Below are 72,089 nucleotides of genomic sequence, written 5' to 3'. Positions count from 1 at the left end.
ATGTTTGCTTGACCAAGTGTCAGCCGTCAGGTGTATCTTACGGCTGACTGACGTGGCCAGGGACGACACTACATTGCCTTCCACATGTTGGTATAGGGATGGCAGGGCCTTACGGGCAAAGTAATGCCGACTTGGCACCTGCCACTGTGGAACTGCACATTTTGCAAAGTCACGGAAGGGAGCAGACTCTACCAGGTTAAATGGTAACAGTTGCAGAGCCAGTAGTTTTGCCAAACTACTGTTTAGATGCTGGGTATGTGGGTGGCGGGGAGTATACATTTGTTTTCGTTCCAGCATGTGTGGAATCGAAATTTGGCGTCTAGATGTTACAGCTGGTGGTGTGCTGGAGGTAGATGCGACACTGCCTGCTATATCATCATCCCTGTCAATGGAGGCTGCCAACAGGTGACGAGTGACTATAGCAGGGCCAGGAACAGACTGATGTGCAGGTGGAGCACGAGGAGCAGCGCGAGGAGGACTAGGAGGCCGACTGACTGATCTTTGGCCCTTTTGTGGGTTCTTCAAATGCTCCTGCCAACAGGCCAAGTGGTGGGTTGTCAAATGCCTGTTTAGGCAGCTTGTACCCAGGTGGTTGACATTTTTGCCACGTTTTATACCCTTCTGACAAATCTTGCAGATTGCAACTGTTCGGTCTGCATGGGATGTCTCAAAAAAGGCCCATCAAGAAGAGGTGTGTATAGTGGCCCGGGAGACAACAGGTGCGGCCTTAGATGGAGCGGGCCGTCTGCTCTCCCCTCTTGCTTGCTCTGCCTCCTCCTCAACCTCAGACCCAACATCAGACTCTATAAAGGACTGAGCATCAGGCGTGGCCCGGGAGACAACAGGTGCGGCCTTAGATGGAGCGGGCTGTCTGCTCTCCCCTCTTGCTTGCTCTGCCTCCTTCTCAACCTCAGACCCAACATCAGACTCCATAAAGGACTGAGCATCAGGCTGGAGTAGATGGCCGACACTGTGGTCAAACAGCTCAGCTGACTCCTCTGCCATGTCTGAAGTTGGGTCTAAGGGAGGACGTGAGGTGGACATGGATTCATCTCTATTTGTTCTGCCAACTGCAGAAGACTGACCACTTTTCTCTGCCTGGGTCACTGTAGTTGCAGATGATGCCGATGATGAGGGTTTGGTAATATAGTCCACCACCTCCTGTACGTACTGTGGACGTATAGCTTGGCCACTGCCGGAGAACAATGCAAATGGTGGCCTGGCTGAGGACTGACCACCACGTCCACCCCTGCCTCTAGACACCCTAGAAGCTGTGCCCCTTTCCGCAGCAGGGCCACGTATGCCTTTTCTTGGTCTACCTGGCATATTTGTCACTGAGGCGTTGGCAACTCTGTGCGGTGAAAAACGCACACTGCTATGCGACCCACAGTTGTCGCTGAATACAGCACAGCAGATGCGTGTCACGCACAGTTGCAAAGCCTTTTGCACAGTGGACCTAACGCTTTCAAGAACAGGCGTTAAGTTGTCACTGAGGCAATGTATTTTGCTGACTAGCAAGCACGTATACCTGCTGTAGATATATCAGCACTGTGGAACGTGCTCACTACACAGAACCCTCACACTTTCACTTTCACTTTCCCTACAGAAACTAGATTTTTACATCTAACTACTGTGGTACAAAGTTCCCTAACTACACTAGATATCTCTTTCCTCATTTCTAACTCAAAAAACCAGCACAATCGCTGTATTTCTAACTACACTGACTGGCTGTAAGCTGAATGCAATTCTGCTATATGGAGCTTTAGAAGCAATCGCCTATGCAGAAAACATAGTGTAGCAAAGCAGGAGTAAGAGAAATGCTTCCACTCTCTTCAACAGACTCTGTATCACTGTGCTAGGGGTTAGGCGGGGCTATCTTATATACTGTGGGGCGTATTCACTTCTCATTGGAACCTGGTCTCCGTAGTCACTCCAATCACGTTCCCAGAAGACTCCTGCCCCCTCATTGGCTTTTGCTGATGTTTCTGGGCCAATCACGTTCTTTTAAAGCCCAGTTCCTGTACTAGTGCATTTTGGGCGGTTCTGGTGGCCGAATTCCGAACTTTTACCGCAAAAAGTTCGGAATTCGGCCGAATTTCGAACACCCAATGTTCGGGTCGAACCGATGGTCGACCCGAACCGTTCGATCATCCCTACGGGTTAGTACCTGGATGGGAGACCACCTGGGAATACCAGGTGCTGTAGGCTTTTGGCTTTTCCTTTATTCGTTGGCTTTTTTTTTTGTTTCTCCTGAGGTGCCATCTTGCCATGGCCAAGTTCAAAGGGGTCGATGGTGGCAGTGGTGATTGCCTATGGCCACATCACCCTGAACACGCCCGATCCTGTCTGATCTCGGAAGCTAAGCAGGGTCGGGCCTGGTTAGTACCTGGATGGGAGACCAGCTGGGAATACCAGGTGCTGTAGGCTTTTGGCTTTTCCTTTATTCGTTGGCTTTCAAGATAACAGCATGTGGTAACCAATAGCCTGAAAAAATGTTTTTGGTCAAAATGACTATTTTCGTCTTTTAGAGTCTTAAAACGCTTGTTTTAGACAAGATAACTGCATTTGATAAACCAATGGCCTGAAAAAAAATTTTTGGGGTCAAAATTACTGTATTTTTGTCTCCAAAAAAGCCTTTTTTAGTCAGAATAACTGCATTTGATCACCAAAGATCTGGAAAAAATGTTTTAGTCAAAATGACTGTATTTTCGGCTTTTAGAGTCTTAAAACGCCGGTTTTAGACCAGATAACTGCATTTGGTAAACCAATGGCCTGAAAAAAATTTTTGGGTCAAAGTTAAATTATTTTGGTCTCCAAGTGTCTAAAAAGCATTTTTTAGTCAAAATAACTACATTTGGTCACCAAAGGTCTGACTTTTTTTTGTCAAAATTTTCATCTTTTCGTCTTTTAGAGTCTTAAACAGCCGCTTTTTAGACAAGATAACTGCATGTGGTAACCAATAGCCTGACAAAAAATGTTTTGGGTCAAAATGACTCTATTTTGGTTTTCAAGTGTCTAAAAAGCCTACAAGCCTTTTAAGACTCTAAAAGACAAAAATACAGTCATTTTGACTAAATTTTTTTTCAGGGGGCGTGGCCGAGCTGCGGGTGTGAGCGGACGTGCATGCTTTGAGCTCCGCTGTTGATCCTGGTAGTTATCCTGTGTAACTCCTTATCCTGCTCCGATTTCTACCGTCACTCGGTGCCCTGTGTTCCCTGGAGTGCGGTGATCACCCGGTGAGTCCTCCATCTTCTCTCCGTGATGTCTAAGAAGGGTAAAGAGGGAAATCCGCACAGGCCGGCCCGATCCAAGATGGCGGCGCCTCGCAGCGTGCAGCACAGAAGGCCACATATCTGGAGGCTGCTCAAAAGCTTTTTGCTAAGCCTGCTGCCCGGGACCCCCAAACTCTATCTGAGGACCATCGATCCGGCTCACCGGGGTCGCATGCAGACACGGATGACACTGTTCCCTTTGGGGATCTCTCCCGCCAGATTGCTGATTGGGAGGCAGCAGATGCAGACCAGGCCCCGAGGCAATCATCTCCTACCCCGGACACAGAACCCACGTTGCGGGACATTATGGCTGCGGTTACCACCTGTACCACCTCAATTACGGCCCTGACAGCGGAGTTAAAGGGGGTCAAGGCTGAGATATCGTTCATGAGACATGATATGCAGAAATTGAGGGAGAGGACAGCGGCAGTGGAAGGCAGGGTCAGCTCCCTGGAGGATGACATGGCGCCTTTGCAAAGGAAAGTGAAACATACTGCCCTGCTCTCAGCCCAGCAAGCTGCTCGTCTGGATGACTTGGAGAATAGGATGAGACGGAGTAATATCAGAGCAATTGGGATCCCTGAGTGGGCGGAAGGTAAAGATCCTGTGGCTTTCATTGAACAATGGCTGCTCTCTACTTTTGGGCAAGAATCCTATACTTCCATGTTTTCGGTGGAATGTGCTCATAGGGTGCCTATGCGACCTCTTCCTCCTGGAGCCCCCCCCCCCCGCGCACTTTCATCTTCAAATTCCTCAATTACTAAAGCCAGGGGAATGCAGGGGAGGCTCAAGATTGACAACTCAAGGATCTCCCTGTTCCCCGATTACTCTGTGGTGGTGCAGAAACAGCGTGCGAAATTCGTAGAGGTCAAGAGGAGATTGCGGGACTTGAATGTTCAATACGCTATGCTGTACCCTTCCAGGCTCTGGGTGGTGGCCCGGGATGAGGTGTTGTTCTTTGACAAGCCTTCTGCTGCTGTTCAATGGCTGGGCGCTAATGGTGGGGCCCTGTGGGCGGCCACTTCCCCCAGGCAAGAAGACCTTTGAGGATCGTTTCTACTTTTTGGAACTTTTGTACTCTTTTCGGCCGGTCATGGATCCTTTCGGTTCTCCTGCCTATACCTGGCACTTGATGTTACACACACTTTTCCTGTTATGATGGGAGCTCTTCTGCTGCACTAATGGTTGCTACCTCTCACATGGTTGCTAATTTTGAGGAGACTACACTGGCATCGGTGGTCCCTCTTTGGTTTCCCCCCTTGGTCGTGACTGGACATGCCCTATTGACTCGTCCCTTCCCCCACACGTGGCAGACGTGTATTGCCTTTTTGTTCCCCCCTTTTTGCCTTTTTTCTGGTCCTGGACTTTGGTTCGATTTTTGCTTTTCCTGCATGTACTTTGTCGCTCTACTGCTATTATTTTACCCTATGCTGTGGATGTTCCTATTGACTGTTCTCTATGCTGGGGCTGCACCGGTACTGTGTGGGCTGGGCGACTACTCCTGTTGCTCTCTCTATATAGCTTGGCTGTGCTGATGGGGTGTAGTGGGTTCACCCTTTCTGGGTGCCCTCTTTCGCCTCCCTGGCCGGGTTGCCTGACGCTCCGTGTATGGCTACATTTTGACTATGGCTGTTAATATTTGTGTGATGTCCTGGAATGTGCGGGGCCTCAGCAACCCGGTAAAGAGGACGGCGGTGCTCCGTACCATCAAACGCCTGCAGGCAGATGTGGTTTGCCTGCAGGAGACCCATATGTCTCCTTCCACTTCCCCGTGTCTAGCTCCTAGCGTATTTAGTCACCAGTTCCACTCTGTTTACTCCACTTATTCGAGAGGGGTGTGTATTTTGATTAAGAAGGGGGTACGGTTTCTATGCTCAAAGTCTGTGATTGACCCTGAGGGCCGGTTTGTTTTATCCTGCCAACTAGCAAGCCTTAGGTGTGTACTTGTGCCCCCCCCCCGTATTCTGGAGGGGTACTTAAACTTATCGTGCCACATATTGCTCAACTTCCTGATGTGCCCCTGCTGATGTTGGGGGACTTTACTGCCTGGGATAGGTTTTCCTCTCACTCCGGTGGACCTATGCTGGCCGGGGGGGCTACGCCCCTTGCTCGGTTGGTGGGTGAACTCGGACTGACAGATGTCTGGTGGATGGGCCACCGTAAGGTATGAAAGTTTTCGTGCTTCTCGGCGTCACACTCGGGCACTCGGGATTGTCTAGGATAGATCTGGGGCTGGGTAATGGTTCGCTACTGCCTCTGGTGGTCGTGGCGGGGAAATCCCTTTGGAAACTCAATGCATTCTGGCTGACGCTCTTTCCTAGTTCTGATCCCCTGCCACCCAAACTAACGTCCTTTTTTGCTGAAAATTTGGAATCCGCAGAGGTGGGGGTGGTGTGGGATGCGGCTAAGGCATTCATGGGAGGTCAGTTTATACGTACGGTTAATGCCATTAAAACGGACACCAGGCAATGGGAGATTACTGTGTTGGACGCAGTGACTAGAGCGGAGGAAACTTATGTTAGGGACCCGTCAGATGATACTCAGAGGTCGTGGCTGGCTGCCCAATCTATGGCCAAGTCGGTCTCGATTCAAAAGGCTGAAAACAGGCGCTTCTTCTTGCAGCAGAGGTATTTTGAGAAGGGAGAAAACACGGGTCATATGTTGGCCATGCTGGTTCGCTCGCAGCAGCCTGCGGCATTTATACCCCAGATTAAGGATCCTCAGGGGGTGCTCTGGCATGCCACGGCTGACATACGGAGAGTACTTGGGAAGTTTTATGCTGATCTTTACTCCTCTAAGATCTCGGCTGACTCACGAGAAATTGACGATTTTTTTGGCTTCCTGCGATTTGCCTTCTCTGTCTGCCTCGGACGTGGCTGTGCTTGGGGCCCCCCTTACTGAAAATGAACTTTATGCGGCCTTGAAATCTACTAAGCCTGGTAAATTTCGGGGGGCTGATGGTATCCCGTCGGAGGTTTACAGCCGATATGCTGAACAGTTGGTGCCCGTGCTGCTGCGGGTATATAACGAAGCCGTCCGTATTGCCCGCTGTTAGGAATGCTTCCTGAGCACACTGATGTGCTGTCATGAATCTGCAATCTAAAGGGTTAACCTAGAGCAGACTAATTGCAGTAATTGGCAAACAGGCTGCCTTATTTAAACAGCTCAGAAGCACTGTGTCTTTGCTGACTTGTCTGCAGCTCTTCCTGTGTTCCTGAAGCCTGCTTCCTGTTACCTGTTTGATATCCGTTTTGACCTTTGGCTTGTTCCTGACCTTGTTGACCTGCTGCCCGTCCTGACCCCTGGCTTGTTTGACCATTCTCTCGGATCTCCCTTGTCTGCTTATCTGCCTTCGGATCATGACCGGCTTCTCCCTTGGTGGGGCGACCCTGAGGACTGCGACCTGGTATCCACACGCAGCAAAATCCATCATCCCCACTAGAGGCTCTGGCGAAAACCGGTGGATACTTAGATTCTGCACCTCAGGTTAGCCTGTGTCACTTACCTTGGGGGTTCCCGTCTAAGCTCCGCCCTCTGGCACACGTGGGGCCTTCCTCTGCCATCAGGCTACCACTTGTATCCCTAACAGTACAAGTCAGCCATGACGGAGCCTGCAAGAGAAGCCTCACCGTTGGAAGAGATCTGCCAACACCTCGCAGCCCTATCTCAAACCGTAAAGTCGCTTCAAGACGGCTACACACAGCTAGAGGAAAGGCTGCTCTCTACGACACTTCAGGGGGATCCTCCTGTATTATCTGCTTCCTCTCCTGCTGCAGCACTCTCTGCACCTGCTTCTGGCCCTACCGTAGTGATGCTGCCACCAGAACCTTGAGTTCCTGCTCCCGAAAAATATTCCAGGGATCGCGGTAAATTCCACGCCTTTCGCAACGCCTGCCAGCTGTATTTCTCCCTGCAACCTCGAACCTTTTCTTTGGAGACCACCAAGGTGGGGTTTGTTATCTCCCTGCTCCTAGGCGAACCCCAGTCCTGGTTTCATCGGCTCCTTGAAGAGGGCAGCCCCCATTAAACTCCTTACGGTAATTTTTTGAGGCCATGGCACAGCTCTATGATGACCCGCAGCGATCCTCCACCGCAGAAGCTGCGCTTCATGTTCTTCAGCAGGGTCGCAGGCCCGTAGAACACTACGTCACTGACTTCCGCCGCCTCAGTTCCGATACGTCCTGGAACGAAGCAGCACTCCGGTATCAGTTCCGTCTCGGCTTGTCAGAAGGACTGAAGGACGAGCTGGCGCGGGTAGGTGTCCCCAATGCCTTGGAAGATTTGATTTCCCAGGCCATTCAAATCGACTGGTGGCTACGGGAGCGCAAAGCAGAATGATCTCCGCAGCCGTTCAGACCAGCCTGGACGCTACCACGAGTTGCTCATCCTGCATACTTTTCTTCTGCTGGGTCAGCTCTTACCAACCCCGCTCCCGCTGGAGTCGCCTCAGATACGCCTGAACCTATACAACTTGGGATCATACGGCCTGCTTTGTCCCCGGAGGAGAGACGCCGTGGCCAGTTGGGTAACCTGTGTATTGCAGTGAAGCTGGACACTATGTGCGCTCCTGCCCGGCAAAATACCATAAGTTCATGCCGGCCTCACCATCTGTTGCCAGTTCCTCCCACCTAGCCTTTCCTGTGTCATTACAGCTTCCGGAAGGACTCGTCCCAGTTACCGCAATCATTGACTTGGGAGCCTGCCGTCCCAGTTACCGCAATCATTGATCGCTCGTTCGCCCTGCAACATGGCGTACCTCTCCGGCTCAAGACTCAGGACCTCACCATCTTCCTGGCTGATGGCTCCCACATCAAATCCGGGCCCGTGACCCAAGAAACTTTTCCCCTTCCTATGGTCTCCTCCTCCGGCCATAAGGAACTGATTAGCCTGGATGTTATCACATCATCCTTATTTCCATCGTAGAGAAGAAGGATCACACCCTCCGACCCTGCATAGATTATAGGGATTTAAATAAAGTTACTATTAAAAAACGTTATCCCCTTCCTCTAGTCCCCGAACTCTTTCAGAGACTCAGATCTGCCATCCTGTTTACTAAGCTGGATCTTCGTGGGGCGTACAACTTGGTGCGCATCCGAGAGGGCGACGAATGGAAGACTGCTTTCCGCACTAGATTCGGACATTTCGAATACCTGGTAATGCCATTTGGCCTTTGTAATGCTCCTGCCACGTTCCAACACTTTGTGAACGACATCTTCAGGGATTGGTTGGATATCTTCATCATCGTATACTTGGATGACATCCTAATCTTCTCAACATCCCTAGAGCAGCATCGCGAGCACATTTGAAATGTCCTCGGTCGCCTTCGCCAGCATGGTCTCTACGCCAAGGCCGAGAAGTGCGTTTTTGAGCAGAACAGTATCCCGTTTCTGGGGTTAATAATTTCCACAGAAGGAATAGAGATGGATCCTCAGAAGGTCTATGCAATTCTGGACTGGCCACCTCCATCAGACAAAAAGGGAGTACAGCGCTTCGTTGGCTTCACTAATTTTTATTGGAGGTTCATTAAGGGGTTCTCTAACATCATAGCCCCTATTACTCACCTTACTAAGAAGAACGTCCACTTCCAGTGGACCCCAGAAGCTCAGTCCGCCTTCTCGGTTCTTAAAAAACATTTTACCTCTGCCCCTATCCTAAGTCACCCTGATCCTGCCTTACCCTATCTCCTGGAGGTAGACGCATTGGACGTTGCGGTCGGGGCAGTCATCTCCCAAAGACAGGGAACTAGAGACTTAACTCACCCAATAGCCTTCTTTTCCCGGAAACTCTCTCCCGCGGAGAAAAACTATGATGTCGGGGAACGGGAACTCCTGGCTATCAAAGCCACTCTCGAAGAGTGGAGATATCTACTAGAAGGAGCATCACACCCGATTCTTATATTTACCGATCATAAGAACCTTGAGTACTTAAGATCTGCAAAGCGACTTAGACCCCGCCAGGCCCGCTGGGCACTCTTCTTCTCCAGATTCTCGTTTCGTATCACCTATCGGCCCGGGTCGAAAAATGTCAAACCGGATTCCCTGTCCCGGATGTTTGATAATACTAAAGAAGAGTTGGTACCTGACACTATCCTGTCAGAGAAAAACTTCCTGCTCACTAGCCTGAAATCCCATCTTGAGCAAGCCTCTGCCAAAATTTCCGGTCCACCTGGGATACCCCTGTCACGCAAGGATGCTTTGTTGTGGGCTAAGGACAAAATATTTGTCCCGGAGGGAGTCAGAGTTTCGGTTCTAGCTGCCTGCCATGACCACCCTCTGGCTGGCCATTTTGGTGTTCATAGGACCCTTGACCTCATGCAATGCACCTTCTGGTGGCCTGAGATGGGAAAAGACTGCAGAAGTTATGTGTCTTCCTGTGTTTCTTGCTCCAGGAGTAAAACCACCAGAAGTAAGGCGTGGGGTCTCCTCAGACCACTCCCAATCCCTGACTGGCCCTGGCAAACTATCGCCATGGACTTTATCCTGGAACTTCCACCTTCGGCCGGGTGCTCTGCCATTTTTGTGGTTGTAGACCGGCTTACTAAGATGGCCCACTTTCTACCCCTCAAAGGTACCCCCTCTGCAAAAGAAACTGCAGAAGTCTTCATTAGGGAGATCGTGCGACTCCACGGGGTACCCACGAACATTATCTCGGACAGAGGGGTACAGTTCACGTCCCGCTTTTGGAGGGCCTTGTGTAAGCTACTAAAAATTGAATTATCTATGTCCTCAGCTTACCACCCGCAGACGAACGGGCAAACAGAGAGGACAAACCAGACCCTGGAACAATATCTCCGGTGCTTTACCACCTTCGTCCAGGACGACTGGGTAGCATTACTACCATTTGCGAAATTTGCCTTTAATAATTCACGACATTCCGTTACCGGGCAATCTCCCTTCTTTGCCAATTATGGTTTTCATCCTTCCTTTCTGCCCGACGTCCCATCTGATTCCAGAGTGCCCGCAGTTCAGGTCACCATTGACTTCTTCACGAGTAATAACAAACTTCTGCAGGACACCTTGGCCAAGGCTCAGATAGTGTCCAAAAGAATATTTGATGGGAAAAAGAGGGGAGAACTGATTCTCCAACCAGGTGACCAGGTCTTTTTATCCACAGCTAACCTGCGCTTGGCCTGCCCATCCAAGAAGTTGGCTTCCAGGTTTATCGGCCCATTCCCCGTTAAAATAAGACTCAATGCCGTGTCCTATGAGTTATCCTTACCTGATACCCTACGGATCCATCCTGTGTTCCATGTCACTCTTTTTTAAAACCCGCGGTTCCCGACGCCTTCCCCGGCAGAAGCCCTGGACCTCCGGAACCAGTGATGGTGGATGGCGACATGGAGTACAAAGTTGAGGCTGTACTTGATTGCCGGAAAAGAGGTAACCAGCTTCAGTTCCTTATTAAATAGAAGGGTTATGGGCAGGAAGAGAATTCCTGGGAACCTGAGAGTAACATTCATGCCGCAGACCTGATCCAGGCGTTTTTTCTTGCCCATCCTCAGAAAAGCAGTTTGTTGGGCACCCGGAGGTTGCCCTTAAGGGGGGGGGGGTAATGTTAGGAATGCTTCCTGAGCACACTGATGTGCTGTCATGAATCTGCAATCTAAAGGGTTAACCTAGAGCAGACTAATTGCAGTAATTGGCAAAGAGGCTGCCTTATTTAAACAGCTCAGAAGCACTGTGTCTTTGCTGACTTGTCTGCAGCTCTTCCTGTGTTCCTGAAGCCTGCTTCCTGTTACCTGTTTGATATCCATTTTGACCTTTGGCTTGTTCCTGACCTTGTTGACCTGCTGCCCGTCCTGACCCCCGGCTTGTTTGACCATTCTCTCGGATCTCCCTTGTCTGCTTATCTGCCTTCGGATCTTGACCGGCTTCTCCCTTGGTGGGGTGACCCTGAGGACTGCGACCTGGTATCCACACGCAGCAAAATCCATCCTCACCACTAGAGGCTCTGGTGAAAACCGGTGGATACTTAGATTCCGCACCTCAGGTTAGCCTGTGTCACTTACCTTGGGGGTTCCCGTCTAAGCAACGCCCTCTGGCACACGTGGGGCCTTCCTCTGCCATCAGGCTACCTCTTGTATCCCTAACAGCCACCTTCCTGCCTCTATGTCCGAAGCTATAGTTGTTTTCCTGCTGAAGCCCGGCAAGGATCCGCTTTTGGCGGATTCCTAAAGGCCCATATCTCTACTCACAACGGATGTTAAAATTCTAGCTAAGATACTGGCCACTAGGCTGTCCTCTGTTGTCCAGGGGATTGTCCATAGGGATCAATCGGGGTTTATCCTGACCAAATCGACGGCACTTAATCTCCGCCGACTATTTCTGAACCTTCAGATCCCAGTAGACAACCCTGGGAACCGGGCAGTCTTTTCGCTAGATGCCGCTAAGGCATTCGATAGTGTTGAATGGGTGTACCTATGGGAAGTTCTCAAACGCATTGGTGTGGGAGAGAACTTTCTGAACTGGGTGCGGGTACTGTACGCTGCCCCCACGGCCAGACTGAGGGTGAAAGGGGAGCTTTCTGGACCCTTCTGTTTGCACAGGGGGACTAGACAGGGCTGCCCACTATCTCCATTGCTGTTTGCCATGGCACTGGAGACCTTAGCGGCGCGGATTCGGTCCTCCCCTGACATAGTGGGGTTCAGAAGGGGCTCCCATGCAGACATTATCTCACTCTATGCGGATGACACACTGCTCTACCTAGGTGATACAGGGGAATCCTTGCGGGCGGTAATGTCCCTTATTGACTATTTTGGGTCCCTGTCGGGATTTTCCATAAATTGGGATAAATCAGTTTTAATGCCCCTTGATCCCATAACTCAGCCTCTTCCGGACTGTGCATCCACAGTGCGAGTGGTTGACTGCTTCAAATATTTGGGGATCCAGGTGTCTCCTGATCCTACCCAGTATATCACACTGAACCTCGTACCTCTGCTGCAAAGTTCCCTTGTCGGTGGCTGGGCGAGTCAATCTAATTAAGATGGTGTGGGCTCCTCAACTTCTTTATGTCTTGCACAACTCCCCAATCTGGATACCCAGGAAATGGTTCTATAGGATTGCCTCCCAGTTCCGAGAACTGATCTGGTGCTAAAAAGTGGCTAGGATTAAATTGGCTACCCTTCAGATGGGCAAGGATAGTGGTGGCTTGGCAGTCCCCAACCCCAGAGTATATTCTCTAGCCTTCCAGGTTCAGCATATGGGGGGCTGGGATCTTTTGGATCCATTCGTTCCTATTGGGTCCCTACTGACTCGCCTCACCCTGTCCTTGTACACCTTGAAGCGGGGTTCTCCAATATGGGGACTCGGTTACCCACACTCGCCTTGATTCGCATGGTGTGGCTCTGTGTCAAGGGGATGTTGCAGATCACGGGTTACCTTCCTCAGACTCCGATTTGGCATAATCGCAACTTTTCGGAACTGTTTCGTCTAGAGGGCGCGGAGATGTGGGAGGCCCATGGTGTATATTTTATAGCACAATTGTTCAGAGCTGGGGTACTGAAATATATTCAAGACTTACAGAGGGAGTTTGATGTTCCTAGGCACTGTTTCTTTCGCTACCTACAATTGAGACACGCGATGATGGCCCAGGCAGGCTTGGCTTCTTTGACACCCGACACTCACTGCCTTGTTGGGTGAGGTGTTTCGGGTCTCGGACAAGAAGGGTATGATCTCACAGGTTTATGTCCTTCTGTTGGGATCCATGCAGGACCCCTCTTCCCTCCCTGCTCGTGCGGGGTGGGAGGGGGGATCTTGGACCCATAGAAGGGCAGACGTGGGATCTTTGCCTCTCATCAATCATCGATTTTGGATCGCCTCCAGGGTGCCGAGCAGGGGCCAGTGGATAACACAGGTCAATGCCTCTTTAATCAGGGAAAAGCCATACCAGCATCGAAATGCTCACAAGAAATTTGCCTCGTTTTGGCAACCTTGGTTGGATGACCCGGCCTTGGCTCCCCCCAGTTGGTTATGGATCGGCTGCTCATTGGATAGGGTAGCATTTCTTGAGAAGGTCTAGCGTGCAGAGTCCTCCCTTCCTTTCCCCCTCCCCCCAACCTTTAAATTTTCTGCCACTGTTTTCCTTTTTTCCCTTCCCTTCTCCTTTGCACTTAGTACTTCAGGTGGGTTTTTGCTACTTTACGGAGGTGTGTGCTATATTGCTATATGTTCATGGTCCTATTACTATTGGGAGGGAATAACTGTATGTTTTTATTTATCCTTCTCTTATGCACAGGGGCACATGCTCAGGTTTGTTTACTTGGCTGTAATTTTCACCTGAATGCAATGGTTTATGGATGACGCTTTCCTGTACTGTTGCTGTTATATCCTTTATATATTTGTATTTTTCCGAACACTGGTTCTGTAACTGATTATGTCTACCGTTCATGTTATTTATTCAGTGTACTGTTTATACTCAATAAATATAAAAAAAAATTCAGACCTTTGGTGATTAAATGCAAAAAAATAAATGCTTTTTAGACACTTGGAGACCAAAATAGAGTCATTTTGACCCAAACAAATGTTTCAGGCGGTTGGTTACCAAATGCAATTATCTTGTCCAAGACCGGCTTTTTAAGACTCTAGTAGACGAAAATACAGTCATTTTGACTACATTTTTATTTCAGACCTTTGGTGACCAAATGCAGTTATTTTGACTAAAAAGGGCTTTTTAGACACATGGATACCAAAATAGAGTCATTTTAACCAAAAAAATGTTTTCAGATCACTGGTAACGAAATGAAATTATCTTGTCCAAAACCGGCTTTTTAAGACTCTAAAAGACAAAAATACAGTCATTTTGGCTAAAAAAGTTTTTCAGACCTTTGGTGACCAAACGTAGTTATTTTTACTAAAAAGGGCTTTTTAGACACTTGGAGACCTAAATAGAGTCATTTTGACCAAAAACATTTTTTCAGGTCATTGGTTACCAAGAGTAGTTTATCTTGTCTAAAAGCAGTATTTAAGACTCTAAAAGACAAAAATAGTCATTTTGGCTAAAAAAAGGTTTTCAGACCTTTGGTGACCAAATGCATTTATTTTGACTAAAATTGGCTTTTTAGACACTTGGAGACCAAAATAGAGTCATTTTGACCCAAACAAATGTTTCAGGCGATTGGTTACCAAATGCAATTATCTTGTCCAAAACCGGCTTTTTAAGACTCTAATAGACGTAAATACAGTCATTTTGACTAAATTTTTATTTCAGACCTTTGGTGACCAAATGCAGTTTTTTTTACTAAAAAGGGCTTTTTAGACACTTGGAGACCAAAATAGAGTCATTTTGACCAAAAAAATGTTTTCAGATCACTGGTTACGAAATGCAATTATCCTGTCTAAAACCGGCTTTTTAAAACTCTAAAAGACAAAAATAAAGTCATTTTGGCTAAAAAAGTTTTTCAGACCTTTGGTGGTGACCAAATGCAGTTATTTTGACTAAAAAAAGGCTTTTAAGACACTTGGAGACCAAAATAGAGTCATTTTGACCCAAACAAATGTTTCAGGCGATTGGTTAACAAATGCAATTATCTTGTCCAAAACCGGCTTTTTAAGACTCTAAAAGACGAAAATTTAATTTTGACTAAATTGTTTTTCAGACCTTTGGTGGTGACCAATTGAAGTTATTTTGACTAAAAAAGGTTTTTAAGACACTTGGAGACTCTAAAAGACAAAAATACAGTCATTTTGGCTAAAAAAAAAAGGTTTTCAGACCTTTGGTGACAAAATGCATTTATTTTGACTAAAATAAGCTTTTTAGACACTCGGAGACCAAAATAGAGTCATTTTGACCCAAAAAAATTTTTCAGGCGATTGGTTACCAAATGCAATTATCTTGATTAAAACCGGCTTTTTAAGACTCTAACAGACGAATATACAATCATTTTGACTACATTTTTTTTCAGACCTTTGGTGAAAATAACTGCATTTGGTCACCAAAGGTCTGAAAACCTTTTTTTAGCCAATATGACTGTATTTCTGTCTTTTAGAGTCTTAAAACACTGCCTGAAAAAATGTTTTGGGTCAAATTGACTCTATTTAGGTCTCCAAGTGTCTACAAAGCCCTTCTTAGTCAAAATAACTACGTTTGGTCACCAAAAGTCTGAAAAACTATTTTAGCCAAAATGACTGTATTTTTGTCTTTTAGAGTCTTAAAAAGCCGGTTTTAGACAAGATAATTGCATTTCGTTACCAGTGATCTGAAAACATTTTTTTGGTCAAAATGACTATATTTTGGTCTCCAAGTGTCTAAAAAGCATTTTTAGTCAAAATAACTGCATTTGGTCACCAAAGGCCTGAAAAACTTTTTTGGCCAAAATGAGTATTTTTGTCTTTTAGAGTCTTAAAAAGCCGGTTTTAGAAAAGATAATTGCATTTCGTAACCAGTGATCTGAAAACATTTTTTTGGTCAAAATGACTCTATTTTGGTCTCCAAATGCCTAAAAAGCCCCTTTTAGTCAAAATAACTGCATTTTGTCACCAAAGGTCTGAAAAAAAATATAGTCAAAATGATTGTATTTTCGTCTATTAGAGTCTTAAAAAGCCGGTTTTGGACAAGATTGCATTTGGTAACCAATCGCCTGAAACATTTGTTTGGGTTAAGATGACTCTATTTTGGTCTCCAAGTGCCTAAAAAGCCCTTTTTAGTCAAAATAACTGCATTTGGTCACCAAAGGTCTGAAAACCTTTTTTTTAGCCAAAATGACTGTATTTTTGTCTTTTAGAGTCTTAAAACACCGCTTTTAGACAAGATAAACTACTCTTGGTAACCAATGGCCTGAAAAAATGTTTTTGGTCAAAATGACTCTATTTAGGTCTCCAAGTGTCTAAGAAAGTCATTTTTAGTCAAAATAACTACGTTTGGTCACACAAAGTCTGAAAAACTTTTTTTTAACCAAAATGTATTTGTATCTTTTAGTTTTAAAAAGCAGGTTTTAGACAAGTTAATTGCATTTCGTTACCAGTGGCCGGTTTTAGACAAGATAATTGCATTTGGTAACCAATCGCCTGAAACATTTGTTTGGGTCAAAATGACTCTATTTAGGTCTCCAAGTGTCTAAAAACCCTATTTTAGTCAAAATAAATGCATTTGTTCACCAAAGGTCTGAAAACCTTTTTTTTAGCCAAAATGACTATATTTTTGTATTTTAGAGTCTTAAAACACCGCTTTTAGACAAGATAAAGAACTCTTGGTAACCAGTGATCTGAAAACATTTTTTTGGTCAAAATGACTCTATTTTGGTCTCCAAGTGTCTAAAAAGTCTTTTTTAGTCAAAATTACTGCATTTGGTCACCAAAGGTCTGAAAAAAAATGTAGTCAAAATGATTGTATTTTCGTCTATTAGAGTCTTAAAAAGCCGGTTTTGGACAAGATAATTGCATTTGGTAACCAATCGCCTGAAACATTTGTTTGGGTCAAAATGACTATTTTGGTCTCCAAGTGTTAAAAAGCCTATTTTAGTCAAAATAAATGCATTTGTTCACCAAAGGTCTGAAAACCTTTTTTTAGCCAAAATGACTGTATTTTTTAGAGTCTTAAAAAGCCGGTTTTAGACAAGATAATTGCATTTCGTATGCAGTGATCTGAAAACATTTTTTTGGTCAAAATGATTCTATTTTGGTCTCCAAGTGTCTAAACAGCCATTTTTAGTCAAAATAACTGCATTCGGTCACCAAAGGTCTGAAAAAACTTTTTTAGCCAAAATGACTGTATTTTTGTCTTTTAGAGTCTTAAAACACTGCTTTTAGACAGGATAAACTACATTTGGTTACCAATGGCCTTAAAAAATGTTTTTAGTCAAAATGACTCTATTTAGGACTCCAAGTGTCTAAAAAGCCCTTTTTAGTCAAAATAACTACGTTTGGTCACCAAAGGTTTGAAAAACTTTTTTAGCCAAAATGACTGTATTTTTGTCTTTTAGAGTCTTAAAAAGCCGGTTTTAGACAAGATAATTGCATTTCGTTACCAGTGATCTGAAAACATTTTTTGGTCAAAATGACTCTATTTTGGTCTCCAAGTGTCTAAAAAGACACTTTTGGTCAAAATATCTGTATTTGGTCACCAAAGGTTTTAAAAAAATGTAGTTTAAATGATTGTATTTTCGTCTATTAGAGTCTTAAAAAGCCGGTTTTTGACAAGATAATTGCATTTGGTAACCAATCGCCTGAGACATTTGCTGGGGTCAAAATGACTCTATTTTGGTCTCCAAGTGTCTACACAGCCATTTTTAGTCAAAATAACTGCATTTGGTCACCAAAGGTCTGAAAAACTTTTTAGCCAAAATGACTGTATTTTTGTCTTTTAGAGTCTTAAAAGACTGCTTTTAGACAAGATAAACTACATTTGGTAACCAATGGTCTTAAAAAATGTTTTTGGTCAAAATTACTCTATTTAGGTCTCCAAGTGTCTAAAAAGCCCTTTTTAGTTAAAATAACTACGTTCGGTCACCAAAGGTTTGAAAAACTTTTTTTAGGCAAAATTACTGTATTTTTGTCTTTTAGAGTCTTAAAAAGCCGGTTTTAGACAAGATAATTGCATTTCGTTACCAGTGATCTGAAAACATTTTTTTGGTCAAAATGACTCTATTTAGGTCTCCAAGTGTCTAAGAAAGTCATTTTTAGTCAAAATAACTACGTTTGGTCACACAAAGTCTGAAAAACTTTTTTTTAACCAAAATGTATTTGTATCTTTTAGTTTTAAAAAGCAGGTTTTAGACAAGTTTATTGCATTTCGTTACCAGTGGCCGGTTTTAGACAAGATAATTGCATTTGGTAACCAATCGCCTGAAACATTTGTTTGGGTCAAAATGACTCTATTTAGGTCTCCAAGTGTCTAAAAACCCTATTTTAGTCAAAATAAATGCATTTGTTCACCAAAGGTCTGAAAACCATTTTTTTAGCCAAAATACTATATTTTTGTATTTTAGAGTCTTAAAACACCGCTTTTAGACAAGATAAAGAACTCTTGGTAACCAGTGATCTGAAAACATTTTTTTGGTCAAAATGACTCTATTTTGGTCTCCAAGTGTCTAAAAAGTCTTTTTTAGTCAAAATTACTGCATTTGGTCACCAAAGGTCTGAAAAAAAATGTAGTCAAAATGATTGTATTTTCGTCTGTTAGAGTCTTAAAAAGCCGGTTTTAGACAAGATAATTGCATTTCGTATGCAGTGATCTGAAAACATTTTTTTGGTCAAAATGATTCTATTTTGGTCTCCAAGTGTCTAAACAGCCATTTTTAGTCAAAATAACTGCATTCGGTCACCAAAGGTCTGAAAAACTTTTTTAGCCAAAATGACTGTATTTTTGTCTTTTAGAGTCTTAAAACACTGCTTTTAGACAAGATAAACTACATTTGGTTACCAATGGCCTTAAAAAATGTTTTTAGTCAAAATGACTCTATTTAGGACTCCAAGTGTCTAAAAAGCCCTTTTTAGTCAAAATAACTACGTTTGGTCACCAACGGTTTGAAAAACTTTTTTTAGCCAAAATGACTGTATTTTTGTCTTTTAGAGTCTTAAAAAGCCGGTTTTAGACAAGATAATTGCATTTCGTTACCAGTGATCTGAAAACATTTTTTTGGTCAAAATGACTCTATTTTGGTCTCCAAGTGTCTAAAAAGACACTTTTGGTCAAAATATCTGTATTTGTTCACCAAAGGTTTTAAAAAAATGTAGTTTAAATGATTGTATTTTCGTCTATTAGAGTCTTAAAAAGCCGGTTTTTGACAAGATAATTGCATTTGGTAACCAATCGCCTGAGACATTTGCTGGGGTCAAAATGACTCTATTTTGGTCTCCAAGTGTCTACACAGCCATTTTTAGTCAAAATAACTGCATTTGGTCACCAAAGGTCTGAAAAACTTTTTTAGCCACAATGACTGCATTTCTGTCATTTAGAGTCTGAAAAAGCCGGTTTTAGACAAGATAATTGCATTTCGTAACCATTGATCTGAAAACATTTTTTTGGTCAAAATGACTCTAATTTGGTCTCCAAGTGTCTAAAAAGCCTATTTTAGTCAAAATAAATGCCTTTGTTCACCAAAGGTCTGAAAACCTTTTTTTAGCCAAAATGACTATATTTTTGTATTTTAGAGTCTTAAAACACCGCTTTTAGACAAGATAAAGAACTCTTGGTAACCAGTGATCTGAAAACATTTTTTTGGTCAAAATGACTCTATTTTGGTCTCCAAGTGTCTAAAAAGTCTTTTTTAGTCAAAATTACTGCATTTGGTCACCAAAGGTCTGAAAAAAAATGTAGTCAAAATGATTGTATTTTCGTCTATTAGAGTCTTAAAAAGCCGGTTTTGGACAAGATAATTGCATTTGGTAACCAATCGCCTGAAACATTTGTTTGGGTCAAAATGACTATTTTGGTCTCCAAGTGTTAAAAAGCCTATTTTAGTCAAAATAAATGCATTTGTTCACCAAAGGTCTGAAAACCTTTTTTTAGCCAAAATGACTGTATTTTTCTCTTTTAGAGTCTTAAAAAGCCGGTTTTAGACAAGATAATTGCATTTCGTATGCAGTGATCTGAAAACATTTTTTTGGTCAAAATGATTCTATTTTGGTCTCCAAGTGTCTAAACAGCCATTTTTAGTCAAAATAACTGCATTCGGTCACCAAAGGTCTGAAAAACTTTTTTAGCCAAAATGACTGTATTTTTGTCTTTTAGAGTCTTAAAACACTGCTTTTAGACAGGATAAACTACATTTGGTTACCAATGGCCTTAAAAAATGTTTTTAGTCAAAATGACTCTATTTAGGACTCCAAGTGTCTAAAAAGCCCTTTTTAGTCAAAATAACTACGTTTGGTCACCAAAGGTTTGAAAAACTTTTTTAGCCAAAATGACTGTATTTTTGTCTTTTAGAGTCTTAAAAAGCCGGTTTTAGACAAGATAATTGCATTTCGTTACCAGTGATCTGAAAACATTTTTTGGTCAAAATGACTCTATTTTGGTCTCCAAGTGTCTAAAAAGACACTTTTGGTCAAAATATCTGTATTTGGTCACCAAAGGTTTTAAAAAAATGTAGTTTAAATGATTGTATTTTCGTCTATTAGAGTCTTAAAAAGCCGGTTTTTGACAAGATAATTGCATTTGGTAACCAATCGCCTGAGACATTTGCTGGGGTCAAAATGACTCTATTTTGGTCTCCAAGTGTCTACACAGCCATTTTTAGTCAAAATAACTGCATTTGGTCACCAAAGGTCTGAAAAACTTTTTAGCCAAAATGACTGTATTTTTGTCTTTTAGAGTCTTAAAAGACTGCTTTTAGACAAGATAAACTACATTTGGTAACCAATGGTCTTAAAAAATGTTTTTGGTCAAAATTACTCTATTTAGGTCTCCAAGTGTCTAAAAAGCCCTTTTTAGTTAAAATAACTACGTTCGGTCACCAAAGGTTTGAAAAACTTTTTTTAGGCAAAATTACTGTATTTTTGTCTTTTAGAGTCTTAAAAAGCCGGTTTTAGACAAGATAATTGCATTTCGTTACCAGTGATCTGAAAACATTTTTTTGGTCAAAATGACTCTATTTAGGTCTCCAAGTGTCTAAGAAAGTCATTTTTAGTCAAAATAACTACGTTTGGTCACACAAAGTCTGAAAAACTTTTTTTTAACCAAAATGTATTTGTATCTTTTAGTTTTAAAAAGCAGGTTTTAGACAAGTTTATTGCATTTCGTTACCAGTGGCCGGTTTTAGACAAGATAATTGCATTTGGTAACCAATCGCCTGAAACATTTGTTTGGGTCAAAATGACTCTATTTAGGTCTCCAAGTGTCTAAAAACCCTATTTTAGTCAAAATAAATGCATTTGTTCACCAAAGGTCTGAAAACCTTTTTTTTTAGCCAAAATACTATATTTTTGTATTTTAGAGTCTTAAAACACCGCTTTTAGACAAGATAAAGAACTCTTGGTAACCAGTGATCTGAAAACATTTTTTTGGTCAAAATGACTCTATTTTGGTCTCCAAGTGTCTAAAAAGTCTTTTTTAGTCAAAATTACTGCATTTGGTCACCAAAGGTCTGAAAAAAAATGTAGTCAAAATGATTGTATTTTCGTCTGTTAGAGTCTTAAAAAGCCGGTTTTAGACAAGATAATTGCATTTCGTATGCAGTGATCTGAAAACATTTTTTTGGTCAAAATGATTCTATTTTGGTCTCCAAGTGTCTAAACAGCCATTTTTAGTCAAAATAACTGCATTCGGTCACCAAAGGTCTGAAAAACTTTTTTAGCCAAAATGACTGTATTTTTGTCTTTTAGAGTCTTAAAACACTGCTTTTAGACAAGATAAACTACATTTGGTTACCAATGGCCTTAAAAAATGTTTTTAGTCAAAATGACTCTATTTAGGACTCCAAGTGTCTAAAAAGCCCTTTTTAGTCAAAATAACTACGTTTGGTCACCAACGGTTTGAAAAACTTTTTTTAGCCAAAATGACTGTATTTTTGTCTTTTAGAGTCTTAAAAAGCCGGTTTTAGACAAGATAATTGCATTTCGTTACCAGTGATCTGAAAACATTTTTTTGGTCAAAATGACTGTATTTTGGTCTCCAAGTGTCTAAAAAGACACTTTTGGTCAAAATATCTGTATTTGTTCACCAAAGGTTTTAAAAAAATGTAGTTTAAATGATTGTATTTTCGTCTATTAGAGTCTTAAAAAGCCGGTTTTTGACAAGATAATTGCATTTGGTAACCAATCGCCTGAGACATTTGCTGGGGTCAAAATGACTCTATTTTGGTCTCCAAGTGTCTACACAGCCATTTTTAGTCAAAATAACTGCATTTGGTCACCAAAGGTCTGAAAAACTTTTTTAGCCACAATGACTGCATTTCTGTCATTTAGAGTCTGAAAAAGCCGGTTTTAGACAAGATAATTGCATTTCGTAACCATTGATCTGAAAACATTTTTTTGGTCAAAATGACTCTAATTTGGTCTCCAAGTGTCTAAAAAGCCTATTTTAGTCAAAATAAATGCCTTTGTTCACCAAAGGTCTGAAAACCTTTTTTTAGCCAAAATGACTGTAATTTTTGTCTTTTAGAGTCTTAAAACACTGCTTTTAGACAAGATAAACTACATTTGGTAACCAATGGCCTGAAAAAATGTTTTTGGTCAAAATGACTCTATTTAGGTCTCCAAGTGTCCAAAAAGCCCTTTTTTTTGTCAAAATAACTACGTTTGGTAACCAAAGGTGTGAAAAACTTTTTTAGCCACAATGACTGTATTTTTGTTTTTTAGAGTCTTAAAAAGCAGGTTTTAGACAAGATAATTGCATTTTGTTACCAGTGATCGGAAAACATTTTTATGGTCAAAATGACTCTATTTTGGTCTCCAAGTGTCTAAAAAGCCTTTTTTAGTCAAAATAACTGCATTTGATCAACAAAGGTCTGAAATAAACATTTAGTCAAAATGACTGTATTTTCGTCTATTAGAGTCTTAAAAAGCCGGTTTTTGACAAGATAATTGCATTTGGTAACCAATCGCCTGAAACATTTGTTTTTTGCCAAAATGACTAAAAACCATATTTTAGTCAAAATAAATGCATTTGTTCACCAAAGGTCTGAAAACCTTTTTTTAGCCAAAATGACTATATTTTTGTATTTTAGAGTCTTAAAACACCGCTTTTAGACAAGATAAAGAACTCTTGGTAACCAATGGCCTGAAAAAAATTTTTTTGGTCAAAATGACTCTATTTTGGTCTCCATGTGTCTAAAAATCCCTTTTTAGTCAAAATAACTGCATTTGGTCACCAAAGGTCTGAAAAACTTTTTTAGCCAAAATGACTGTATTTTTGTCTTTTAGAGTCTTAAAACACTGCTTTTAGACAAGATAAACTACATTTGGTAACCAATGGCCTTAAAAAATGTTTTTGGTCAAAATTACTCTATTTAGGTCTCCAAGTGTCTAAAAAGCCCTTTTTAATCAAAATAACTACGTTTGGTCACCAAAGGTTTGAAAAACTTTTTTTAGCCAAAATGAATGTATTTCTGTCATTTAGAGTCTGAAAAAGCCGGTTTTAGACAAGATAATTGCATTTGGTAACCAATCGCCTGAGACATTTGCTGGGGTCAAAATGACTCTATTTTGGTCTTCAAGTGTCTAAAAAGCCTTTATTAGTCAAAATAACTGCATTTGGTCACCAAAGGTCTGAAAACCTTTTTTTAGCCACAATGACTGCATTTCTGTCATTTAGAGTCTGAAAAAGCCGGTTTTAGACAAGATAATTGCATTTCGTAACCATTGATCTGAAAACATTTTTTTGGTCAAAATGACTCTAATTTGGTCTCCAAGTGTCTAAAAAGCCCTTTCTATTCAAAGTAACTATATTTGATCACCAAAGGTCTGAAATTAAAAATTAGTCAAAATGACTGTATTTTCGTCTATAAGAGTCTTAAAAAGCCGGTTTTGGACAAGATAATTGCATTTGGTAACCAATCGCCTGAAACATTTGTTTGGGTCAAAATGACTATTTTGGTCTCCAAGTGTCCAAAAAGCCATTTTTTTGTCAAAATAACTACGTTTGGTAACCACAGGTCTGAAAAACTTTTTTAGCCAAAATGACTGTATTTTTATTTTTTAGAGTCTTAAAAAGCAGGTTTTAGACAAGATAATTGCATTTCGTTACCAGTGATCTGAAAACATTTTTTTGGTCAAAATGACTCTATTTTGGTCTCCAAGTGTCTAAAAAGCCTTTTTTTAGTCAAAATAACTCCATTTGATCACCAAAGGTCTGAAATAAACATTTAGTCAAAATGACTGTATTTTCGTCTATTAGAGTCTTAAAAAGCCTGTTTTTGACAAGATAATTGCATTTGGTAACCAATCGCCTGAAACATTTGTTTGGGTCAAAATGACTCTATTTAGGTCTCCAAGTGTCTAAAAACCCTATTTTAGTCAAAATAAATGCATTTGTTCACCAAAGGTCTGAAAACCTTTTTTTAGCCAAAATGACTATATTTTTGTATTTTAGAGTCTTAAAACACCGCATGAAAAAATGTTTTTGGTCAAAATGACTCTATTTTGGTCTCCAAGTGTCTAAAAAGCCCTTTGTTTGTCAAAATAACTACGTTTGGTAACCAAAGGTCTGAAAAACTTTTTTTAGCCAAAATGACTGTATTTTTGTCTTTTAGTCTTAAAAAGCTGGTTTTAGACAAGATAATTGCATTTCGTTACCAGTGATCTGAAAACATTTAATTGGTCAAAATTACTCTATTTTGATCTCCAAGTGTCTAAAAAGCTTATTTTAGTCAAACCAAATACATTTTGTCACCAAAGGTCTGAAAACCTTTTTTTAGCCAAAATGACTGTATTTTTGTCTTTTAGAGTCTTAAAACACTGCTTTTAGAAAAGGTAAACGACATTTGGTAACCAATGGCCTGAAAAAATGTTTTTGGTCAAAATGACTCTATTTAGGTCTCCTTGTGTCTAAAAATCCCTTTTTAGTCAAAATAACTACGTTTGGTCACCAAATGTCTGAAAAACTTTTTTTTAGCCAAAATGACTGTATTTTTGTCTTTTATTCTTAAAAAGCTGGTTTTAGACAAGATAATTGCATTTCGTTACCAGTGATCTGAAAACATTTAATTGGTCAAAATGACTCTATTTTGATCTCCAAGTGTCTAAAAAGCTTATTTTAGTCAAACCAAATGCATTTTGTCACCAAAGGTCTGAAAACCTTTTTTTAGCCAAAATGACTGTATTTTTGTCTTTTAGAGTCTTAAAACACTGCTTTTAGACAAGATAAACGACATTTGGTAACCAATGGCCTGAAAAAATGTTTTCGAACAAAATGACTCTATTTAGGTCTCCAAGTGTCCAAAAAGCCATTTTTCTGTCAAAATAACTACGTTTGGTAACCACAGGTCTGAAAAACTTTTTTAGCCAAAATGACTGTATTTTTATTTTTTAGAGTCTTAAAAAGCAGGTTTTAGACAAGATAATTGCATTTCGTTACCAGTGATCTGAAAACATTTTTTTGGTCAAAATGACTCTATTTTTGTCTCTATGTGTCTAAAAATCCCTTTTTAGTCAAAATAACTGCATTTGGTCACCGGAGGTCTGAAAAAAAATTTAGTCAAAATGATTGTATTTTCGTCTATTAGAGTCTTAAAAAGCCGGTTTTGGACAAGATAATTGCATTTCGTATGCAGTGATCTGAAAACATTTTTTTGGTCAAAATGATTCTATTTTGGTCTCCAAGTGTCTTAAAAGCCTTTTTTAGTCAAAATAACTGCATTTGGTCACCAAAGGTCTGAAAAACTTTTTTAGCCAAAATGACTGTATTTTTCTCTTTTAGTGTCTTAAAACACATCTTTTAGACAAGATAAACGACATTTGGTAACCAATGGCCTGAAAAAATGTTTTTGGTCAGAATGACTCTATATAGGTCTCCAAGTGTCCAAAAAGCCCTTTTTAGTCAAAATAACTACGTTTGGTCACCAAAGGTCTGAAAAACTTTTTTAGCCAAAATGACTGCATTTTTGTCTTTTAGAGTCTTAAAAAGCCGGTTTTAAACAAGATAATTGAATTTCGTTACCAGTGATCTGAAAACATTTTTTTGGTCAAAATGACTATTTTGGTCTCCATGTGTCTAAAAATCCCTTTTTAGTTAAAATAACTGCATTTGGTCACCGGAGGTCTGAAAAAAAATTTAGTCAAAATGATTGTATTTTCGTCTATTAGAGTCTTAAAAAGCCGGTTTTGGACAAGATAATTGCATTTGGTAACCAATCGCCTGAAACATTTGTTTGGGTCAAAATGACTATTTTGGTCTCCAAGTGTTAAAAAGCCTATTTTAGTCAAAATAAATGCATTTGTTCACCAAAGGTCTGAAAACCTTTTTTTAGCCAAAATGACTGTATTTTTCTCTTTTAGAGTCTTAAAAAGCCGGTTTTAGACAAGATAATTGCATTTCGTATGCAGTGATCTGAAAACATTTTTTTGGTCAAAATGATTCTATTTTGGTCTCCAAGTGTCTAAAAGCCTTTTTTAGTCAAAATAACTGCATTTGGTAACCAAAGGTCTGAAAATTTTTTTTAGCCAAAATGACTGTATTTTTGTCTTTTAGAGTCTTAAAAAGCCGGTTTAAGACAAGATAAACTACATTTGGTAACCAATGGCCTGAAAAAATGTTTTTGGTCAAAATGACTCTGTTTAGGTCTCCAAGTGTCCAAAAAGCCCTTTTTAGTCAAAATAACTACGTTTGGTAGCCAAAGGTCTGAAAAACTTTTTTAGCCAAAATGACTATTTTTGTTTTTTAGAGTCTTAAAAGGCCGGTTTTAAAGAAGATAATTGCATTTCGTTACCAGTGATCTGAAAACATTTTTTTGGTCAAAATGACTCTATTTTGGTCTCCATGTGTCTAAAAATCCCTTTTTAGTCAAAATAACTGCATTTGGTCACCGGAGGTCTGAAAAAAAATTTAGTCAAAATGATTGTATTTTCGTCTATTAGAGTCTTAAAAAGCCGGTTTTGGACAAGATAATTGCATTTCGAATGCAGTGATCTGAAAACATTTTTTTGGTCAAAATGATTCTATTTTGGTCTCCAAGTGTCTAAAAAGCCTTTTTTAGTCACAATAACTGCATTTGGTCACCAAAGGTCTGAAAAACTTTTTTAGCCAAAATGACTGTATTTTTGTATTTTAGAGTCTTAAAACACCGCTTTTAGACAAGATAAAGTACTCTTGGTAACCAATGGCCTGAAAAAATTTTTTTGGTCAAATTGACTCTATTTAGGTCTCCTTGTGTCTAAAAATCCCTTTTTAGTCAAAATAACTACGTTTGGTCACCAAAAGTCTGAAAAACTTTTTTTTAGCCAAAATGACTGTATTTTTGTCTTTTATTCTTAAAAAGCTGGTTTTAGACAAGATAATTGCATTTCGTTACCAGTGATCTGAAAACATTTAATTGGTCAAAATGACTCTATTTTGATCTCCAAGTGTCTAAAAAGCTTATTTTAGTCAAACCAAATGCATTTTGTCACCAAAGGTCTGAAAACCTTTTTTTAGCCAAAATGACTGTATTTTTGTCTTTTAGAGTCTTAAAACACTGCTTTTAGACAAGATAAACGACATTTGGTAACCAATGGCCTGAAAAAATGTTTTTGAACAAAATGACTCTATTTAGGTCTCCAAGTGTCCAAAAAGCCATTTTTCTGTCAAAATAACTACGTTTGGTAACCACAGGTCTGAAAAACTTTTTTAGCCAATATGACTGTATTTTTATTTTTTAGAGTCTTAAAAAGCAGGTTTTAGACAAGATAATTGCATTTCGTTACCAGTGATCTGAAAACATTTTTTTGGTCAAAATGACTCTATTTTTGTCTCTATGTGTCTAAAAATCCCTTTTTAGTCAAAATAACTGCATTTGGTCACCGGAGGTCTGAAAAAAAATTTAGTCAAAATGATTGTATTTTCGTCTATTAGAGTCTTAAAAAGCCGGTTTTGGACAAGATAATTGCATTTCGTATGCAGTGATCTGAAAACATTTTTTTGGTCAAAATGATTCTATTTTGGTCTCCAAGTGTCTTAAAAGCCTTTTTTAGTCAAAATAACTGCATTTGGTCACCAAAGGTCTGAAAAACTTTTTTAGCCAAAATGACTGTATTTTTCTCTTTTAGTGTCTTAAAACACCGCTTTTAGACAAGATAAACGACATTTGGTAACCAATGGCCTGAAAAAATGTTTTTGGTCAGAATGACTCTATATAGGTCTCCAAGTGTCCAAAAAGCCCTTTTTAGTCAAAATAACTACGTTTGGTCACCAAAGGTCTGAAAAACTTTTTTAGCCAAAATGACTGCATTTTTGTCTTTTAGAGTCTTAAAAAGCCGGTTTTAAACAAGATAATTGAATTTCGTTACCAGTGATCTGAAAACATTTTTTTGGTCAAAATGACTATTTTGGTCTCCATGTGTCTAAAAATCCCTTTTTAGTTAAAATAACTGCATTTGGTCACCGGAGGTCTGAAAAAAAATTTAGTCAAAATGATTGTATTTTCGTCTATTAGAGTCTTAAAAAGCCGGTTTTAGACAAGATAATTGCATTTCGTATGCAGTGATCTGAAAACATTTTTTTGGTCAAAATGATTCTATTTTGGTCTCCAAGTGTCTAAAAAGCCTTTTTTAGTCAAAATAACTGCATTTGGTCACCAAAGGTCTGAAAAACTTTTTTAGCCAACATGACTCTTTTTTTGTCATTTAGAGTCTTAAAAAGCCGGTTTAAGACAAGATAAACTACATTTGGTAACCAATGGCCTGAAAAAATGTTTTTGGTCAAAATGACTCTATTTAGGTCTCCAAGTGTCCAAAAAGCCCCTTTTAGTCAAAATAACTACGTTTGGTCACCAAAGGTCTGAAATAAAAATGTAGTCAAAATGATTGTATTTTCGTCTATTAGAGTCTTAAAAAGCCGGTTTTGGACAAGATAATTGCATTTGGTAACCAATCGCCTGAAACATTTGTTTGGGTCAAAATGACTATTTTGGTCTCCAAGTGTTAAAAAGCCTATTTTAGTCAAAATAAATGCATTTGTTCACCAAAGGTCTGAAAACCTTTTTTTAGCCAAAATGACTGTATTTTTCTCTTTTAGAGTCTTAAAAAGCCGGTTTTAGACAAGATAATTGCATTTCGTATGCAGTGATCTGAAAACATTTTTTTGGTCAAAATGATTCTATTTTGGTCTCCAAGTGTCTAAAAGCCTTTTTTAGTCAAAATAACTGCATTTGGTCACCAAAGGTCTGAAATTTTTTTTTAGCCAAAATGACTGTATTTTTGTCTTTTAGAGTCTTAAAAAGCCGGTTTAAGACAAGATAAACTACATTTGGTAACCAATGGCCTGAAAAAATGTTTTTGGTCAAAATGACTCTGTTTAGGTCTCCAAGTGTCCAAAAAGCCCTTTTTAGTCAAAATAACTACGTTTGGTAGCCAAAGGTCTGAAAAACTTTTTTAGCCAAAATGACTGTATTTTTGTTTTTTAGAGTCTTAAAAGGCCGGTTTTAAAGAAGATAATTGCATTTCGTTACCAGTGATCTGAAAACATTTTTTTGGTCAAAATGACTCTATTTTGGTCTCCATGTGTCTAAAAATCCCTTTTTAGTCAAAATAACTGCATTTGGTCACCGGAGGTCTGAAAAAAAATTTAGTCAAAATGATTGTATTTTCGTTTATTAGAGTCTTAAAAAGCCGGTTTTGGACAAGATAATTGCATTTCGTATGCAGTGATCTGAAAACATTTTTTTGGTCAAAATGATTCTATTTTTGTCTCCAAGTGTCTAAAAAGCCTTTTTTAGTCACAATAACTGCATTTGGTCACCAAAGGTCTGAAAAACTTTTTTAGCCAAAATGACTGTATTTTTGTATTTTAGAGTCTTAAAACACCGCTTTTAGACAAGATAAAGTACTCTTGGTAACCAATGGCCTGAAAAAATTTTTTTGGTCAAATTGACACTATTTAGGTCTCCAAGTGTCTAAAAATCCCTTTTTAGTCAAAATAACTGCATTTGGTCACCAAAGGTCCTGAAAGAAAAATGTAGTTAAAATGATTGTATTTTCGTCTATTAGAGTCTTAAAAAGCCGGTTTTGGACAAGATAATTGCATTTGGTAACCAATCGCCTGAAACATTTGTTTGGGTCAAAATGACTATTTTGGTCTCCAAGTGTTAAAAAGCCTATTTTAGTCAAAATAAATGCATTTGTTCACCAAAGGTCTGAAAAACTATTTTAGCCAAAATGACTGTATTTTTCTCTTTTAGAGTCTTAAAAAGCCGGTTTAAGACAAGATAAACTACATTTGGTAACCAATGGCCTGAAAAAATGTTTTTGGTCAAAATGACTCTGTTTAGGTCTCCAAGTGTCTAAAAAGCCCCTTTTAGTCAAAATAACTGTATTTGGTCACCAAAGGTCTGAAAAAAAAAATGTAGTCAAAATGATTGTATTTTCGTCTATTCGAGTCTTAAAAAGCCGGTTTTGGACAAGATAATTGCATTTGGTAACCAATCGCCTGAAACATTTGTTTGGGTCAAAATGACTATTTTGGTCTCCAAGTGTTAAAAAGCCTATTTTAGTCAAAATAAATGCATTTGTTCACCAAAGGTCTGAAAACCTTTTTTTAGCCAAAATGACTGTATTTTTCTCTTTTAGAGTCTTAAAAAGCCGGTTTTAGACAAGATAATTGCATTTCGTATGCAGTGATCTGAAAACATTTTTTTGGTCAAAATGATTCTATTTTGGTCTCCAAGTGTCTAAAAAGCCTTTTTTAGTCAAAATAACTGCATTTGGTCACCAAAGGTCTGAAAAACTTTTTTTTAGCCAAAATGACTGTATTTTTGTCTTTTAGAGTCTTAAAAAGCCGGTTTAAGACAAGATAAACTACAGTTGGTAACCAATGGCCTGAAAAAATGTTTTTGGTCAAAATGACTCTGTTTAGGTCTCCAAGTGTCCAAAAAGCCCTTTTTAGTCAAAATAACTACGTTTGGTAGCCAAAGGTCTGAAAAACTTTTTTAGCCAAAATGACTGTATTTTTGTTTTTTAGAGTCTTAAAAAGCCGGTTTTGGACAAGATAATTGCATTTGGTAACAAATCGCCTGAAACATTTTTTTGGTCAAAATTACTCTATTTTGGTCTCCAAGTGTCTAAAAAGCCCCTTTTAGTCAAAATAACTGTATTTGGTCACCAAAGGTCTGAAAAAAATGTAGTCAAAATGATTGTATTTTCGTCTATTAGAGTCTTAAAAAGCCGGTTTTGGACAAGATAATTGCATTTGGTAACCAATCGCCTGAAACACGTGTTAAAAAGCCTATTTTAGTCAAAATAAATGCATTAGTTCACCAAAGGTCTGAAAACCTTTTTTTAGCCAAAATTACTGTATTTTTCTCTTTTAGAGTCTTAAAAAGCCGGTTTTTGACAAGATAATTGCATTTCGTATGCAGTGATCTGAAAACATTTTTTTGGTCAAAATGATTCTAATTTGGTCTCCAAGTGTCTAAAAAGCCTTTTTTAGTCAAAATAACTGCATTTGGTCACCAAAGGTCTGAAAAACTTTTTTAGCCAAAATGACTGTATTTTTGTCTTTTAGAGTCTTAAAAAGCCGGTTTAAGACAAGATAAACTACATTTGGTAACCAATGGCCTGAAAAAATGTTTTTGGTCAAAATGACTCTGTTTAGGTCTCCAAGTGTCCAAAAAGCCCTTTTTAGTCAAAATAACTACGTTTGGTCACCAAAGGTCTGAAAAACTTTTTTAGCCAAAATGACTGCATTTTTGTCTTAAAAAGCCGGTTTTAAACAAGATAATTGAATTTCGTTACCAGTGATCTGAAAACATTTTTTTGGTCAAAATGACTATTTTGGTCTCCATGTGTCTAAAAATCCCTTTTTAGTTAAAATAACTGCATTTGGTCACAGGAGGTCTGAAAAAAAATTTAGTCAAAATGATTGTATTTTCGTCTATTAGAGTCTTAAAAAGCCGGTTTAGACAAGATAATTGCATTTCGTTACCAGTGATCTGAAAACATTTATTTTGGTCAAAATCACTCTATTTTGGTCTCCAAGTGTCTAAAAAGCCCCTTTTAGTCAAAATAACTGTATTTGGTCACCAAAGGTCTGAAAAAGAAATTTAGTCAAAATGATTGTATTTTCGTCTATTAGAGTCTTAGAAGCCGGTTTTGGACAAGATAATTGCATTTTGGTAACCAATCGCCTGAAACATTTGTTGGGGTCAAAATTACTATTTTGGTCTCCAAGTGTCTAAAAAGCCTATTTTAGTCAAAATAAATGCATTTGTTCACCAAAGGTCTGAAAACCTTTTTTTAGCCAAAATAAATGTATTTTTGTCTTTTAGAGTCTTAAAAGCTGGTTTTAGACAAGATAATTGCATTTCGTATGCAGTGATCTGAAAACATTTTTTTGGTCAAAATGATTCTATTTTGGTCTCCAAGTGTCTAAAAAGCCATTTTTAGTCAAAATAACTGCATTCGGTCACCAAAGGTCTGAAAAACTTTTTTAGCCAAAATGACTGTATTTTTGTCTTTTAGAGTCTTAAAACACTTCTTTTAGACATTTGGTAACCAATGGCCTGAAAAAATGTTTTTGGTCAAAATGATTCTATTTAAGTCTCCAAGTGTCCAAAAAGCCCTTTTTAGTCAAAATAACTACGTTTGGTCACCAAAGGTCTGAAAACCTTTTTTTAGCCAAAATGATTATTTTTGTCTGTTAGAGTCTTAAAACACTGCTTTTAGACAAGATAAACTATATTTGCTAACCAATCGCCTGAAACATTTGTTTGGGTCAAAATGACTCTATTTATGTCTCCAAGTGTTTGGTCACCAAAGGTCTATAAACTTTTTTAGCCAAAATGACTGTATTTTTGTCTTTTAGAGTCTTAAAAAGCCGGTTTTAGACAAGATAATTGCATTTCGTTACCAGTGATCTGAAAACATTTTTTTGGTCAAAATAACTGCATTTGGTCACCAAAGGTCTGAAAAAAATGTAGTCAAAATTATTGTATTTTCGTCTGTTAGTCTTAAAAAGCCGGTTTTAGACAAGATAATTGCATTTCGTATGCAGTGATCTGAAAACATTTTTTTGGTCAAAACGATTCTATTTTGGTCTCCAAGTGTCTAAACAGCCATTTTTAGTCAAAATAACTGCATTCGGTCACCAAAGGTCTGAAAAACTTTTTTAGCCGAAATGACTGTATTTTTGTCTTTTAGAGTCTTAAAACACTGCTTTTAGACAAGATAAACTACATTTGGTAACAAATGGCCTTAAAAAATGTTTTTTGGTCAAAATGATTCTATTTTGGTCTCCAAGTGTCTAAAAAGCCTTTTTTAGTCAAAATAACTGCATTTGGTCACCGAAGGTCTGAAAAAGAAATTTAGTCAAAATGATTGTATTTTCGTCTGTTAGAGTCTTAAAAAGCCGGTTTTGGACAAGATAATTGCATTTGGTAACCAATTGCCTGAAACATTTGTTTGGGTCAAAATTACCAAAATGGTATCCAAGTGTCTAAAAAGCCTTTCTTAGTCAAAATAACTGCATTTGGTCACCAAAGGTCTGAAAAACTTTTTTAGCCAAAATGACTGTATTTTTGTCTTTTAGAGTTTTAAACAGCCGGTTTTAGACAAGATAATTGCATTTCGTAACCAGTGATCTGAAAACATTTTTTTGGCCATATGACTCTATTTTGGTCTTCAAGTGTCTAAAAAGCCTTTTTAGTCAAAATAACTGCATTTGGTTACCAAAGGTCTGAAAAACTTTTTTTAGCCAAAATGACTGTATTTTTGTCTTTTAGAGTCTTAAAAAGCTTGTTTTAGACAAGATAATTGCATTTCGTTACCAGTGATCTGAAAACATTTTTTTGGTCAAAATAACTGCATTTGGTCACCAAAGGTCGAAAAAAATGTAGTCAAAATGATTGTATTTTCAACTGTTAGTCTTAAAAAGCCGGTTTTAGACAAGATAATTGCATTTCGTATGCAGTGATCTGAAAACATTTTTTTGGTCAAAATGATTCTATTTTGGTCTCCAAGTGTCTAAACAGCCATTTTTAGTCAAAATAACTGCATTCGGTCACCAAAGGTCTGAAAAACTTTTTTAGCCGAAATGACTGTATTTTTGTCTTTTAGAGTCTTAAAACACTGCTTTTAGACAAGATAAACTACATTTGGTAACAAATGGCCTTAAAAAATGTTTTTTGGTCAAAATGATTCTATTTTGGTCTCCAAGTGTCTAAAAAGCCTTTTTTAGTCAAAATAACTGCATTTGGTCACCGAAGGTCTGAAAAAAAAATTTAGTCAAAATGATTGTATTTTCGTCTGTTAGAGTCTTAAAAAGCCGGTTTTGGACAAGATAATTGCATTTGGTAACCAATTGCCTGAAACATTTGTTTGGGTCAAAATTACCAAAATGGTATCCAAGTGTCTAAAAAGCCTTTCTTAGTCAAAATAACTGCATTTGGTCACCAAAGGTCTGAAAAACTTTTTTAGCCAAAATGACTGTATTTTTGTCTTTTAGAGTTTTAAACAGCCGGTTTTAGACAAGATAATTGCATTTCGTAACCAGTTATCTGAAAACATTTTTTGGTCAAAATGATTCTATTTTGGTCTCCAAGTGTCTAAAAAGCCTTTTTTAGTCAAAATAACTGCATTTGGTTACCAAAGGTCTGAAAAACTTTTTTTAGCCAAAATGACTGTATTTATGTCTTTTAGAGTTTTAAACAGCCGGTTTTAGACAAGATAATTGCATTTCGTAACCAGTTATCTGAAAACATTTTTTGGTCAAAATGATTCTATTTTGGTCTCCAAGTGTCTAAAAAGCCTTTTTTAGTCAAAATAACTGCATTTGGTCACTAAAGGTGTGAAAAAAAATGTAGTCAAAATGATTGTATTTTCCTCTGTTAGAGTCTTAAAAAGCCGGTTTTGGACAAGATAATTGTATTTGGTAACTAAATCGCCTGAAACATTTGTTTGGGTTCAAATTGACTCTATTTTGGTTTCAGTGTGTATAAAAGCCTATTTTAGTAAAAATAAATGTATTTGGTCACCAAAGGTCTGAAAAAAAAATGTAGTCAAAATGATTGTATTTTCGTCTATTAGAGTCTTAGAAGCCGGTTTTGGACAAGATAATTGCATTTTTGGTAGCCAATCGCCTGAAACATTTGTTGGGGTCAAAATTACTATTTTGGTCTCCAAGTGTCTAAAAAGCCTATTTTAGTCAAAATAAATGCATAATTTCTCGCATTTCGTATGCAGTGATCTGAAAACATTTTTTTGGTCAAATTGATTCTATTTTGGTCTCCAAGTGTCTAAAAAGCCATTTTTAGTCAAAATAACTGCATTCGGTCACCAAAGGTCTGAAAAACTTTTTTAGCCAAAATGACTGTATTTTTGTCTTTTAGAGTCTTAAAACACTTCTTTTAGACATTTGGTAACCAATGGCCTGAAAAAATGTTTTTGGTCAAAATGATTATATTTAAGTCTCCAAGTGTCCAAAAAGCCCTTTTTAGTCAAAATAACTACGCTTGGTCAACAAAGGTCTGAAAACCTTTTTTTAGCCAAAATGACTATTTTTGTCTGTTAGAGTCTTAAAACACTGCTTTTAGACAAGATAAACTACATTTGGTAACCAATCGCCTGAAACATTTGTTTGGGTCAAAATGACTCTATTTATGTCTCCAAGTGTCTAAAAAGCCCTTTTTAGTCAAAATAACTACGTTTGGTCACCAAAGGTCTGAAAGCCAAAATGACTGTATTTTTGTCTTTTAGAGTCTTAAAAAGCCGGTTTTAGACAAGATAATTGCATTTCGTTACCAGTGATCTGAAAACATTTTTTTGGTCAAAATGACTCTATTTTGGTCTCCATGTGTCTAAAAAGCCATTTTTAGTCAAAATAACTGCATTTGGTCACCAAACGTCTGAAATAAAAATTTAGTCAAAATGATTGTATTTTCGTCTGTTAGAGTCTTAAAAAGCCGGTTTTGGACACGATAATTGTATTTGGTAACCAATCGCCTGAAACATTTGTTTGGGTCAAAATGACTATTGTTGTCTCCAAGTGTCTAAAAAACCTATTTTAGTCAAAATAAATGCATTTGTTCACCAAAGGTCTGAAAACATTTTTTTTTAGCCAAAATGACTGTATTTTTGTCTTTTAGTGTCTTAAAAAGCCGGTTTAGACAAGATAATTGCATTTCGTTACCAGTGATCTGAAAACATTTTTTTTGGTCAAAATTACTCTATTTTGGTCTCCAAGTGTCTAAAAAGCCCCTTTTAGTCAAAATAACTGTATTTGGTCACCAAAGGTCTGAAAAAGAAATGTAGTCAAAATGATTGTATTTTCGTCTATTAGAGTCTTAGAAGCCGGTTTTGGACAAGATAATTGCATTTTGGTAACCAATCGCCTGAAACATTTGTTGGGGTCAAAATTACTATTTTGGTCTCCAAGTGTCTAAAAAGCCTATTTTAGTCAAAATAAATGCATTTGTTCACCAAAGGTCTGAAAACCTTTTTTTAGCCAAAATAAATGTATTTTTGTCTTTTAGAGTCTTAAAAGCTGGTTTTAGACAAGATAATTGCATTTCGTATGCAGTGATCTGAAAACATTTTTTTGGTCAAAATGATTCTATTTTGGTCTCCAAGTGTCTAAAAAGCCATTTTTAGTCAAAATAACTGCATTCGGTCACCAAAGGTCTGAAAAACTTTTTTAGCCAAAATTACTGTATTTTTGTCTTTTAGAGTCTTAAAACACTTCTTTTAGACATTTGGTAACCAATGGCCTGAAAAAATGTTTTTGGTCAAAATGATTCTATTTTGGTCTCCAAGTGTCTAAAAAGCCCTTTTTAGTCAAAATAACTACGTTTGGTCACCAAAGGTCTGAAAACCTTTTTTTAGCCAAAATGATTATTTTTGTCTGTTAGAGTCTTAAAACGCTGCTTTTAGACAAGATAAACTATATTTGGTAACCAATCGCCTGAAACATTTGTTTGGGTCAAAATGACTCTATTTATGTCTCCAAGTGTCTAAAAAGCCCTTTTTAGTCAAAATAACTACGTTTGGTCACCAAAGGTCTATAAACTTTTTTAGCCAAAATGACTGTATTTTTGTCTTTTAGAGTCTTAAAAAGCCGGTTTTAGACAAGATAATTGCATTTCGTTACCAGTGATCTGAAAACATTTTTTTGGTCAAAATAACTGCATTTGGTCACCAAAGGTCTGAAAAAAATGTAGTCAAAATGATTGTATTTTCGTCTGTTAGTCTTAAAAAGCCGGTTTTAGACAAGATAATTGCATTTCGTATGCAGTGATCTGAAAACATTTTTTTGGTCAAAATGATTCTATTTTGGTCTCCAAGTGTCTAAACAGCCATTTTTAGTCAAAATAACTGCATTCGGTCACCAAAGGTCTGAAAAACTTTTTTAGCCGAAATGACTGTATTTTTGTCTTTTAGAGTCTTAAAACACTGCTTTTAGACAAGATAAACTACATTTGGTAACAAATGGCCTTAAAAAATGTTTTTTGGTCAAAATGATTCTATTTTGGTCTCCAAGTGTCTAAAAAGCCTTTTTTAGTCAAAATAACTGCATTTGGTCACCGAAGGTCTGAAAAAAAAATTTAGTCAAAATGATTGTATTTTCGTCTGTTAGAGTCTTAAAAAGCCGGTTTTGGACAAGATAATTGCATTTGGTAACCAATTGCCTGAAACATTTGTTTGGGTCAAAATTACCAAAATGGTATCCAAGTGTCTAAAAAGCCTTTCTTAGTCAAAATAACTGCATTTGGTCACCAAAGGTCTGAAAAACTTTTTTAGCCAAAATGACTGTATTTTTGTCTTTTAGAGTTTTAAACAGCCGGTTTTAGACAAGATAATTGCATTTCGTAACCAGTGATCTGAAAACATTTTTTTGGCCATATGACTCTATTTTGGTCTTCAAGTGTCTAAAAAGCCTTTTTAGTCAAAATAACTGCATTTGGTTACCAAAGGTCTGAAAAACTTTTTTTAGCCAAAATGACTGTATTTTTGTCTTTTAGAGTCTTAAAAAGCCGGTTTTAGACAAGATAATTGCATTTCGTTACCAGTGATCTGAAAACATTTTTTTGGTCAAAATAACTGCATTTGGTCACCAAAGGTCTGAAAAAAATGTAGTCAAAATGATTGTATTTTTGTCTGTTAGTCTTAAAAAGCCGGTTTTAGACAAGATAATTGCATTTCGTATGCAGTGATCTGAAAACATTTTTTTGGTCAAAATGATTCTATTTTGGTCTCCAAGTGTCTAAACAGCCATTTTAAGTCAAAATAACTGCATTCGGTCACCAAAGGTCTGAAAAACTTTTTTAGCCGAAATGACTGTATTTTTGTCTTTTAGAGTCTTAAAACACTGCTTTTAGACAAGATAAACTACATTTGGTAACAAATGGCCTTAAAAAATGTTTTTTGGTCAAAATGATTCTATTTTGGTCTCCAAGTGTCTAAAAAGCCTTTTTTAGTCAAAATAACTGCATTTGGTCACCGAAGGTCTGAAAAAAAAATTTAGTCAAAATGATTGTATTTTCGTCTGTTAGAGTCTTAAAAAGCCGGTTTTGGACAAGATAATTGCATTTGGTAACCAATTGCCTGAAACATTTGTTTGGGTCAAAATTACCAAAATGGTATCCAAGTGTCTAAAAAGCCTTTCTTAGTCAAAATAACTGCATTTGGTCACCAAAGGTCTGAAAAACTTTTTTAGCCAAAATGACTGTATTTTTGTCTTTTAGAGTTTTAAACAGCCGGTTTTAGACAAGATAATTGCATTTCGTAACCAGTTATCTGAAAACGTTTTTTGGTCAAAATTATTCTATTTTGGTCTCCAAGTGTCTAAAAAGCCTTTTTTAGTCAAAATAACTGCATTTGGTCACTAAAGGTGTGAAAAAAAATGTAGTCAAAATGATTGTATTTTCCTCTGTTAGAGTCTTAAAAAGCCGGTTTTGGACAAGATAATTGTATTTGGTAACTAAATCGCCTGAAACATTTGTTTGGGTTCAAATTGACTCTATTTTGGTTTCAGTGTGTCTAAAAGCCTATTTTAGTAAAAATAAATGTATTTGGTCACCAAAGGTCTGAAAAAAAAATGTAGTCAAAATGATTGTATTTTCGTCTATTAGAGTCTTAGAAGCCGGTTTTGGACAAGATAATTGCATTTTTGGTAGCCAATCGCCTGAAACATTTGTTGGGGTCAAAATTACTATTTTGGTCTCCAAGTGTCTAAAAAGCCTATTTTAGTCAAAATAAATGCATAATTTCTCGCATTTCGTATGCAGTGATCTGAAAACATTTTTTTGGTCAAATTGATTCTATTTTGGTCTCCAAGTGTCTAAAAAGCCATTTTTAGTCAAAATAACTGCATTCGGTCACCAAAGGTCTGAAAAACTTTTTTTAGCCAAAATGACTGTATTTTTGTCTTTTAGAGTCTTAAAACACTTCTTTTAGACATTTGGTAACCAATGGCCTGAAAAAATGTTTTTGGTCAAAATGATTATATTTAAGTCTCCAAGTGTCCAAAAAGCCCTTTTTAGTCAAAATAACTACGTTTGGTCAACAAAGGTCTGAAAACCTTTTTTAGCCAAAATGACTGTATTTTTGTCTTTTAGAGTCTTAAAAAGCCGGTTTTAGACAAGATAATTGCATTTCGTTACCAGTGATCTGAAAACATTTTTTTGGTCAAAATGACTCTATTTTGGTCTCCATGTGTCTAAAAAGCCATTTTTAGTCAAAATAACTGCATTTGGTCACCAAAGGTCTGAAATAAAAATTTAGTCAAAATGATTGTATTTGTTAGAGTCTTAAAAAGCCGGTTTTGGACACGATAATTGTATTTGGTAACCAATCGCCTGAAACATTTGTTTGGGTCAAAATGACTATTGTTGTCTCCAAGTGTCTAAAAAACCTATTTTAGTCAAAATAAATGCATTTGTTCACCAAAGGTCTGAAAACATTTTTTTTTAGCCAAAATGACTGTATTTTTGTCTTTTAGTGTCTTAAAAAGCCGGTTTAGACAAGATAATTGCATTTCGTTACCAGTGATCTGAAAACATTTTTTTTGGTCAAAATTACTCTATTTTGGTCTCCAAGTGTCTAAAAAGCCCCTTTTAGTCAAAATAACTGTATTTGGTCACCAAAGGTCTGAAAAAGAAATGTAGTCAAAATGATTGTATTTTCGTCTATTAGAGTCTTAGAAGCCGGTTTTGGACAAGATAATTGCATTTTGGTAACCAATCGCCTGAAACATTTGTTGGGGTCAAAATTACTATTTTGGTCTCCAAGTGTCTAAAAAGCCTATTTTAGTCAAAATAAATGCATTTGTTCACCAAAGGTCTGAAAACCTTTTTTTAGCCAAAATAAATGTATTTTTGTCTTTTAGAGTCTTAAAAGCTGGTTTTAGACAAGATAATTGCATTTCGTATGCAGTGATCTGAAAACATTTTTTTGGTCAAAATGATTCTATTTTGGTCTCCAAGTGTCTAAAAAGCCATTTTTAGTCAAAATAACTGCATTCGGTCACCAAAGGTCTGAAAAACTTTTTTAGCCAAAATTACTGTATTTTTGTCTTTTAGAGTCTTAAAACACTTCTTTTAGACATTTGGTAACCAATGGCCTGAAAAAATGTTTTTGGTCAAAATGATTCTATTTTGGTCTCCAAGTGTCTAAAAAGCCCTTTTTAGTCAAAATAACTACGTTTGGTCACCAAAGGTCTGAAAACCTTTTTTTAGCCAAAATGATTATTTTTGTCTGTTAGAGTCTTAAAACGCTGCTTTTAGACAAGATAAACTATATTTGGTAACCAATCGCCTGAAACATTTGTTTGGGTCAAAATGACTCTATTTATGTCTCCAAGTGTCTAAAAAGCCCTTTTTAGTCAAAATAACTACGTTTGGTCACCAAAGGTCTATAAACTTTTTTAGCCAAAATGACTGTATTTTTGTCTTTTAGAGTCTTAAAAAGCCGGTTTTAGACAAGATAATTGCATTTCGTTACCAGTGATCTGAAAACATTTTTTTGGTCAAAATAACTGCATTTGGTCACCAAAGGTCTGAAAAAAATGTAGTCAAAATGATTGTATTTTCGTCTGTTAGTCTTAAAAAGCCGGTTTTAGACAAGATAATTGCATTTCGTATGCAGTGATCTGAAAACATTTTTTTGGTCAAAATGATTCTATTTTGGTCTCCAAGTGTCTAAACAGCCATTTTTAGTCAAAATAACTGCATTCGGTCACCAAAGGTCTGAAAAACTTTTTTAGCCGAAATGACTGTATTTTTGTCTTTTAGAGTCTTAAAACACTGCTTTTAGACAAGATAAACTACATTTGGTAACAAATGGCCTTAAAAAATGTTTTTTGGTCAAAATGATTCTATTTTGGTCTCCAAGTGTCTAAAAAGCCTTTTTTAGTCAAAATAACTGCATTTGGTCACCGAAGGTCTGAAAAAAAAATTTAGTCAAAATGATTGTATTTTCGTCTGTTAGAGTCTTAAAAAGCCGGTTTTGGACAAGATAATTGCATTTGGTAACCAATTGCCTGAAACATTTGTTTGGGTCAAAATTACCAAAATGGTATCCAAGTGTCTAAAAAGCCTTTCTTAGTCAAAATAACTGCATTTGGTCACCAAAGGTCTGAAAAACTTTTTTAGCCAAAATGACTGTATTTTTGTCTTTTAGAGTTTTAAACAGCCGGTTTTAGACAAGATAATTGCATTTCGTAACCAGTGATCTGAAAACATTTTTTTGGCCATATGACTCTATTTTGGTCTTCAAGTGTCTAAAAAGCCTTTTTAGTCAAAATAACTGCATTTGGTTACCAAAGGTCTGAAAAACTTTTTTTAGCCAAAATGACTGTATTTTTGTCTTTTAGAGTCTTAAAAAGCCGGTTTTAGACAAGATAATTGCATTTCGTTACCAGTGATCTGAAAACATTTTTTTGGTCAAAATAACTGCATTTGGTCACCAAAGGTCTGAAAAAAATGTAGTCAAAATGATTGTATTTTTGTCTGTTAGTCTTAAAAAGCCGGTTTTAGACAAGATAATTGCATTTCGTATGCAGTGATCTGAAAACATTTTTTTGGTCAAAATGATTCTATTTTGGTCTCCAAGTGTCTAAACAGCCATTTTAAGTCAAAATAACTGCATTCGGTCACCAAAGGTCTGAAAAACTTTTTTAGCCGAAATGACTGTATTTTTGTCTTTTAGAGTCTTAAAACACTGCTTTTAGACAAGATAAACTACATTTGGTAACAAATGGCCTTAAAAAATGTTTTTTGGTCAAAATGATTCTATTTTGGTCTCCAAGTGTCTAAAAAGCCTTTTTTAGTCAAAATAACTGCATTTGGTCACCGAAGGTCTGAAAAAAAAATTTAGTCAAAATGATTGTATTTTCGTCTGTTAGAGTCTTAAAAAGCCGGTTTTGGACAAGATAATTGCATTTGGTAACCAATTGCCTGAAACATTTGTTTGGGTCAAAATTACCAAAATGGTATCCAAGTGTCTAAAAAGCCTTTCTTAGTCAAAATAACTGCATTTGGTCACCAAAGGTCTGAAAAACTTTTTTAGCCAAAATGACTGTATTTTTGTCTTTTAGAGTTTTAAACAGCCGGTTTTAGACAAGATAATTGCATTTCGTAACCAGTGATCTGAAAACATTTTTTTGGCCATATGACTCTATTTTGGTCTTCAAGTGTCTAAAAAGCCTTTTTAGTCAAAATAACTGCATTTGGTTACCAAAGGTCTGAAAAACTTTTTTTAGCCAAAATGACTGTATTTATGTCTTTTAGAGTTTTAAACAGCCGGTTTTAGACAAGATAATTGCATTTCGTAACCAGTTATCTGAAAACGTTTTTTGGTCAAAATTATTCTATTTTGGTCTCCAAGTGTCTAAAAAGCCTTTTTTAGTCAAAATAACTGCATTTGGTCACTAAAGGTGTGAAAAAAAATGTAGTCAAAATGATTGTATTTTCCTCTGTTAGAGTCTTAAAAAGCCGGTTTTGGACAAGATAATTGTATTTGGTAACTAAATCGCCTGAAACATTTGTTTGGGTTCAAATTGACTCTATTTTGGTTTCAGTGTGTCTAAAAGCCTATTTTAGTTAAAATAAATGTATTTGGTCACCAAAGGTCTGAAAAAAAAATGTAGTCAAAATGATTGTATTTTCGTCTATTAGAGTCTTAGAAGCCGGTTTTGGACAAGATAATTGCATTTTTGGTAGCCAATCGCCTGAAACATTTGTTGGGGTCAAAATTACTATTTTGGTCTCCAAGTGTCTAAAAAGCCTATTTTAGTCAAAATAAATGCATAATTTCTCGCATTTCGTATGCAGTGATCTGAAAACATTTTTTTGGTCAAATTGATTCTATTTTGGTCTCCAAGTGTCTAAAAAGCCATTTTTAGTCAAAATAACTGCATTCGGTCACCAAAGGTCTGAAAAACTTTTTTTAGCCAAAATGACTGTATTTTTGTCTTTTAGAGTCTTAAAACACTTCTTTTAGACATTTGGTAACCAATGGCCTGAAAAAATGTTTTTGGTCAAAATGATTATATTTAAGTCTCCAAGTGTCCAAAAAGCCCTTTTTAGTCAAAATAACTACGTTTGGTCAACAAAGGTCTGAAAACCTTTTTTAGCCAAAATGACTGTATTTTTGTCTTTTAGAGTCTTAAAAAGCCGGTTTTAGACAAGATAATTGCATTTCGTTACCAGTGATCTGAAAACATTTTTTTGGTCAAAATGACTCTATTTTGGTCTCCATGTGTCTAAAAAGCCATTTTTAGTCAAAATAACTGCATTTGGTCACCAAAGGTCTGAAATAAAAATTTAGTCAAAATGATTGTATTTGTTAGAGTCTTAAAAAGCCGGTTTTGGACACGATAATTGTATTTGGTAACCAATCGCCTGAAACATTTGTTTGGGTCAAAATGACTATTGTTGTCTCCAAGTGTCTAAAAAACCTATTTTAGTCAAAATAAATGCATTTGTTCACCAAAGGTCTGAAAACATTTTTTTTTAGCCAAAATGACTGTATTTTTGTCTTTTAGTGTCTTAAAAAGCCGGTTTAGACAAGATAATTGCATTTCGTTACCAGTGATCTGAAAACATTTTTTTTGGTCAAAATTACTCTATTTTGGTCTCCAAGTGTCTAAAAAGCCCCTTTTAGTCAAAATAACTGTATTTGGTCACCAAAGGTCTGAAAAAGAAATGTAGTCAAAATGATTGTATTTTCGTCTATTAGAGTCTTAGAAGCCGGTTTTGGACAAGATAATTGCATTTTGGTAACCAATCGCCTGAAACATTTGTTGGGGTCAAAATTACTATTTTGGTCTCCAAGTGTCTAAAAAGCCTATTTTAGTCAAAATAAATGCATTTGTTCACCAAAGGTCTGAAAACCTTTTTTTAGCCAAACTAAATGTATTTTTGTCTTTTAGAGTCTTAAAAGCTGGTTTTAGACAAGATAATTGCATTTCGTATGCAGTGATCTGAAAACATTTTTTTGGTCAAAATGATTCTATTTTGGTCTCCAAGTGTCTAAAAAGCCATTTTTAGTCAAAATAACTGCATTCGGTCACCAAAGGTCTGAAAAACTTTTTTAGCCAAAATTACTGTATTTTTGTTTTTTAGAGTCTTAAAACACTTCTTTTAGACATTTGGTAACCAATGGCCTGAAAAAATGTTTTTGGTCAAAATGATTCTATTTTGGTCTCCAAGTGTCTAAAAAGCCCTTTTTAGTCAAAATAACTACGTTTGGTCACCAAAGGTCTGAAAACCTTTTTTTAGCCAAAATGATTATTTTTGTCTGTTAGAGTCTTAAAACGCTGCTTTTAGACAAGATAAACTATATTTGGTAACGAATCGCCTGAAACATTTGTTTGGGTCAAAATGACTCTATTTATGTCTCCAAGTGTCTAAAAAGCCCTTTTTAGTCAAAATAACTACGTTTGGTCACCAAAGGTCTATAAACTTTTTTAGCCAAAATGACTGTATTTTTGTCTTTTAGAGTTTTAAACAGCCGGTTTTAGACAAGATAATTGCATTTCGTAACCAGTGATCTGAAAACATTTTTTTGGCCATATGACTCTATTTTGGTCTTCAAGTGTCTAAAAAGCCTTTTTAGTCAAAATAACTGCATTTGGTTACCAAAGGTCTGAAAAACTTTTTTTAGCCAAAATGACTGTATTTTTGTCTTTTAGAGTCTTAAAAAGCCGGTTTTAGACAAGATAATTGCATTTCGTTACCAGTGATCTGAAAACATTTTTTTGGTCAAAATAACTGCATTTGGTCACCAAAGGTCTGAAAAAAATGTAGTCAAAATGATTGTATTTTCGTCTGTTAGTCTTAAAAAGCCGGTTTTAGACAAGATAATTGCATTTCGTATGCAGTGATCTGAAAACATTTTTTTGGTCAAAATGATTCTATTTTGGTCTCCAAGTGTCTAAACAGCCATTTTAAGTCAAAATAACTGCATTCGGTCACCAAAGGTCTGAAAAACTTTTTTAGCCGAAATGACTGTATTTTTGTCTTTTAGAGTCTTAAAACACTGCTTTTAGACAAGATAAACTACATTTGGTAACAAATGGCCTTAAAAAATGTTTTTTGGTCAAAATGATTCTATTTTGGTCTCCAAGTGTCTAAAAAGCCTTTTTTAGTCAAAATAACTGCATTTGGTCACCGAAGGTCTGAAAAAAAAATTTAGTCAAAATGATTGTATTTTCGTCTGTTAGAGTCTTAAAAAGCCGGTTTTGGACAAGATAATTGCATTTGGTAACCAATTGCCTGAAACATTTGTTTGGGTCAAAATTACCAAAATGGTATCCAAGTGTCTAAAAAGCCTTTCTTAGTCAAAATAACTGCATTTGGTCACCAAAGGTCTGAAAAACTTTTTTAGCCAAAATGACTGTATTTTTGTCTTTTAGAGTTTTAAACAGCCGGTTTTAGACAAGATAATTGCATTTCGTAACCAGTGATCTGAAAACATTTTTTTGGCCATATGACTCTATTTTGGTCTTCAAGTGTCTAAAAAGCCTTTTTAGTCAAAATAACTGCATTTGGTTACCAAAGGTCTGAAAAACTTTTTTTAGCCAAAATGACTGTATTTTTGTCTTTTAGAGTCTTAAAAAGCCGGTTTTAGACAAGATAATTGCATTTCGTTACCAGTGATCTGAAAACATTTTTTTGGTCAAAATAACTGCATTTGGTCACCAAAGGTCTGAAAAAAATGTAGTCAAAATGATTGTATTTTCGTCTGTTAGTCTTAAAAAGCCGGTTTTAGACAAGATAATTGCATTTCGTATGCAGTGATCTGAAAACATTTTTTTGGTCAAAATGATTCTATTTTGGTCTCCAAGTGTCTAAACAGCCATTTTAAGTCAAAATAACTGCATTCGGTCACCAAAGGTCTGAAAAACTTTTTTAGCCGAAATGACTGTATTTTTGTCTTTTAGAGTCTTAAAACACTGCTTTTAGACAAGATAAACTACATTTGGTAACAAATGGCCTTAAAAAATGTTTTTTGGTCAAAATGATTCTATTTTGGTCTCCAAGTGTCTAAAAAGCCTTTTTTAGTCAAAATAACTGCATTTGGTCACCGAAGGTCTGAAAAAAAAATTTAGTCAAAATGATTGTATTTTCGTCTGTTAGAGTCTTAAAAAGCCGGTTTTGGACAAGATAATTGCATTTGGTAACCAATTGCCTGAAACATTTGTTTGGGTCAAAATTACCAAAATGGTATCCAAGTGTCTAAAAAGCCTTTCTTAGTCAAAATAACTGCATTTGGTCACCAAAGGTCTGAAAAACTTTTTTAGCCAAAATGACTGTATTTTTGTCTTTTAGAGTTTTAAACAGCCGGTTTTAGACAAGATAATTGCATTTCGTAACCAGTGATCTGAAAACATTTTTTTGGCCATATGACTCTATTTTGGTCTTCAAGTGTCTAAAAAGCCTTTTTAGTCAAAATAACTGCATTTGGTTACCAAAGGTCTGAAAAACTTTTTTTAGCCAAAATGACTGTATTTTTGTCTTTTAGAGTCTTAAAAAGCCGGTTTTAGACAAGATAATTGCATTTCGTTACCAGTGATCTGAAAACATTTTTTTGGTCAAAATAACTGCATTTGGTCACCAAAGGTCTGAAAAAAATGTAGTCAAAATGATTGTATTTTCGTCTGTTAGTCTTAAAAAGCCGGTTTTAGACAAGATAATTGCATTTCGTATGCAGTGATCTGAAAACATTTTTTTGGTCAAAATGATTCTATTTTGGTCTCCAAGTGTCTAAACAGCCATTTTAAGTCAAAATAACTGCATTCGGTCACCAAAGGTCTGAAAAACTTTTTTAGCCGAAATGACTGTATTTTTGTCTTTTAGAGTCTTAAAACACTGCTTTTAGACAAGATAAACTACATTTGGTAACAAATGGCCTTAAAAAATGTTTTTTGGTCAAAATGATTCTATTTTGGTCTCCAAGTGTCTAAAAAGCCTTTTTTAGTCAAAATAATTGCATTTGGTCACCGAAGGTCTGAAAAAAAAATTTAGTCAAAATGATTGTATTTTCGTCTGTTAGAGTCTTAAAAAGCCGGTTTTGGACAAGATAATTGCATTTGGTAACCAATTGCCTGAAACATTTGTTTGGGTCAAAATTACCAAAATGGTATCCAAGTGTCTAAAAAGCCTTTCTTAGTCAAAATAACTGCATTTGGTCACCAAAGGTCTGAAAAACTTTTTTAGCCAAAATGACTGTATTTTTGTCTTTTAGAGTTTTAAACAGCCGGTTTTAGACAAGATAATTGCATTTCGTAACCAGTGATCTGAAAACATTTTTTTGGCCATATGACTCTATTTTGGTCTTCAAGTGTCTAAAAATAAATGTATTTGGTCACCAAAGGTCTGAAAAAAAAATGTAGTCAAAATGATTGTATTTTCGTCTATTAGAGTCTTAGAAGCCGGTTTTGGACAAGATAATTGCATTTTTGGTAGCCAATCGCCTGAAACATTTGTTGGGGTCAAAATTACTATTTTGGTCTCCAAGTGTCTAAAAAGCCTATTTTAGTCAAAATAAATGCATAATTTCTCGCATTTCGTATGCAGTGATCTGAAAACATTTTTTTGGTCAAATTGATTCTATTTTGGTCTCCAAGTGTCTAAAAAGCCATTTTTAGTCAAAATAACTGCATTCGGTCACCAAAGGTCTGAAAAACTTTTTTAGCCAAAATGACTGTATTGTTGTCTTTTAAAGTCTTAAAACACTTCTTTTAGACATTTGGTAACCAATGGCCTGAAAAAATGTTTTTGGTCAAAATGATTCTATTTAAGTCTCCAAGTGTCCAAAAAGCCCTTTTTAGTCAAAATAACTACGTTTGGTCAACAAAGGTCTGAAAACCTTTTTTTAATCAAAATGACTATTTTTGTCTGTTAGAGTCTTAAAACACTGCTTTTAGACAAGATAAACTACATTTGGTAACCAATCGCCTGAAACATTTGTTTGGGTCAAAATGACTCTATTTATGTCTCCAAGTGTCTAAAAAGCCCTTTTTAGTCAAAATAACTACGTTTGGTCACCAAAGGTCTGAAAACTTTTTTAGCCAAAATGACTGTATTTTTGTCTTTTAGAGTCTTAAAAAGCCGGTTTTAGACAAGATAATTGCATTTCGTTACCAGTGATCTGAAAACATTTTTTGGTCAAAATGACTCTATTTTGGTCTCCATGTGTCTAAAAAGCCATTTTTAGTCAAAATAACTGCATTTGGTCACCAAAGGTCTGAAATAAAAATTTAGTCAAAATGATTGTATTTTCGTCTGTTAGAGTCTTAAAAAGCCGGTTTTGGACAAGATAATTGTATTTGGTAACCAATCGCCTGAAACATTTGTTTGGGTCAAAATGACTATTGTTGTCTCCAAGTGTCTAAAAAACCTATTTTAGTCAAAATAAATGCATTTGTTCACCAAAGGTCTGAAAACATTTTTTTTTAGCCAAAATGACTGTATTTTTGTCTTTTAGTGTCTTAAAAAGCCGGTTTAGACAAGATAATTGCATTTCGTTACCAGTGATCTGAAAACATTTTTTTTGGTCAAAATTACTCTATTTTGGTCTCCAAGTGTCTAAAAAGCCCCTTTTAGTCAAAATAACTGTATTTGGTCACCAAAGGTCTGAAAAAGAAATGTAGTCAAAATGATTGTATTTTCGTCTATTAGAGTCTTAAAAAGCCGGTTTTGGACAAGATAATTGCATTTGGTAACCAATCGCCTGAAACATTTGTTTGGGTCAAAATTACTATTTTTGTCTCCAAGTGTTTTTAGTCAAAATAAATGCATTTGTTCACCAAAGGTCTGAAAATCTTTTTTTAGCCAAAATGACTGTATTTTTGTCTTTTAGAGTCTTAAAAGCTGGTTTTAGACAAGATAATTGCATTTTTTTGGTCAAAATGATTCTATTTTGGTCTCCAAGTGTCTAAAAAGCCATTTTTAGTCAAAATAACTGCATTCGGTCACCAAAGGTCTGAAAAACTTTTTTAGCCAAAATTACTGTATTTTTGTTTTTTAGAGTCTTAAAACACTTCTTTTAGACATTTGGTAACCAATGGCCTGAAAAAATGTTTTTGGTCAAAATGATTCTATTTTGGTCTCCAAGTGTCTAAAAAGCCCTTTTTAGTCAAAATAACTACGTTTGGTCACCAAAGGTCTGAAAACCTTTTTTTAGCCAAAATGATTATTTTTGTCTGTTAGAGTCTTAAAACGCTGCTTTTAGACAAGATAAACTATATTTGGTAACGAATCGCCTGAAACATTTGTTTGGGTCAAAATGACTCTATTTATGTCTCCAAGTGTCTAAAAAGCCCTTTTTAGTCAAAATAACTACGTTTGGTCACCAAAGGTCTATAAACTTTTTTAGCCAAAATGACTGTATTTTTGTCTTTTAGAGTCTTAAAAAGCCGGTTTTAGACAAGATAATTGCATTTCGTTACCAGTGATCTGAAAACATTTTTTTGGTCAAAATAACTGCATTTGGTCACCAAAGGTCTGAAAAAAATGTAGTCAAAATGAATGTATTTTCGTCTGTTAGTCTTAAAAAGCCGGTTTTAGACAAGATAATTGCATTTCGTATGCAGTGATCTGAAAACATTTTTTTGGTCAAAATGATTCTATTTTGGTCTCCAAGTGTCTAAACAGCCATTTTTAGTCAAAATAACTGCATTCGGTCACCAAAGGTCTGAAAAACTTTTTTAGCCGAAATGACTGTATTTTTGTCTTTTAGAGTCTTAAAACACTGCTTTTAGACAAGATAAACTACATTTGGTAACAAATGGCCTTAAAAAATGTTTTTTGGTCAAAATGATTCTATTTTGGTCTCCAAGTGTCTAAAAAGCCTTTTTTAGTCAAAATAACTGCATTTGGTCACCGAAGGTCTGAAAAAAAAATTTAGTCAAAATGATTGTATTTTCGTCTGTTAGAGTCTTAAAAAGCCGGTTTTGGACAAGATAATTGCATTTGGTAACCAATTGCCTGAAACATTTGTTTGGGTCAAAATTACCAAAATGGTATCCAAGTGTCTAAAAAGCCTTTCTTAGTCAAAATAACTGCATTTGGTCACCAAAGGTCTGAAAAACTTTTTTAGCCAAAATGACTGTATTTTTGTCTTTTAGAGTTTTAAACAGCCGGTTTTAGACAAGATAATTGCATTTCGTAACCAGTGATCTGAAAACATTTTTTTGGCCATATGACTCTATTTTGGTCTTCAAGTGTCTAAAAAGCCTTTTTAGTCAAAATAACTGCATTTGGTTACCAAAGGTCTGAAAAACTTTTTTTAGCCAAAATGACTGTATTTTTGTCTTTTAGAGTCTTAAAAAGCCGGTTTTAGACAAGATAATTGCATTTCGTTACCAGTGATCTGAAAACATTTTTTTGGTCAAAATAACTGCATTTGGTCACCAAAGGTCTGAAAAAAATGTAGTCAAAATGATTGTATTTTCGTCTGTTAGTCTTAAAAAGCCGGTTTTAGACAAGATAATTGCATTTCGTATGCAGTGATCTGAAAACATTTTTTTGGTCAAAATGATTCTATTTTGGTCTCCAAGTGTCTAAACAGCCATTTTAAGTCAAAATAACTGCATTCGGTCACCAAAGGTCTGAAAAACTTTTTTAGCCGAAATGACTGTATTTTTGTCTTTTAGAGTCTTAAAACACTGCTTTTAGACAAGATAAACTACATTTGGTAACAAATGGCCTTAAAAAATGTTTTTTGGTCAAAATGATTCTATTTTGGTCTCCAAGTGTCTAAAAAGCCTTTTTTAGTCAAAATAACTGCATTTGGTCACCGAAGGTCTGAAAAAAAAATTTAGTCAAAATGATTGTATTTTCGTCTGTTAGAGTCTTAAAAAGCCGGTTTTGGACAAGATAATTGCATTTGGTAACCAATTGCCTGAAACATTTGTTTGGGTCAAAATTACCAAAATGGTATCCAAGTGTCTAAAAAGCCTTTCTTAGTCAAAATAACTGCATTTGGTCACCAAAGGTCTGAAAAACTTTTTTAGCCAAAATGACTGTATTTTTGTCTTTTAGAGTTTTAAACAGCCGGTTTTAGACAAGATAATTGCATTTCGTAACCAGTGATCTGAAAACATTTTTTTGGCCATATGACTCTATTTTGGTCTTCAAGTGTCTAAAAATAAATGTATTTGGTCACCAAAGGTCTGAAAAAAAAATGTAGTCAAAATGATTGTATTTTCGTCTATTAGAGTCTTAGAAGCCGGTTTTGGACAAGATAATTGCATTTTTGGTAGCCAATCGCCTGAAACATTTGTTGGGGTCAAAATTACTATTTTGGTCTCCAAGTGTCTAAAAAGCCTATTTTAGTCAAAATAAATGCATAATTTCTCGCATTTCGTATGCAGTGATCTGAAAACATTTTTTTGGTCAAATTGATTCTATTTTGGTCTCCAAGTGTCTAAAAAGCCATTTTTAGTCAAAATAACTGCATTCGGTCACCAAAGGTCTGAAAAACTTTTTTAGCCAAAATGACTGTATTGTTGTCTTTTAAAGTCTTAAAACACTTCTTTTAGACATTTGGTAACCAATGGCCTGAAAAAATGTTTTTGGTCAAAATGATTCTATTTAAGTCTCCAAGTGTCCAAAAAGCCCTTTTTAGTCAAAATAACTACGTTTGGTCAACAAAGGTCTGAAAACCTTTTTTTAATCAAAATGACTATTTTTGTCTGTTAGAGTCTTAAAACACTGCTTTTAGACAAGATAAACTACATTTGGTAACCAATCGCCTGAAACATTTGTTTGGGTCAAAATGACTCTATTTATGTCTCCAAGTGTCTAAAAAGCCCTTTTTAGTCAAAATAACTACGTTTGGTCACCAAAGGTCTGAAAACTTTTTTAGCCAAAATGACTGTATTTTTGTCTTTTAGAGTCTTAAAAAGCCGGTTTTAGACAAGATAATTGCATTTCGTTACCAGTGATCTGAAAACATTTTTTGGTCAAAATGACTCTATTTTGGTCTCCATGTGTCTAAAAAGCCATTTTTAGTCAAAATAACTGCATTTGGTCACCAAAGGTCTGAAATAAAAATTTAGTCAAAATGATTGTATTTTCGTCTGTTAGAGTCTTAAAAAGCCGGTTTTGGACAAGATAATTGTATTTGGTAACCAATCGCCTGAAACATTTGTTTGGGTCAAAATGACTATTGTTGTCTCCAAGTGTCTAAAAAACCTATTTTAGTCAAAATAAATGCATTTGTTCACCAAAGGTCTGAAAACATTTTTTTTTAGCCAAAATGACTGTATTTTTGTCTTTTAGTGTCTTAAAAAGCCGGTTTAGACAAGATAATTGCATTTCGTTACCAGTGATCTGAAAACATTTTTTTTGGTCAAAATTACTCTATTTTGGTCTCCAAGTGTCTAAAAAGCCCCTTTTAGTCAAAATAACTGTATTTGGTCACCAAAGGTCTGAAAAAGAAATGTAGTCAAAATGATTGTATTTTCGTCTATTAGAGTCTTAAAAAGCCGGTTTTGGACAAGATAATTGCATTTGGTAACCAATCGCCTGAAACATTTGTTTGGGTCAAAATTACTATTTTTGTCTCCAAGTGTTTTTAGTCAAAATAAATGCATTTGTTCACCAAAGGTCTGAAAATCTTTTTTTAGCCAAAATGACTGTATTTTTGTCTTTTAGAGTCTTAAAAAGCTGGTTTTAGACAAGATAATTGCATTTCGTATGCAGTGATCTGAAAACATTTTTTGGTCAAAATGATTCTATTTTGGTCTCCAAGTGTCTAAAAAGCCATTTTTAGTCAAAATAACTGCATTCGGTCACCAAAGGTCTGAAAAACTTTTTTAGCCAAAATGACTGTATTTTTGTCTTTTAGAGTCTTAAAACACTTCTTTTAGACATTTGGTAACCAATGGCCTGAAAAAATGTTTTTGGTCAAAATGATTCTATTTAAGTCTCCAAGTGTCCAAAAAGCCCTTTTTAGTCAAAATAACTACGTTTGGTCACCAAAGGTCTGAAAACCTTTTTTTAGCCAAAATGATTATTTTTGTCTGTTAGAGTCTTAAAACGCTGCTTTTAGACAAGATAAACTATATTTGGTAACCAATCGCCTGAAACATTTGTTTGGGTCAAAATGACTCTATTTATGTCTCAAAGTGTCTAAAAAGCCCTTTTTAGTCAAAATAACTACGTTTGGTCACCAAAGGTCTATAAACTTTTTTAGCCAAAATGACTGTATTTTTGTCTTTTAGAGTCTTAAAAAGCCGGTTTTAGACAAGATAATTGCATTTCGTTACCAGTGATCTGAAAACATTTTTTTGGTCAAAATAACTGCATTTGGTCACCAAAGGTCTGAAAAAAATGTAGTCAAAATGATTGTATTTTCGTCTGTGAGTCTTAAAAAGCCGGTTTTAGACAAGATAATTGCATTTCGTATGCAGTGATCTGAAAACATTTTTTTGGTCAAAATGATTCTATTTTGGTCTCCAAGTGTCTAAACAGCCATTTTTAGTCAAAATAATTGCATTCGGTCACCAAAGGTCTGAAAAACTTTTTTAGCCGAAATGACTGTATTTTTGTCTTTTAGAGTCTTAAAACACTGCTTTTAGACAAGATAAACTACATTTGGTAACAAATGGCCTTAAAAAATGTTTTTTGGTCAAAATGATTCTATTTTGGTCTCCAAGTGTCTAAAAAGCCTTTTTTAGTCAAATGCAGTTAATAACTGCATTTGGTCACCGATGGTCTGAAAAAAAAATTTAGTCAAAATGATTGTATTTTCGTCTGTTAGAGTCTTAAAAAGCCGGTTTTGGACAAGATAATTGCATTTGGTAACCAATTGCCTGAAACATTTGTTTGGGTCAAAATTACCAAAATGGTATCCAAGTGTCTAAAAAGCCTTTCTTAGTCAAAATAACTGCATTTGGTCACCAAAGGTCTGAAAAACTTTTTTAGCCAAAATGACTGTATTTTTGTCTTTTAGAGTTTTAAACAGCCGGTTTTAGACAAGATAATTGCATTTCGTAACCAGTGATCTGAAAACATTTTTTTGGCCATATGACTCTATTTTGGTCTTCAAGTGTCTAAAAATAAATGTATTTGGTCACCAAAGGTCTGAAAAAAAAATGTAGTCAAAATGATTGTATTTTCGTCTATTAGAGTCTTAGAAGCCGGTTTTGGACAAGATAATTGCATTTTTGGTAGCCAATCGCCTGAAACATTTGTTGGGGTCAAAATTACTATTTTGGTCTCCAAGTGTCTAAAAAGCCTATTTTAGTCAAAATAAATGCATAATTTCTCGCATTTCGTATGCAGTGATCTGAAAACATTTTTTTGGTCAAATTGATTCTATTTTGGTCTCCAAGTGTCTAAAAAGCCATTTTTAGTCAAAATAACTGCATTCGGTCACCAAAGGTCTGAAAAACTTTTTTAGCCAAAATGACTGTATTGTTGTCTTTTAAAGTCTTAAAACACTTCTTTTAGACATTTGGTAACCAATGGCCTGAAAAAATGTTTTTGGTCAAAATGATTCTATTTAAGTCTCCAAGTGTCCAAAAAGCCCTTTTTAGTCAAAATAACTACGTTTGGTCAACAAAGGTCTGAAAACCTTTTTTTAATCAAAATGACTATTTTTGTCTGTTAGAGTCTTAAAACACTGCTTTTAGACAAGATAAACTACATTTGGTAACCAATCGCCTGAAACATTTGTTTGGGTCAAAATGACTCTATTTATGTCTCCAAGTGTCTAAAAAGCCCTTTTTAGTCAAAATAACTACGTTTGGTCACCAAAGGTCTGAAAACTTTTTTAGCCAAAATGACTGTATTTTTGTCTTTTAGAGTCTTAAAAAGCCGGTTTTAGACAAGATAATTGCATTTCGTTACCAGTGATCTGAAAACATTTTTTGGTCAAAATGACTCTATTTTGGTCTCCATGTGTCTAAAAAGCCATTTTTAGTCAAAATAACTGCATTTGGTCACCAAAGGTCTGAAATAAAAATTTAGTCAAAATGATTGTATTTTCGTCTGTTAGAGTCTTAAAAAGCCGGTTTTGGACAAGATAATTGTATTTGGTAACCAATCGCCTGAAACATTTGTTTGGGTCAAAATGACTATTGTTGTCTCCAAGTGTCTAAAAAACCTATTTTAGTCAAAATAAATGCATTTGTTCACCAAAGGTCTGAAAACATTTTTTTTTAGCCAAAATGACTGTATTTTTGTCTTTTAGTGTCTTAAAAAGCCGGTTTAGACAAGATAATTGCATTTCGTTACCAGTGATCTGAAAACATTTTTTTTGGTCAAAATTACTCTATTTTGGTCTCCAAGTGTCTAAAAAGCCCCTTTTAGTCAAAATAACTGTATTTGGTCACCAAAGGTCTGAAAAAGAAATGTAGTCAAAATGATTGTATTTTCGTCTATTAGAGTCTTAAAAAGCCGGTTTTGGACAAGATAATTGCATTTGGTAACCAATCGCCTGAAACATTTGTTTGGGTCAAAATTACTATTTTTGTCTCCAAGTGTTTTTAGTCAAAATAAATGCATTTGTTCACCAAAGGTCTGAAAATCTTTTTTTAGCCAAAATGACTGTATTTTTGTCTTTTAGAGTCTTAAAAAGCTGGTTTTAGACAAGATAATTGCATTTCGTATGCAGTGATCTGAAAACATTTTTTGGTCAAAATGATTCTATTTTGGTCTCCAAGTGTCTAAAAAGCCATTTTTAGTCAAAATAACTGCATTCGGTCACCAAAGGTCTGAAAAACTTTTTTAGCCAAAATGACTGTATTTTTGTCTTTTAGAGTCTTAAAACACTTCTTTTAGACATTTGGTAACCAATGGCCTGAAAAAATGTTTTTGGTCAAAATGATTCTATTTAAGTCTCCAAGTGTCCAAAAAGCCCTTTTTAGTCAAAATAACTACGTTTGGTCACCAAAGGTCTGAAAACCTTTTTTTAGCCAAAATGATTATTTTTGTCTGTTAGAGTCTTAAAACGCTGCTTTTAGACAAGATAAACTATATTTGGTAACCAATCGCCTGAAACATTTGTTTGGGTCAAAATGACTCTATTTATGTCTCAAAGTGTCTAAAAAGCCCTTTTTAGTCAAAATAACTACGTTTGGTCACCAAAGGTCTATAAACTTTTTTAGCCAAAATGACTGTATTTTTGTCTTTTAGAGTCTTAAAAAGCCGGTTTTAGACAAGATAATTGCATTTCGTTACCAGTGATCTGAAAACATTTTTTTGGTCAAAATAACTGCATTTGGTCACCAAAGGTCTGAAAAAAATGTAGTCAAAATGATTGTATTTTCGTCTGTGAGTCTTAAAAAGCCGGTTTTAGACAAGATAATTGCATTTCGTATGCAGTGATCTGAAAACATTTTTTTGGTCAAAATGATTCTATTTTGGTCTCCAAGTGTCTAAACAGCCATTTTTAGTCAAAATAATTGCATTCGGTCACCAAAGGTCTGAAAAACTTTTTTAGCCGAAATGACTGTATTTTTGTCTTTTAGAGTCTTAAAACACTGCTTTTAGACAAGATAAACTACATTTGGTAACAAATGGCCTTAAAAAATGTTTTTTGGTCAAAATGATTCTATTTTGGTCTCCAAGTGTCTAAAAAGCCTTTTTTAGTCAAATGCAGTTAATAACTGCATTTGGTCACCGATGGTCTGAAAAAAAAATTTAGTCAAAATGATTGTATTTTCGTCTGTTAGAGTCTTAAAAAGCCGGTTTTGGACAAGATAATTGCATTTGGTAACCAATTGCCTGAAACATTTGTTTGGGTCAAAATTACCAAAATGGTATCCAAGTGTCTAAAAAGCCTTTCTTAGTCAAAATAACTGCATTTGGTCACCAAAGGTCTGAAAAACTTTTTTAGCCAAAATGACTGTATTTTTGTCTTTTAGAGTTTTAAACAGCCGGTTTTAGACAAGATAATTGCATTTCGTAACCAGTGATCTGAAAACATTTTTTTGGCCATATGACTCTATTTTGGTCTTCAAGTGTCTAAAAAGCCTTTTTAGTCAAAATAACTGCATTTGGTTACCAAAGGTCTTAAAAACTTTTTTTTAGCCAAAATGACTGTATTTATGTCTTTTAGAGTTTTAAACAGCCGGTTTAAGACAAGATAATTGCATTTCGTAACCAGTTATCTGAAAACATTTTTTTGGTCAAAATGATTCTATTTTGGTCTCCAAGTGTCTAAAAAGCCTTTTTTAGTCAAAATAACTGCATTTGGTCACTAAAGGTGTGAAAAAAAATGTAGTCAAAATGATTGTATTTTCCTCTGTTAGAGTCTTAAAAAGCCGGTTTTGGACAAGATAATTGTATTTGGTAACTAAATCGCCTGAAACATTTGTTTGGGTTCAAATTGACTCTATTTTGGTTTCAGAGTGTCTAAAAGCCTATTTTAGTAAAAATAAATGTATTTGGTCACCAAAGGTCTGAAAAAAAAATGTAGTCAAAATGATTGTATTTTCGTCTATTAGAGTCTTAAAAGCCGGTTATGGACAAGATAATTGCATTTTTGGTAGCCAATCGCCTGAAACATTTGTTGGGGTCAAAATTACTATTTTGGTCTCCAAGTGTCTAAAAAGCCTATTTTAGTCAAAATAAATGCATAATTTCTCGCATTTCGTATGCAGTGATCTGAAAACATTTTTTTGGTCAAATTGATTCTATTTTGGTCTCCAAGTGTCTAAAAAGCCATTTTTAGTCAAAATAACTGCATTCGGTCACCAAAGGTCTGAAAAACTTTTTTAGCCAAAATGACTGTATTTTTGTCTTTTAGAGTCTTAAAACACTTCTTTTAGACATTTGGTAACCAATGGCCTGAAAAAATGTTTTTGGTCAAAATGATTCTATTTAAGTCTCCAAGTGTCCAAAAAGCCCTTTTTAGTCAAAATAACTACGTTTGGTCACCAAAGGTCTGAAAACCTTTTTTTAGCCAAAATGACTATTTTTGTCTGTTAGAGTCTTAAAACACTGCTTTTAGACAAGATAAACTACATTTGGTAACCAATCGCCTGAAACATTTGTTTGGGTCAAAATGACTCTATTTATGTCTCCAAGTGTCTAAAAAGCCCTTTTTAGTCAAAATAACTACGTTTGGTCACCAAAGGTCTGAAAACTTTTTTAGCCAAAATGACTGTATTTTTGTCTTTTAGAGTCTTAAAAAGCCGGTTTTAGACAAGATAATTGCATTTCGTTACCAGTGATCTGAAAACATTTTTTTGGTCAAAATGACTCTATTTTGGTCTCCATGTGTCTAAAAAGCCATTTTAGTCAAAATAACTGAATTTGGTCACCAAAGGTCTGAAATAAAAATTTAGTCAAAATGACTGTATTTTCGTCTACTAGAGTCTTAAAAAGCCGGTCTTGGACAAGATAATTGCATTTGGTAACCAACCGCCTGAACCATTTGTTTGGGTCAAAATGACTCTATTTTGGTCTCCAAGTGTCTAAAAAGCATTTCATTTTTTTGGAAGGGAGGACTCTGCACGCTAGACCTTCTCAAGAAATGCTACCCTATCCAATGAGCAGCCGATCCATAACCAACTGGGGGGAGCCAAGGCCGGGTCATCCAACCAAGGTTGCCATAATGAGGCAAATTTCTTGTGAGCATTTCGATGCTGGTATGGCTTTTCCCTGATTAAAGAGGCATTGACCTGTGTTATCCACTGGCCACTGCTCGGCACCCTGGAGGCGATCCAAAATCGATGATTGATGAGAGGCAAAGATCCCACGTCTGCCCATCTATGGGTCCATGATCCCCCCTCCCAACCCGCACGAGCAGGGATGCCAACAGAAGGACATAAACCTGTGAGATCATACCCTTCTTGTCCGAGACCCGAAACACCTCACCCAACAGGCAGTGAGTGTCGGGTGTCAAAGAAGCCAAGCCTGCCTGGGCCATCATCGCATGTCTCAATTGTAGGTAGCGAAAGAAACAGTGCCTAGGAACATCAAACTCCCTCTGTAAGTCTTGAATATATTTCAGTACCCCAGCTCTGAACAATTGTGCTATAAAATATACACCATGGGCCTCCCACTTCTCCGCGCCCTCTAGACGAAACAGTTCCGAAAAGTTGCGATTATGCCAAATCGGAGTCTGAGGAAGGTAGCCCGTGATCTGCAACATCCCCTTGACACAGCGCCACACCATGCGAATCAAGGCGAGTGGAGAACCCCGCTTCAAGGTGTACAAGGACAGGGTGAGGCGAGTCAGTAGGGACCCAATAGGAACGAATGGATCCAAAAGACCCCAGCCCCCCATATGCTGAACCTGGAAGGCTAGAAAATATACTCTGGGGTTGGGGACTGCCAAGCCACCACTATCCTTGCCCATCTGAAGGGTAGCCAATTTAATCCTAGCCACTTTTTAGCACCAGATCAGTTCTCGGAACTGGGAGTCAATCCTATAGAACCATTTCCTGGGTATCCAGATTGGTGATATACTGGGTAGGATCAGGAGACACCTGGATGCCCAAATATTTGAAGCAGTCAACCACTCGCACTGTGGATGCACAGTCCGGAAGAGGCTGAGTTATGGGATCAAGGGGCATTAAAACTGATTTATCCCAATTTATGGAAAATCCCGACAGGGACCCAAAATAGTCAATAAGGGACATTACCGCCCGCAAGGTAGGTAATGTATGACCCCTAAAAGCTAGGTAGAGCAGTGTGTCATCCGCATAGAGTGAGATAACGTCTGCATGGGAGCCCCTTCTGAACCCCACTATGTCAGGGGAGGACCGAATCCGCGCCGCTAAGGTCTCCAGTGCCATGGCAAACAGCAATGGAGATAGTGGGCAGCCCTGTCTAGTCCCCCTGTGCAAACAGAAGGGTCCAGAAAGCCTTTCACCCTCAGTCTGGCCGTGGGGGCAGCGTACAGTACCCGCACCCAGTTCAGAAAGTTCTCTCCCACACCAATGCGTTTGAGAACTTCCCATAGGTACACCCATTCAACACTATCGAATGCCTTAGCGGCATCTAGCGAAAAGACTGCCCGGTTCCCAGGGTTGTCTACTGGGATCTGAAGGTTCAGAAATAGTCGGCGGAGATTAAGTGCCGTCGATTTGGTCAGGATAAACCCCGATTGATCCCTATGGACAACCCCCTGGACAACAGAGGACAGCCTAGTGGCCAGTATCTTAGCTAGAATTTTAACATCCGTTGTGAGTAGAGATATGGGCCTTTAGGAATCCGCCAAAAGCGGATCCTTGCCGGGCTTCAGCAGGAAAACAACTATAGCTTCGGACATAGAGGCAGGAAGGTGGCTGTTAGGGATACAAGAGGTAGCCTGATGGCAGAGGAAGGCCCCACGTGTGCCAGAGGGCGGTGCTTAGACGGGAACCCCCAAAGTAAGTGACACAGGCTAACCTGAGGTGCGGAATCTAAGTATCCACCGGTTTTCACCAGAGCCTCTAGTGGTGAGGATGGATTTTGCTGCGTGTGGATACCAGGTCGCAGTCCTCAGGGTCACCCCACCAAGGGAGAAGCCGGTCAAGATCCGAAGGCAGATAAGCAGACAAGGGAGATCCGAGAGAATGGTCAAACAAGCCGGGGGTCAGGCAGCAGGTCAACAAGGTCAGGAACAAGCCAAAGGTCAAAATGGATATCAAACAGGTAACAGGAAGCAGGCTTCAGGAACACAGGAAGAGCTGCAGACAAGTCAGCAAAGACACAGTGCTTCTGAGCTGTTTAAATAAGGCAGCCTCTTTGCCAATTACTGCAATTAGTCTGCTCTAGGTTAACCCTTTAGATTGCAGATTCATGACAGCACATCAGTGTGCTCAGGAAGCATTCCTAACATTACCCCCCCCCCTTAAGGGCAACCTCCGGGTGCCCAACAAACTGCTTTTCTGAGGATGGGCAAGAAAAAACGCCTGGATCAGGTCTGCGGCATGAATGTTACTCTCAGGTTCCCAGGAATTCTCTTCCGGCCCATAACCCTTCTATTTAATAAGGAACTGAAGCTGGTTACCTCTTTTCCGGCAATCAAGTACAGCCTCAACTTCGTACTCCATGTCGCCATCCACCATCACTGATTCCGGAGGTCCAGGGCTTCTGCCGGGGAAGGCGTCGGGAACCGCGGGTTTTAAAAATGAGTGACATGGAACACAGGATGGATCCGTAGGGTATCAGGTAAGGATAACTCATAGGACACGGCATTGAGTCTTATTTTAACGGGGAATGGGCCGATAAACCTGGAAGCCAACTTCTTGGATGGGCAGGCCAAGCGCAGGTTAGCTGTGGATAAAAAGACCTGGTCATCTGGTTGGAGAACAGTTCTTCCCTCTTTTTCCCATCAAAGATTCTTTTGGACGCTATCTGAGCCTTGGCCAAGGTGTCCTGCAGAAGTTTGTTATTACTCGTGAAGAAGTCAATGGTGACCTGAACTGCGGGCACTCTGGAATCAGATGGGACGTCGGGCAGAAAGGAAGGATGAAAACCATAATTGGCAAAGAAGGGAGATTGCCCGGTAACGGAATGTCATGAATTATTAAAGGCAAATTCCGCAAATGGTAGTAATGCTACCCAGTCGTCCTGGACGAAGGTGGTAAAGCACCGGAGATATTGTTCCAGGGTCTGGTTTGTCCTCTCTGTTTGCCCGTTCGTCTGCGGGTGGTAAGCTGAGGACATAGATAATTCAATTTTTAGTAGCTTACACAAGGCCCTCCAAAAGCGGGATGTGAACTGTACCCCTCTGTCCGAGATAATGTTCGTGGGTACCCCGTGGAGTCGCACGATCTCCCTAATGAAGACTTCTGCAGTTTCTTTTGCAGAGGGGGTACCTTTGAGGGGTAGAAAGTGGGCCATCTTAGTAAGCCGGTCTACAACCACAAAAATGGCAGAGCACCCAGCCGAAGGTGGAAGTTCCAGGATAAAGTCCATGGCGATAGTTTGCCAGGGCCAGTCAGGGATTGGGAGTGGTCTGAGGAGACCCCACGCCTTACTTCTGGTGGTTTTACTCCTGGAGCAAGAAACACAGGAAGACACATAACTTCTGCAGTCTTTTCCCATCTCAGGCCACCAGAAGGTGCATTGCATGAGGTCAAGGGTCCTATGAACACCAAAATGGCCAGCCAGAGGATGGTCATGGCAGGCAGCTAGAACCGAAACTCTGACTCCCTCCGGGACAAATATTTTGTCCTTAGCCCACAACAAACCATCCTTGCGTGACAGGGGTATCCCAGGTGGACCGGAAATTTTGGCAGAGGCTTGCTCAAGATGGGATTTCAGGCTAGTGAGCAGGAAGTTTTTCTCTGACAGGATAGTGTCAGGTACCAACTCTTCTTTAGTATTATCAAACATCCGGGACAGGGAATCCGGTTTGACATTTTTCGACCCGGGCCGATAGGTGATATGGAACGAGAATCTGGAGAAGAAGAGTGCCCATCGGGCCTGGCGGGGTCTAAGTCGCTTTGCAGATCTTAAGTACTCAAGGTTCTTATGATCGGTAAATATAAGAATCGGGTGTGATGCTCCTTCTAATAGATATCTCCACTCTTCGAGAGTGGCTTTGATAGCCAGGAGTTCCCGGTCCCCGACATCATAGTTTTTCTCCGCGGGTGAGAGTTTCCAGGAAAAGAAGGCTATTGGGTGAGTTAAGTCTCTAGTTCCCTGTCTTTGGGAGATGACTGCCGCGACCGCAACGTCCAATGCGTCTACCTCCAGGAGATAGGGTAAGGCAGGATCCGGGTGACTTAGGATAGGGGCAGAGGTAAAATGTTTTTTAAGAACCGAGAAGGCGGACTGAGCTTCTGGGGTCCACTGGAAGTGGACGTTCTTCTTAGTAAGGTGAGTAATAGGGGCTATGATGTTAGAGAACCCCTTAATGAACCTCCTATAAAAATTAGTGAAGCCAACGAAGCGCTGTACTCCCTTTTTGTCTGATGGAGGTGGCCAGTCCAGAGTTGCAGAGACCTTCTGAGGATCCATCTCTGTTCCTTCTGTGGAAATTATTAACCCCAGAAACGGGATACTGTTCTGCTCAAAAACGCACTTCTCGGCCTTGGCGTAGAGACCATGCTGGCGAAGGCAACCGAGGACATTTCGAACGTGCTCGCGATGCTGCTCTAGGGATGTTGAGAAGATTAGGATGTCATCCAAGTATACGATGATGAAGATATCCAACCAATCCCTGAAGATGTCGTTCACAAAGTGTTGGAACGTGGCAGGAGCATTACAAAGGCCAAATGGCATTACCAGGTATTCGAAATGTCCGAATCTAGTGCGGAAAGCAGGCTTCCATTCGTCGCCCTCTCGGATGCGCACCAAGTTGTACGCCCCACGAAGATCCAGCTTAGTAAACAGGATGGCAGATCTGAGTCTCTGAAAGAGTTTGGGGACTAGAGGAAGGGGATAACGGTTTTTAATAGTAACTTTACTTAAATCCCAATAATTGATGCAGGGTCGGAGGGTGTGATCCTTCTTCTCTACGAAGAAGATACCTGCCCCTGCTGGAGAGGTAGAGGGACAGATGAACCCCTTCTTCAGACTTTCGTCTACATAGTCCTTTAAGACGTCCAGCTCACGTTCAGAAAGTGGGTAAATCCGGCCGAACGGGATTTCGGCTCCTGGGAGCAAGTCGATGGGGCAGTCATATGGACGGTGGGGGGGAAAGGTCTCTGCTCCCCGTTTGCTGAATACGTCCAGGAAATCATGGTATGCTTTGGGCACCACAGAACATACATCAGGTTCGGATTCAAGACAGAACAGAGTCTTGGGGAATTCAGGAGGAGCGGGTAGACAGGAATTCTTGCAGTAAAGAGATGGGAACTGGATGATGCCTGTGATCCAATTGACTTGTGGGTTATGTGCTTGCAACCACGGTAATCCCAGGACAATGGGAAATAAGGAGGATGTGATAACATCCAGGCTAATCAGTTCCTTATGGCCGGAGGAGGAGACCATAGGAAGGGGAAAAGTTTCTTGGGTCACGGGCCCGGATTTGATGTGGGAGCCATCAGCCAGGAAGATGGTGAGGTCCTGAGTCTTGAGCCGGAGAGGTACGCCATGTTGCAGGGCGAACGAGCGATCAATGAAACAACGGCAGGCTCCCAAGTCAATGATTGCAGTAACTGGGACGAGTCCTTCCGGAAGCTGTAATGACACAGGAAAGGCTAGGTGGGAGGAACTGGCAACAGATGGTGAGGCCGGAATGAACTTATGGTATTTTGCCGGGCAGGAGAGCACATAGTGTCCAGCTTCACCGCAATACAGGCACAGGTTACCCAACTGGCGACGGCGTCTCTCCTCCGGGGACAAAGCAGGCCGTATGATCCCAAGTTGTATAGGTTCAGGCGTATCTGAGGCGACTCCAGCGGGAGCGGGGTTGGTAAGAGCTGACCCAGCAGAAGAAAAGTATGCAGGATGAGCAACTCGTGGTAGCGTCCAGGCTGGTCTGAACGGCTGCGGAGATCGTTCTGCTCTGCGCTCCCGTAGCCACCAGTCGATTTGAATGGCCTGGGAAATCAAATCTTCCAAGGCATTGGGGACACCTACCCGCGCCAGCTCGTCCTTCAGTCCTTCTGACAAGCCAAAACGGAACTGATACCGGAGTGCTGCTTCGTTCCAGGACGTAACGGAACTGAGGCGGCGGAAGTCAGTGACGTAGTGTTCTACGGGCCTACGACCCTGCTGAAGAACATGAAGCGCAGCTTCTGCAGTGGAGGATCGCTGCGGGTCATCATAGAGCTGTGCCATGGCCTCAAAAAATTACCGTAAGGAGTTTAATGGGGGCTGCCCTCTTCAAGGAGCCGATGAACCCAGGACTGGGGTTCGCCTAGGAGCAGGGAGATAACAAACCCCACCTTGGTGGTCTCCAAAGAAAAGGTTCGAGGTTGCAGGGAGAAATACAGCTGGCAGGCGTTGCGAAAGGCGCGGAATTTACCGCGATCCCCGGAATATTTTTCGGGAGCAGGAACTCGAGGTTCTGGTGGCAGCATCACTACGGTAGGGCCAGAAGCAGGTGCAGAGAGTGCTGCAGCAGGAGAGGAAGCAGATAATACAGGAGGATCCCCCTGAAGTGTCGTAGAGAGCAGCCTTTCCTCTAGCTGTGTGTAGCCGTCTTGAAGCGACTTTACGGTTTGAGATAGGGCTGCGAGGTGTTGGCAGATCTCTTCCAACGGTGAGGCTTCTCTTGCAGGCTCCGTCATGGCTGACTTGTACTGTTAATGATACAAGTGGTAGCCTGATGGCAGAGGAAGGCCCCACGTGTGCCAGAGGGCGGAGCTTAGATGGGAACCCCCAAGGTAAGTGACACAGGCTAACCTGAGGTGCGGAATCTAAGTATCCACCGGTTTTCGCCAGAGCCTCTAGAGGGGAGGATGGATTTTGCTGCGTGTGGATACCAGGTCGCAGTCCTCAGGGTCGCCCCACCAAGGGAGAAGCCGGTCATGATCCGAAGGCAGATAAGCAGACAAGGGAGATCCGAGAGAATGGTCAAACAAGCCGGGGGTCAGGACGGGCAGCAGGTCAACAAGGTCAGGAACAAGCCAAAGGTCAAAACGGATATCAAACAGGTAACAGGAAGCAGGCTTCAGGAACACAGGAAGAGCTGCAGACAAGTCAGCAAAGACACAGTGCTTCTGAGCTGTTTAAATAAGGCAGTAGGGATGATCAAACTTTTGAAAAGTTCGGTTCGACCAGAACACCCGAACTTCCCGAAAGTTCGGTTCGGATTTCAGAACCCCATTGAAATCAATGGGACCCGAACTTCTGGAATCAAAAAACACCATTTTTAAGCCCTAAAACCCAATAAATGCCCCTAAAAAGTGCCTAGGGTTCTGGGTCATGCCCCAGGGACTATTAATCACACAAAAAAAAGTTCTTAAAAATTGTCGTTTTTGATAGAGAGCCAATTATTGAAAAAATTAAAAAAAAAAAAAAGAGATTTCTTTGGATTTAGTGTCTGGGGGGGTCTAAAAGGTGTATCTGTGAAGTTTCAGCTCTGTAGCATGTCCAGAACCAGAATTACAGCATACCAAACCTTCAAAAATGACTTTTTTGCTTAACCGCACCTTTCTTTTGCTCCTAATCAACGGCTCAGCCAATGTGTATGATGGGGACATAATGCAGTGCACTCAGAACAAGATTAGATTTTTTTTTGGAAAAAGGTGCTGTCTCTTTAAATGTGTATTTCCACAATGGGGCTATTATTACCAAATGTTTCAAGAAGTCCAAAGATGTATGTAATTGCACTTTATTTCATGTAAAATGGTGTTTGGTGCACTTTAACTTGAATTCTCACAAGAAACAGACATATATGCACGGATACATTGAGGGTTAGGGTTAGGGGTAGGGGCCACAATGTAGTGCACAGTGAACAAGATTAGAGATGTTTTGGATGAATACTGTTGTCTCTTGACTTTGAATAGAAGTAAAGGATGCTTAAAAATTGGGCATTTGGTGGTGCGGACGATGCCTTGACACCATATCCCTATGAAAGTGCTGGTAATGAAGGCAATAATTGCCTTTGTAAGGAAAAAAATTACAATGATATGCATCTGTGTGACAGGTGCGCAAAAATTGTTGTTTGGGTGTTGGCGGAGCCATACCACTGTAAGCCCAAAGAGCTGGTGTTGAAGAAGGCGTAAAAATTATGAAGGTGTGCACATGTGGAACAGGTGCGCAAACATGGTAGTTTTGGTGTTGGCGGAGCCTCCCCACCATAACCCCAAAGATCTGGCTTTGAAGGAGGCCCAAAAATTGTAAAGGTGTGCACCCGTGGAACAGGTTCGCAAACATGGTAGTTTTTGTTTAGCATAGCCTCCCCACCTTAACCCCAAAGAGCTGGTGTTGAAGGAGGCCCAAAAATTGTAAAGGTGTGCACCTGTGGAACAGGTGCGCAAACATTGTAGTTTTTGTTTTAGCATAGCCTCCCCACCTTAACCCCAAAGAGCTGGTGTTGAAGGAGGCCCAAAAATTGTAAAGGTGTGCACCTGTGGAACAGGTGCGCAAACATTGTAGTTTTTGTTTTAGCATAGCCTCCCCACCTTAACCCCAAAGAGCTGGTGTTGAAGGAGGCCCAAAAATTGTAAAGGTGTACACCTGTGGAACAGGTGCGCAAACATTTTAGTTTTTGTTTTAGCATAGCCTCCCCACCTTAACCCCAAAGAGCTGGTGTTTAAGGAGGCCCAAAAATTGTAAAGGTGTGCACCTGTGGAACAGGTGCACAAACATTGTAGTTTTTGTTTTAGCATAGCCTCCCCACCTTAACCCCAAAGAGCTGGTGTTGAAGGAGGCCCAAAAATTGTAAAGGTGTGCACCTGTGGAACAGGTGCGCAAACATTGTAGTTTTTGTTTTAGCATAGCCTCCCCACCTTAACCCCAAAGAGCTGGTGTTGAAGGAGGCCCAGAAATTGTAAAGGTGTGCACCTGTGGAACAGGTGCGCAAACATTTTAGTTTTTGTTTTAGCATAGCCTCCCCACCTTAACCCCAAAGAGCTGGTGTTGAAGGAGGCCCAAAAATTGTTAAAGGTGTGCACCTGTGGAACAGGTGCGCAAACATTGTAGTTTTTGTTTTAGCATAGCCTCCCCACCTTAACCCCAAAGAGCTGGTGTTGAAGGAGGCCCAAAAATTGTAAAGGTGTGCACCTGTGGAACAGGTGCGCAAACATTGTAGTTTTTGTTTTAGCATAGCCTCCCCACCTTAACCCCAAAGAGCTGGTGTTGAAGGAGGCCCAAAAATTGTAAAGGTGTGCACCTGTGGAACAGGTGCGCAAACATTGTAGTTTTTGTTATAACCAAAATGAGGTTCTGTGAACGTAAAGAGAATGAGAGAAGGGTTTGAGGGTGGCACTATGGTCCAGGCTTAAACTGAGGCTCAACTGCCACATCACAACGATAGCCTAGTCTACAAGGTCTGCATCAGGTGCATCAAAGCTTGATATCCACGACTGATTCATCTTAATGAATGTCAAACGGTCGACTGAGTCAGTGGAGAGTCTCGTTCGATGGTCTGTGACGAATCCTCCTGCTGCACTGAATGCCCGTTCCGATAGGACACTGGAAGCATGGCATACTGGGCCAGTTCTGGCCAGTGGTCTAATCTTAAGACCCAGTATGCCAGTGGATCTGATTCGTCACATGAAAAGCCCTCTGTGTCACTTTGTGCCCTCACGTAATCGTCCACCATGTGATGCAGACGCTGTCGATGCGATGTGGCAGCTGAGAGGCCTGGGCGGTGAGGACTAAAAAAAGACCGAAAGGCATCCGTCAACCGCACGCCTTCTCCAACGCTCCTCTCGTGACCACCAGTAGAATCCGTGGTAGGTTGTCCCCGCCCCTGCACCCTACGGGAGTCGGGGAACATGTTCACCAGATTCCTCTTGAGACTGTCCTCAAGGGATTTGATCCTGTGGACTCTCTGGGTGGATGGGAAAAGCTCAGAGACTTTACACTTGTACCGGGGGTCAAGTAGGGTGGCCAACCAATAGTGGTTAGTCTCTTTAATGGCCTTGATTCTGGGGTCCTTTCGCAGGCTCTGAAGCATGATGTTTCCCATGCGTCGCAAATTAGCGAAGGCCTGAGAAGCTGAATCCTCGGGGTCACTCATAACGACATTATCTTCAACGGGCTCCTCCTCCTCCCAGCCACGTACTACTCCAAAGTGTCCCGAGGGAGTCAAACTAGGCCTTGCAGATTGCCGCATGTCTTCCTCCTCCTCCTCCTCAAACCCTGCAAAAGTTCCCGCAGAATCGTCCTCCTCCTCCTCTTCCACCCCTGGATCCTGCTCGGGCCTCTGGGAGCTAGGCATAATGGGGTCAGGATTCTCAGGATAAAGGGGGCCTTGAGAGGCAAGGAAGTCCTCCTCTTCCTCCTGCTGCTCTGCCTCCAGTGCCCTGTCCATAATGCCACACAGAGTGTGCTCCAACAAAAACAGTACCGGTAGGGTGTCACTGATGCATGCGCTGTCCCGGCTGACCATCCTTGTGGCCTCCTCAAATGGAGAGAGGACAGCGCATGCATCCTTAATCAAAAGCCACTGCCGTGGTGAAAAGAAACCCAGGCGCGCAGAGCCAGTGCTGGTGCCGTACTCGCATAGGTATTCATTGAGGGCCCTCTGCTGCATGTACAGGCGCGGCAGCATAGCCAAGGTGGAGTTCCAGCGGGTGGGCATGTCACAGATGAGGCGGTGTACCGGCAGGTGAAACTCGCGCTGCACTTCGGCCAAACGTGCAGTGGCACTGTACGACCGCCTGAAGTGACTGCACACACTTCTTGCCATCCTTAGCACATCCTGCATTCCCGGGTACGAGTTCAAAAACCGCTGTACCACGAGATTCATGACATGCGCCAGGCATGGCACATGGGTTAACTTTCCCTGACGAAGGGCGGCCAGGAGGTTTGACCCATTATCAGTAACCACCATCCCTGGCTGCAGCTGGCGTGGTGTCAACCACCTCTGGGCCTGTGCCTGCAGAGCCCCAAGAATCTGAGGGGCAGTGTGCTGCCTGTCCCCTAGACACACAAGCTGCAGCACTGCGTGACACCTTTTGGCCTGAGACATAGAATAGCCCTTTGAACGTTTACGTGGTACCTCATCATATTCAATGTACCATTCTGCAGAGGAGGGCATGGAGGAGGTAGAGGAGGAGGAGCAGGAGGGGGTAGAAGTGATCGATCTACCCGGATCAGCGACACCACCAGCTGTTTGCAGACGTGGGGGCAACACTGGCTGCAGCACCGAGCCCTGGCTACAATCCCTTCCGCTGGCAAGCAGTGTCACCCAGTGAGCAGTGACAGAAATGTACCGTCCCTGCCCATGTTTGCTTGACCAAGTGTCAGCCGTCAAGTGTATCTTACGGCTGACTGACTTGGCCAGGGACGACACTACATTGCCTTCCACATGTTGGTATAGGGATGGCAGGGCCTTACGGGAAAAGTAATGCCGACTTGGCACCTGCCACTGTGGAACTGCACATTTTGCGAAGTCACGGAAGGGAGCAGACTCTACCAGGTTAAATGGTAATAGTTGCAGAGCCAGTAGTTTAGCCAAACTACTGTTTAGACGCTGGGCATGTGGGTGGCGGGGAGTATACATTTTTTTTCGTTCCAGCATGTGTGGAATCGAAATTTGGCGTCTAGATGTTACAGCTGGTGGTGTGCTGGAGGTAGATGCAACACTGCCTGCTATATCATCATCCCTGCCAGTGGAGGCTGCCAACAGGTGACGAGTGACTATAGCAGGGCCAGGAACAGACTGATGTGCAGGTGGAGCAGATGGAGCATGAGGAGGAGCGCGAGGAGAACTAGGAGGCCGACTGACCGATCTTTGGCCCTTTTGTGGGTTCTTTAAATGCTCCTGCCAACGGGCCGAGTGGTGGGTTGTCAAATGCCTGTTTAGGCAGCTTGTACCCAGGTGGTTGACATTTTTGCCACGTTTTATACCCTTCTTACAAATCTTGTAGATCGCAACTGTTTTATCTGCATGGGATGTCTCAAAAAAGGCCCAGCAAGATGAGGTGTGTATAGTGGCCCGGGAGACAACAGGTGCGGCCTTAGATGGAGTAGGCCGTCTGCTCTCCCCTCTTGTTTGCTCTGCCTCCTCCTCAACCTCAGACCCAACATCTGATTCCATCAAAGACTGAGCATCAGGCCTGGCCTGGGAGACAACAGGTGCGGCCTTAGATGGAGCGGGCCGTCTGCTCTCCCCTCTTGCTTGCTCTGCCTCCTCCTCAACCTCAGACCCAACATCTGACTCCATCAAAGACTGAGCATCAGGCCTGGCCCGGGAGACAACAGGTGCGGCCTTAGATGGAGCGGGCCGTCTGCTCTCCCCTCTTGTTTGCTCTGCCTCCTCCTCAAACTCAGACCCAACATCTGACTCCATCAAAGACTGAGCATCAGGCCTGGCCCGGGAGACAACAGGTGCGGCCTTAGATGGAGCGGCCCGTCTGCTCTCCCCTCTTGTTTGCTCTGCCTCCTCCTCAAACTCAGACCCAACATCAGACTCCATAAAGGACTGAGCATCAGGCTGGAGTAGATGGCCGACACTGTGGTCAAACAGCTCAGCTGACTCCTCTGCCATGTCTGAAGTTGGGTCTAAGGGAGGACATGAGGTGGACATGGACTCATCTGTATTTGTTCTGACAACTGCAGAAGACTGACCACTTTTCTCTGCCTGGGTCACTGTAGTTGCAGATGATGCCGATGATGAGGGTTTGGTCATATAGTCCACCACCTCCTGTACATACTGTGGACGTATAGCTTGGCCACTGCCGGAGAACAATCCAAATGGTGGCCTGGCTGAGGACTGACCACCACGTCCACCCCGGCCTCTAGACACCCTAGAAGCTGTGCCCCTTTCCGCAGCAGGGCCACGTATGCCTTTTCTTGGTCTACCAGGCATATTTCTCACTGATGCGTTGGCAACTGTGTGCGGTGAAAAACGCACACTGCTATGCGACCCACAGTTGTCGCTGGATGCAGCACAGCAGATGTGTCACGCACAGTAGCAAAGCCTTTTGCACAGTGGACCTAACGCTTTGAACAACAGGCGTTAGGTTGTCACTGATGCGTTGGCAACTGTGTGCGGTGAAAAACGCACACTGCTATGCGACCCACAGTTGTCGCTGGATACAGCACAGCAGATGTGTCACGCACAGTTGCAAAGGCTTTTGCACAGTGGACCTAACGCTTTGAACAACAGGCGTTAGGTTGTCACTGATGCGTTGGCAACTGTGTGCAGTGAAAAACGCACACTGCTATGCGACCCACAGTTGTCGCTGGATACAGCACAGCAGTTGCGTGTCACTCACAGTAGCAAAGCCTTTTGCACAGTGGACCTAACGCTTTGAACAACAGGCGTTAGGTTGTCACTGATGCGTTGGCAACTGTGTGCG

The sequence above is a fragment of the Pelophylax lessonae genome, assembly GCF_965119305.1.
Source record: "Pelophylax lessonae genome assembly, chromosome: 12".
Classification (NCBI taxonomy): domain Eukaryota; kingdom Metazoa; phylum Chordata; class Amphibia; order Anura; family Ranidae; genus Pelophylax; species Pelophylax lessonae.
The sequence above is the reverse complement of the archived record's forward strand: the minus strand, read 5'-3'. Positions refer to the sequence as shown.